The sequence below is a fragment of the Euleptes europaea genome, chromosome 13 (assembly GCF_029931775.1).
Source record: "Euleptes europaea isolate rEulEur1 chromosome 13, rEulEur1.hap1, whole genome shotgun sequence".
Lineage (NCBI taxonomy): Eukaryota > Metazoa > Chordata > Lepidosauria > Squamata > Sphaerodactylidae > Euleptes > Euleptes europaea.
In genome coordinates this window covers 13,773,608-13,845,696 of record NC_079324.1, presented here as the reverse complement: position 1 = coordinate 13,845,696, position 72,089 = coordinate 13,773,608, and positions in this window count along the sequence as shown.

Here is a 72,089-nt window from a genome sequence, read left to right as displayed (position 1 = left end):
TCGTTCCCGTTGGATTGTCTGTGTGCCTTTGATAATCTGCTGTAATACCTACACTTGCGTTTCAAGCTCTTTGGTACTGTCATTTATATAAACACAATATTCAGCACCAACAAGTGCACACATCCCATCTTGGGATGCCAATAGATAATCAAGGGCCATTCAGTTTTGTATAACATAACTTCTAACCTGTTACAATTCATCATTCATTGCAATTAAACTCTCTTGGGTAGCACTGGTCAAGGATCCTAATAGCATGCTTAATTTTAGGATGTCAAAATAGTTAGGATGTCGAAATAGTTAGTCAATGCTCCAAAATATGGAAAGACTCCTTGCAGGTAAGTTTCAGTGGTAGCATTAGACATTGTTTCGGGGGTGGGGATCATTAATTATCTGTGTATTTTGATAATTATGTACAACTGACTGATGAAGGATTTCTTTAATGGAGCCATTACTCCATTTAATGGAGTAATTACATACAACTGACTGATGAAGGGTTTCTTTAATGGAGCCATGTGGGGAGATTACCACCACAGTACTTCGGTCCAACCAGTTTGGAGAGAGATATGTAAAAATACTGTGTCCATATTGAAAGAAAATCCCAGAAGATGGATTAAAATAAAAATAAGGTTTCAGGGGTCCTATATTTATTTATCTTTTTACAGGAAAGAGCTAATAGCTTGGTGAAGTTATAAAATTGTGTATGAGCCACCCTTTTTAATCCAAACTCCATTAAACCATTAATGTGAGAGAGAATAGACCGAGCAACCTCTATCAGGTCCTGGATATACGACACTAACTGCAATCCTAAACAGAGTTACTCCTGTCTAAGCCCATTCATTTCAATTTGCACTGTAAATTATCTCCGAACACTATAAATTGATGAGTACTAATACTATAATTTCCACAATAAGAATCTCCAGTAAAGCAGCAAAAAATTGGAAAGAGTCATTCCATTCCAAATTGCAGGAGGTATAATTATGCTTGAAAGTTCCCCGTTGAGAAAAGACAATGCTTTGCTTAAAACTGGTGGAATGGTCAGGAGATACAGAGTATCTCCAATTATTACTGTTAGCTTGGAAACATGGCTCAGACAAATTGTAAGTGAGGATCCACATGCCATTTTATTACAACAGATGGAATCTTTTGCCATTATCCCAATAATTCCAATAACTTCCTGAGTTATGCTTTCTATGTGATCCAGAACAACAGACAAATGGGAGCATTCCTGACCATTCCACAAGGTTAGAGCCATAACAGGGAATGCATTTGTATAGGCCGTTTTAACGCACTTCTACATTATGACATGGGATGCCTTAGACAGGTTGTTTTGTTTGTTTGCATTGTTTCCCGGTTTTATAATCCTAACTCTACTGCATCATTTATTAGATATTTTACGTTGTCTGGATTGTTTTTTGTTTTTTTGTTTTTTCAAATATACATATAATTTGTAATCTGCCTTGAGTCTCAACAAGAAAGCAAAAGAAGAAAAACATGCCACTGGCTTGCAACCAACTCAAGGCTACTGTACCCATGGGATGTTTCAGTCAAGAGACAATCAGTAGTGGTTTGCCATTGCCTTCCTCCGCATAACAACCCCAGTCTTCCCTGATAGTCTCCTATCCAAGAAACTAACCATGGCTGACCTTGCTTAGGTTTCATGTTTGGACAAGCTCGGGCTAAACTGGGCTACTCTGGCTGCTTAACAGCGAGAAAGCTAGGCTATAAATGATGTCAATAAACAAAGAATATAAAAGTTAAAAAGGGAGTCAATTTCAGCCGCAGTATTTCAAACACACTTCCTTATCGCAATTGTGAAAAATGAGGACCAGCTTTACCCTTAATGCGTGTGTTGGGCTTGACCTTTGAAACTAACCAGAATAATTTCTAGATGAGGAATTGCTTGAGCACCGATCTGCCCCACTTAAAGCATTTGTGTGTTAATTTGCAAATTAAGCTTTAATTAAATAACACTGATTATTAACTGACTAAACCTTGTATCCCTAGGGGGGAAAAGGGGGTCTGAGTGACTCTATTAATCCACGTCGTTTTGGCACAGTCAGGAATCTCAGCCGGCCTTTGGTTGTAACAGGAAGGATCATGAATCTGAGGGCACGAATGTGATCTTTCAGTATTTCCAGTGCCGCAACTTTATCCCTTGAATGACACAGGAGAAGTTCTCAACCATGACGGATGGCAGGCACAGTCATATTGAAATATCTTGTATGCGATGATGTCAGCAATACAGATTATGGCCACTATCCAGAAAAAAAAGTGACAAAGAGGTTCATTTTCCAAGGGAATTCAAGCAAGAACTTCTCAGGTTCACAATCAGCTTCTGCCTGAATTGCTTTTCAATCCTGGCTAATGCAGTTCATACATTCCCTTTTCTTAAGTCACACTGAAAAAGCAGTGCTTCTTTTTTTCTCCTTTCTAGAAAGGGGGGTGAAGATACAATAGCTAAAGGGGAGTGATTGCTGCTTTACAGAACAGTTAAATGAGCATGATGCTCAAAGATTCCTAGTCTCAGATATCCCAGAGTTGACAGAAATCATCTGATCAGACAAAATCATATGGAAATATATTCTAGCAAATATGTCTGTGCAAATCCATCTTTACGATGCCATTCCTGGAATACATTTCCAGGTCACATAAAGTGTCACAGAGTAAGACGCTCCAGACTTCAGCTTGCTACCTTTAATTTATTAACACTACCATTCTGACAACAACATTTAGAAACTGCAGAAGGAACTCGGCTGCTTTAAAGCGGGGTTTCATTTCACAAAAAGAACAATCAATCAGAAAAAAGCCTGGGATGCGCATAAAGTGAGATTTATTTATATGCAGAGATGCCACAAAGATCACAGTCCATGAGCTCTCTAAAGTATGGAATAGTCCCATCGTTAATTAGCACCACACTCTGTTTGAAACTATTTTGTAACTTTCTATTTTTTAATGCAATGAGGGACTTGCGAATGGCTTCTACTCTAAAAATGTCACACAGGGCCACCGAGAGCGCAGTGCGGACAGTCCCACTTTATTCAAAGTTCCTTTTCACCCAAATGCTCAGCCTCAACGGACACGCGTTTTGGCTGACAATTACAGCCTTCTGCAGGCTGAAGAACCGCCAGTACTGTCCTAAGCAGAGTTACATCATTTTGTACATGTATATCCTTCCTTTCTCCATGATTGGACGCAAAGCAGCTTTTCATATTGTCCTCCCCTCCACCACTCTATCCTCATAACAACAACCCAGTGTGGTACATCGGCCTGAGAGATTGTAATGGGGCCAGGGTAGGGTTGCCAACCTCCAGGTAGTAGCAGGAGATGTCCTGCTATTACAATTGCTCTTCAGCCGATAGAGATCAGTTCACCTCGAGAAAATAAGAACATAAGAAAGGCCCTGCTGGATCAGACCAAGGCCCATCAAGTCCAGCAGTCTGCTCACACAGTGGCCAACTAGGTGCCTCTAGGAAGCCCACAGACAAGACGACTGCAGCAGCACCATCCTGCCTGGGTTCCACCGCACCCAAAATAATAGGCGTGCTCCTCTGATAATAGGTATGCAGCATGACTAGTATCCATTCTAATTAATAGCCATGAATACCCCTCTCCTCCATGAATATGTCCCCTCTTAAAGCCCTCCAAGCTGGCAGCCATCACACCACATCCTGGGGCAGGGAGTTCCACAACTTAACTATGCATTGTGTGAAAAAATACTTCCTTTTATCTGTTTTGAATCTCTCACCCTCCAGCTTTAGCAGATGACCCCGTGTTCTAGTATTATGGGAGTTGGCCATTGGACACTATGGCACTGAAGTTGCTCTCCTCCCCAAACCCCGCCCTCCTAAGGCTCCACCCCGAAAATCTCCTGCTGGTGGCAACTCTAGGCCAGGGTCACCTGGCAAACTCCTACGGCAAAGTCGAGATTTGAACCTAGTAATCCCAGGTCCTAGTCTGATGTTCTAACCACTACACCACACCAGCTCTCAATTAACTTTGAAGGGCACAGACTCTGCTTTGGATTGTGCTGTGAATGACTAGACATCATGGGGTGGGGGAGAATCTGGGCCTATCCCTAGGTAAAATTTAATATATATCATTGCAGAGGTGTAATATTACAAGTGGCAAGTATAATGAAGGATTATTTGAAAGCTTTGACACGTAGGACCAATCATGCCCAAACGAATTCCTTGCCAGCTCAACCAACTGTGGGAAAAGTCGGCATGGCACACATAGCACGCCGTGTTGCCAGGTTATAGATGACATTTCAAAGCAATCTGTTACTGCCTTGAATAATTTTCGTATGAAGAAAGCAATGTCCCTGTCAATCCACTCTACGTAATCATTTTTGAAATAAACCCAGAGGTTTCTAATTTTCACCACAGGGAGTGAGCGCAACCCTAAAATGGATGCCAGCGCAGGCAATCACAAAATGGCTGCCATGGGGTGCTGTGGCCAAGCACAACGTATAGGGAAGTTGCAAGGCTACCACAACAGAGGGAGGAGAAGCTCCTGAACGGATGCTCTCTGCAGACACAAAGGCGATGCCTTCTGCATTCTTCAGAAGAGCCTCCAGCTCCACTGAGGAGGAGGAAAGACAGGGTTGATTTTTGGCTTTGGGGAAGAGGTGCTTTGTTGAAGAAACAAATGGCCACCAGAAGTCCTTTGGATGATACTACTGGCCCTATGGTGCACACAATGAAGGCTTTTCCACATGGTTTTTTCTGTCGGTTCTGGCCCCCTATTGTTTTGGTTTATTCCAATTTCCGCACATATTTTTGGGTCTTTGGTTTTCACTTTTTGTGAAATTGAAAACAATTTTCCAGTTGTTTTGAAACCACTTTTACTCCAATCTTTTTTGAGAAGTCAATTCTGAGTCACCTTTTTCCTCGCATGTAATGTTTCTGTTGGTTTCCTTTGCCCCACCCCTGCCACCTACCTCCAGTCCACCATTCGATGACTGGCCTGTTGTCATCGTCAAACCACCCTCTCCTCGCACCCTGATTTCATTTTTTTAAAAAATGGCACTAAAATATCGATAAACAATTGGAATGCTAGGTCAAGCAGGTTCTCTGAATTCCCAGCTCTCCTAAACATAAATAAAGTCTCTAGCATCTTCCCTCACTGAGATATAAGAAAAATGGCATGTCTCCACAAGAAATGGGGATAGAGACTTACTTAAAAAAAAATTAAAGCTGGGAATTCTGAAAACCTACTTGACCTAGCATTACAACAGTATATCAATATATTGATTTTTTAAAACAAAATGCCGCCATGTTATCAATATAGCGATATAAAAATGCACAAAAAATAAAGGGGGGCACACTGGTGCCTTCCTCCCTTTAAAATCCTCCTTATTTAAGGCATGTGTGGAAAAAAAATGAACTGAGTCCTCAGCTGGGAAAATGCAGTGGGAGGACAGGCATGCGGAAGAACCCGTCTCAAACCGATTCCAACACTTGGGGATCGATTGCCGAGAAAACCCGGAGCAAGTCAAGTGTCTGGGAAAGCCGTGAGGCTCAGTGCTCTAGCTTGCTCACAACTAACTGTGTAACCCTGAAAGTGGGGGATGCTCTTAGGAGCCGGCGTGACCCCTACGCCAGCGTCCCATGCCACTTGCGCCATGCAACTGGCACGGACACTGGCATAGGACATCATGCCGGGCCCCCTGGACTGTGGCGGCAGTGTGGCCCTCGGACGCCTGAGTGGCCTCCGGCCGGCATTCTCCTGGCACAAGTCCCCACGCCGGTGTCCAGGGAGGCATGGAGCTGCCATTAAGCGGCTTCCTAACACTGCATCGCTGTTTGCAATGGGGCCATTCCCCCGCATTTTAAGGTCTTTTTTGTTTCTAAACCCCTTTCCCCCCCTGTAGTGGCTGGTAAACCTTTGTGTAGGCGCTGTCCCTGGCTGCTGCTGTTCCCAGGATTGCTCTGTTAATAGTAGTCTTGTGCTTGTGGGTTGTGGATATATATTCAAATGTGTATAGCTTCTGACAACTATGAGGATTGCTGGTTAACCCTTTCTTGACTTAACTCACTGCTAAGAACTTGTGGCGTACTAGTCTGCAAGTTGACTACATAACCTAACAAACATCAATCATGTCTATTTTTATTACTTCATATACTGTCATTTCCTGTGGGACTTCCTTCACAAGTTCACAAACTCAATTATTTTTGACAAACTCACAAAATGAAACAGATGCTGTTGTTCCAATTTGGGCCCTTTGAACCTATTCAATTTTATACTCGGGGGGGTTGGGGGCTGCATTTCAAAACTTCAGTGTTATTCTAACTCAGAAGTAGGAAAATTGCTGGGAGGAACTCCCATTAATTATCTCTGGATTATACAGGGATGGCCAAAGGATACATTTTATTAATCATATACTAATAAAGCACAGGGTTGGGGAGGCTTTTCTTCAGATGTTGCAGTATAATCTATTTCATGCCTTCCCTAATGACAGGCAAATTCCTGTCTGGTTTGTTTGAAACTGAGCTGTGTTCCTTTAGGCCCTAATGTTTAGGGGTAGGGCTGTCAACACTGGTCTGGGAATTTTTTGAAGGGTGTGTGCTTGGGGGAGGGCAGGGTTTGGGGAAGGACTGAGATATTAGGGTCTGATAGTATTAATGCCATAGAATTAGGGTTGCCAGATCCCTCTTCACCACCAGTGGGAGATTTTTGGGGCGGAGCCTGAGAAGGGTGTGGTTTGGGGAGGGGAGGGACTTCCATGCCATATAGTCCAATTGGTAAAGTGGCCATTTTCTCCAGGGGAACTGATCTCTATTGGCTGGAGATCAGGTGTAATAGCAGGAGAACTCCAGCTAGTAACTGGAGGTTGGCAACCCTACATAGAATCCACCTTCTAAAGCAGCCATTTTCCCCCAAGCAACTGATCTATGCAGGGTAGGGTTGCCAACCTCCAGGTAGTGGCTGGAGATGTCCTGCTATTACAACTGATCTCCAGCCGACAGAGATCAGTTCACCTGGAGAAAATGGCCACTTTAGCAATTGGACTCTATGGTATTGAAGTCCCTCCCGTCTCCAAATCCCGCCCTACTCAGGCTCCACCCCCCAAATCTCCAGGTATTTCCCAACCCAGTGCTGGCAACCCTACTGTAGGCTGAAGTTCAAATGCAATTACAGGAGACCTCCGGGCACCACCTGGAGGTTGGCAACCGTATAATTAGCAGCAAAATCCCAAACTTCAGAAACCCATCACAAGACCCTCTCTGCAGATACCCTTTGCAAGCAATTTTTGCACCCACCCTTTGCAAGTGGGAAGGGAGGAAGGTCTCAGTAGAGGCCTCTCTCCCCAGCACCAGCAGTCTAGCAAAGGTTGCAACCCAAGTACCAGCAAACCTGGGAAATGTAGTTTCTTAGTCCCGCAACATTCATAGGAAGGGAAGAGGAGCTCTTTTCAGGTTCATAGTAGTGTGGTGGTGGGAAGTGCGGTCAAGTCACAGTTGACTTATGGCAACCCCGTATTCAAAAAGACTCCCGTCTCACAAAGACTCTATCCCTGCAACAGTGGTGAACCAGAAATGCTGGAACAGGTCCTTCTCAGGTGTAGGTACTATAAGGAGGATAGGGAGAATATTCTTGGCCCTCTTTTAGGGAAGAGCACTGGTTATCCTGAATCCGTTAGAGTTAACATCCTTCTTAAGGATGAATTTTCTCAGGTAACAAAGTTAGCGGCCAAGTTTTGTACAATAGTACTGAATTATAGGAAATCGAAATAGAAATGAGACGTTGTACAGAGTAATATTTTGTATAGTGTTTTAATCAAAATGTATTGTTTTATACTGCCGGTTTGGGTATACCATGTAACTGCAAACATTTTATGCTTGGTCTAAAGACCGTAATAATAATAAATAGATGGCGACCCCGTAGAGTTTTCAATGCAAGAGACTTTCGGAGGTGGTTTGCCACTGCCTGCCTCTGAGTGGGCTGGGAGAGCTCTGAGAGAACTGTGACTGGCCCAAGGTCACCCAGCAGGCTTCATGTGGAGTGAGGAATCCAACCCAGTTCTCCAGATTAGAGTCTTAACCACTACACCACAATGGCTCTCAGAGTAGTACTGTTAGGGAAATGGTGCACATTATTAGAGCACACAATTGGAATCTTGTTCCTGGATCATTTCAAATTTGGGTCACATCACTAATCTTCTCTGGTCCCCTTGAAAGTGGTTGGCATCAAGATGGGCATTTGAATTTAATGCATAGAATTATGCATAACTACACACCAAGTTGCTTTTTCCTCACTGATTTGATAGAGATACCACATTGAAATTAGGGATGAATAAATACTACTGATTTTTTTTTTTTTAGGTAGCTCACATTTCAGTTAATGATTTCAGTCCTCCCACTTTTTCTGCTGGTTTTGTGGATTTGTATGTATTGTGTGATGTGTAATTTATATGGTATTTCTACATCACTAACACATCTGATATATGGCACAATGCTTATTTATTAAAATACAAATAAAATTGAGAAATGGGGATATTAGGCAGCAACAGAAAATTGCATGAGAACTGATTTTTTTTAAAATTAAGCCTATGATTCAAAATCCCAGATCATCCCCAATTGTGGTGCACTTTAAATCTGTTTTTCTCCCTTTGAAAACTAAATGGGGTAGGGATTAAACTGTGGGTCTTACTTAAAAGAGAGAATGTCCTAACACCAATTTTCATCCTGATATCTTAGTCATCAAGACTATTGCTCTGCGCTGTGCTATCCTCTTCCCCATTTTGGACATAGGTAAAGGGGTCCAACCAATGCTGGAACATGAAATATCACATGCACATGAAATATTGCATGGAACATGAAATTTCACATGCACATGAGAGACTGAGGAGGGAAAAATAATTATCTGGAGCCACCTCAGTTGAAAGTTGTGCAAGCATTTCCATGTTATAGCCAGAAAATTCTTAAAAGCCCTTTATGAACAAATGCCCAAATAGACGGAGTACCAAACATTTTGTTCAGTGAATAACCATAAACACACACTAGGATTGGAAATTGCTGTTAGTCACAACAGTGGAACAGTTCATGGCACAGGCGGCTTAGTCAGAGATAACATTATGACACATTTGTCGTTGTCTCTCTCATGGTATATGTCCATGGCAATTACCATCACAACTTCCAACGGAAATTGGCCCGGATAATTCATTTTTCTTCTCAATCAATAATTACAGTGACGTGTTCGTGCTGTTCCAGGTAGAAATCTGTCAGGATTTCCTGCGTAAACGTCTGTTTCCATGGATTTCGGAGGCAATCTTTAACGGGTTTGTAGCAACTTCAAGGGAGATAATGGATGACTTCTCCCATGTTTTGTGAAATAACACTGGAGGATACAAGCTGCTAATAGCAGTGTCTCCAGAGTCTAGGACGTGTAGCCTCTATGCAGCTTTGCCTTACTAAGGGCTGAACGAGAGGAGACGGGCAGCTGTATGTATTTATTGGAAAACGAAGGGGAAATTGGGGCATATTTTCTACTGGGAAGAAAAAGAGAACACATGCATAGGGTGAAGTAAAGCCCTGCCCCTAGTGTTACGTGGCTGTGCAATGATGCTTATATAGGGTTGCCAGGTCCCCCTTCTCCACTGGCGGGAGGTTTTTGGTGTGGAGCCAGAGGAGGGCGGGGTTTGGGGAGGGGAGGGACTTCAGTGCCATAGAGTCCAAAGGCCAAAGCGGCCAAAGCGGGATAGCAATTGTTTGTGCCCTTGTGCAGAATGATGTAATACAATAGATTTCATGTATAGCCAATTAAAGTTCTATGTACCATATTACTCATTAATAGGGTTGCCAACCTCCAGGTGGTAGCTTGAGACCTCCCGCTATTACAACTGATCTCCAGCCGACAGAGATCAGTTCCCCTGGAACTTTGGCAATTAGACTCTATGGCATTGAAGTCCCTCCCCTCCCCAAACCCCACCCTCCTCTGGCTCCACCCCCCAAAATCTCCAGGTATTTCCCAACCCGGAGCTGGCAACCCTACTCATTAATGATTGCACCTTGGTAAACGTCTCTGAGTATATAAGAGGGAACAAGACAAAGAAGGGTTGCTCTTCCTTTTGCTCATGCTGCAGATGCCTTTATTTGTACCCAAACAAACTTTTTCCTTGGTAAGTAACACTGAAGGACAGTTACTCCTCTGAAGATGCCTGCCACAGCTGCTGGCAAAACGTCAGGAAAGAAAATACCAAGACCACGGTCACACAGCCCGGATAACCGACAAGAACCAATGAACTCGGACCGTGAAAGCCTTCGACAAAACTTTTTCCTGTTTCACCCTTGGTCTGGCTTATTGGGACTCAGCAGCACCAAGCCTCGAACCTGATACTGCAAAATAGCATCGTCACACTAAAGTCCTGAATCAAATCACCTGCAGCAGGCTTTGGAAGTGATGCTCCATTAGGACAGCCAGCTCTGCCTTGCAAAATTCCTGGAGATTTGAGGGAGGAGCCTAGGAGAAGCAGAGTTCAAGGAGGGAGCTCACCAGGGCCTGGAGTTCTCTCAGAATCACAACTGATCCCCCAACTACAGAGATGAGTTCCCCTGGAGAAAATGGCTGCTTTGAAGGGTAAGCCGCCATTTTCTCCAGGGGAACTGATCTCTGTAGTCGGGAAACCAGTTGCGGACTCTACTTTCCAAAGCAGCCATTTCCTCCAGGGGAACTGATCTCTGTAGTTGGGAGACCAGTTGTGGATTCTACCCTCCAAAGCAGCCATTTCCTCCAGGGGAACATATCTCTGTAGTCGGGAGACCAGTTGGGAACTCTGCCCTCCAAAGCAGCCATTTCCTCCAGGGGAGCTGATCTCTGTAGTTGGGAGATCAGTTGTAATTCTGGGCGATCTCCAAGCCCCACCTGGAGGATGACATTCCTTTCCCTGCAGCCTCTGTGCGATTGAGATGACAGCCAGCCAACTTACTAAGAACATATCATGTAGTTTGGCCTTAAATTGCCCTGTACTGAAGTAACAAACTAAAGCACAGCTGGGTGGCAACAACTCCATTAACCATCACCTACGCAGGGACCCCATGACTTCTAATAAGACAAGAAAGCCCTTAAATGTCCTTCAAAAGCTTGAATGGCTGTCTGTTGTTATTTAATCCCTCTCCTCTCTCAATATATTTTCCAGCTTGATTTATGACAAGTTGTCTTTCCTGCTAAGATAGCGGAGAGGAATCAACAGAATTATAACCCTTACATTTTCCCTGAGTTGAATGGAAACCAACAAAGTGTCTACTTTTCCTCCATTATATCCTATGCTCTTTCAGTCTTCTCTGGAGTCATTGTAGGAGGAAGCAGGGGACCATGGTACATTGGCAGAGCATGTGCTTCGCATACGGAAGGTCCCAGATTCAATTCCAGCACTCCCAGTTTAAAAGGATCTGAGACACTATGGCTAATAAAGAACTGAGACCTTGAAGGGTGGCTCGTATTCAAAGTAGACAATAGAAGGCTAGATGTACCAGGGTCTCAGCATTTCTTTTGTGCTGCAAGTGAAGTTTTCCAAGAGCTGCCCTTTAAAAAAAATACAGAAGTGAAAGGAAGACAATGCCCAGCTTCTGAAGAACCAATGGCCTGCATGCTACCATTCTGCTCAGCAAAGTTTGAAACCTTCTTCCAGCATAAGGAACCTTCCTATGGTGGAAATCTCTCTCTCTCTCTCTCTGATGTAAGAGCCACTTATATTGGAAGAAGACTTGAAAGTTTGCTGAACACAATACTAGGATACGAACCATTCTTAAAAGAATTTTCTACAGGTTAGGAAACAATGGCCCACCCATTAAATCCTCCTGAAGGAACACCTCCATTCATTAGTCTTAAACCATTCATTTGGACATTTATGCCCCTCTTTCCCCTCCAATAGGGACCCGAAGTGGCCTACGACATTGTTCAACCCATTCTGCCTTTACAACAACCCCCATGAGGTAGTTTAGGTTGAGAGAGTGTGACTGGCCAAAGGTTACTTTCAAACCTGAATCTCCCAGATCCTAGGTCAAAACTCTAATACAATTAGGGCTGTCAGCTCTGGGTTGGGAAATATCTGGAGATTTTTGGGGCAGAGCCTGAGGAGGGCAGGGGTTGGGGAGGGGAGGGACTTCAATGCCAAGGAGTCCAATTGCCAAAGTGGCCATTTTCTCCAGGTGAACTGGTCTCTATTGGCTGGAGATCAGTTGTAACAGCAGGAGATCTCCAGCTAGTACCTAGAGGCGGGCAACCCTATTCACAATGCTGGCTTCACTCATAACAATCACAGCAAATTCATGCAACTAAATTTGCACTTCCATCCTTAAAGAATAAAACAACTTAGAAACACAGGGGAAAGTCTGAAACAGACTGGAGTCAACAGGAGGAAAAATATTTTTGGTATATGCATAGGTAGGTGCTGCTAGGGCTGTGGATTTGGTTCTATCCGAACTGAAAAACAGCTGAATTTACCCCGATTCGGCGGTTTCTAGTTTGAATAGAACTGAAGTAAAAAAAAGGTGGGAAAACGATGAGCCGAACTCGGTGAGTTCGGGCGGACGCTGAATAAATCCGTACAAATTTGGCGACCCCGAATCTGCATTCTCCCGTGGCCAATAGGTGGCCAAGCTGGGTCTTCTTCTGGCCAATCAGTCACGGATGAGTGCGTGAGCCCGTCTGTGTGTGAGAGAGAGATCCCCGTGCGGGGTGCGCGGGGTGCGTGTGCTTGGTCCCGGGTTGCTGCGTGGCCCGGGAGGGGGGGGGAGAGAGAGACTGTGTGTCTGTGTGTGTATGTGAGAGAGAGGTCCCCATGTGTGTGTGGGGGGGTGCGGTTGCGTGGTCCCGGGTTGCTGCGCGGCCCGGGGGGGGGGGGGAGAGAGAGGCCATTTATGCATGGGACGTTTTGCTTTGGATTTGCCGCTCTCTAGATGCACATTTTCCCCATCCAAATTCTCATAACTCAACAATAAGCCCCCATGCAGAGTTCTGAGAATCTGGACAGGGAAAATGTGCATCTAGAGAGCAGCAAATCCAAACCAAAACCTCCCGTGCGTAAATAGCCAGAGAGTCTGTGTGTGTGAGTCTGTATTCCTTCCTTTGCTGCTGCTCCTGTGCTGCTCCTGTGCTGATCGTGAGAGATCCTGAACTGAGCTGACCTGCTGCTGCTTGCTGGAATCAGATTGGATTACTCCTCCTGACCCCTGGTTCTGCTGGAAGAGAAGACATCCACAGTTTGACCCATTTTGGGGCTTTTCTCTATAACTTTTTTCCTGTGTGCATGTGGTGTGTGTGTGTGTGTGGGGAGATTCTATGTGTGTGGGGGGGAGCCAAAGGGGGGGCTGTTCTGCTGGGGGGGTTGATTGCCTCTGTGATAGTGTTTTTTTTTTGCTGTTTTCACTGGTTGCCACCTTCGCCTGGAGGTCAGTGTGGGTCGGTGAGTGTCTCTCTCTGGCTGCCCCGTTGTTCTCCTTCGTTTGGAATTTGCGTCTTCTTGTCCCGGGGGGAGGGCCTGTTCTGCTTGGGGGGGTTGATTGCCTCTGTGGGCTGTGTCCGTAGAATCTGAGCTTTTGCCTTCTTTTGCGCGATGGGGGTGGGAGAAGGAATGGGCGTTGACACTATGGCATTATATCTCACTGAGGTCCCTCATTTTTTTAAAACCCTGCCTATTCAAAGCTCCACTTCTAAATCTCCAGGAGCTTCCCAGTTTACAACTGGCAATCTTAGTTGCTGCTGATATAATTATTTTAGGCACGAGAACAACTAGGAGAAATTTGTTGGTACACAGATTCCTGACTATCAACCCCACTGCCTACATTACAAACACATTAATCCCAGTAGTATAACAGACTAGGGTTGCCAGCTCTGGGCTGGGAAATTCCTGGGGTTTGGGGGGTGGAGTCTGAGGAGGGCGGGGTTTGTAGAGGGGAGGGACTTCAATGCCATAGAGTCCAATTGCCAAAGTGGCCATTTTCTCCAGGGGAAATGATTTCTATCACCTGGAGATCAGTTATAATAGTGAGAGATCTCCAGCCACCAGCTGTAGATTGGCAACCCTAACTTCGACTAAACCAGCCTGAATAACTAAATGATAATGTAACACAGGAGAACCTGTCCCTCCTTACTGACTATGGGTGTGTCAGTACAACCTATAAACATAAGAACAGTGTTGTGATCTCACAAAGAAAATGAATCCACATGGCAAATAAAACACAAATACTTCCAAATATCCTAAGACAGTGTATGAAGAACATCCTTAGACAGGTAAAATGTGGATATTGGAGAATACTATTATTTGCCTCCTTTACCTTCATTTACACCTTGTAGTTTCACACTCCTACAAGGATAATACATCCAATTTAAGTTCAGAGAGCAGGCCCCTGGTCTACGGGAAAGTGGCTCCAATTTGTCCCAAAAGAAGTGTACCTGGAAAGGAGAGGCAGAAATCTCAATCCCAGAAAACTACAAGCAGCAGTTTTGTAGGCCATCAAGGGAATGCTTGTCTGAGTTTATAATGTTGCTGTTGGTGATGTTGACTACAGAACTAGATTACATTATGGAGACTTCTGTTTCTCACAGTGCAATCCTAAACAGAGCTATACTCTTCTAACTTCAGTGGGCTTAAAGATATAAAACTCTGCTGAGGATGGCACTCTCAGAGTCTCAGAGACACTCAAGGAGCAGAAAGAGGAACCAGAAGGCTCAATCACACCGTATTATCTCATTATAGCCAACAGTATTATTAATGTACCTCACATTAAGCAATTTAGGAAACCTACAATTGCATTGGCGTCGGAACATTTGGCCAAAGGAACCGCACTTCTTAAATGCCCCAGAGTATCTTTGAATATTGTTACTATCTATCAGCTTTCCGACAGTATACGTATTAGTGGCACTAGCCCAGGGGTCGGCAAACTCATTAGTCAAAAGAGCCAAATATCAACAGTACAACGACTGAGATTTCTTTTGAGAGCCAAATTTCTTAAACTTAAACTATATAGGTAGGTACACTGTTTATTAACTTAATAAACTTTAATTAAAGTTTTAAGTCTTAATTAAACTATAGGTACACTGAATAAAACTTGATATCATACTTAATAATGATCTTTTTTAATGATAAAAATTTAATTGTAAGTCCCTGCCATTTCCCCCTCCCCGTCCGGAGTCCTCGTCTGGAGGCCTGGTCTACTGCCATAAAAACCTATTGGTAGACCTGGCCTCCGGATGAGTCCCAATGGGAGGCCAGGTCTACCCATAGGCTTTCTTGGCAGTAGACCTGGCCTCCGGAGGCCCATAGAAGCCAATTGGTGGACCTGGCCTCTGAAAGGGGACTTTTTCCCCCTCCTTGGAGTCCAGGTCTACCGCCAAGAAAGCCAGTGGGTAGACATGGCCTCTGAGGAGGGAAAAAAATAAGTAAGGTATCCATAAAATTAAATCATGACAATGACTGACAAACTGACAATGACTGACAAACACAATGACTGACGAACAATGTGAGCAAACTTCTAGATTCACAAACGCAGTAAACACATGAGAACATAAGAAAGGCCATGCTGGATCAGACCAAGGCCCTTCAAGTCCAGCAGTCTGTTCCCACAGTGGCCAACCAGGTGCCTCCAGGAAGCCCACCAGCAAGACCAGTGCAGCATCATTGTCCTGCCTGCGTTCCATAGCACCTGATATAATAGGCCTGCTCCTCTGATCCTGGAGATAATAGGCATGCATCATGACTAGTATCCATTTTGATTAGTAGTCATGGATAGCCCTCTCCTCCAAGAACAGGTCCACTCCCCTCTTAAAGCCCTCCAAGTTGGCAGCCATCACCACCTCCTGGGTCAGGGAGTCCCGCGTTGTGTGAAGAAATACTTCTTTTTATCAGTTTTGAATCTCCCACCCTCCAGCTTCACCAGACAACCCCGAGTTGTAGCATTACGTGTGTCCCGGGTCGGGGGCCCCACCCCGCGCCCCGGGGCTTTCCCGCCACCCTCCACTTACCAGACAAGCCCCTGCACTGGCTCCAAAGTGTGCCTCTTCCTGGCTTACAGGGACCCGCAGAAGACGACGGGGGAACGGAGTCAGCGCCGCAGAAGACGGGGCACCATGGCCCAGCGCCACTGCCGGGGACGTGCCGCCAAAGGAAGCCCGCCCCACCCAACAGCTGATAGGTGGGTGGGCCTGGGCCAGGAACTGCCCAGCCGCCTGCCCAGCAATTGCGCGGCTAGAGGGGAGGGGAGGCTTTAGCCTCCCAACCATTGAGGGCAAGGGAAAGGGGGACCCGGCCATTCTCCACGGCGGTGGGGGGGGGGGAGACAGCGCGTCCGCTCGCCTGGTCTCTCTCTCTCTCTCTCAGGCGCACCAGCTCCGCAGCCCGGCTGCCGGCGCGAGCAGGCACGAGAGCAGGGTCTCCAAACCAAGTTCGGAGAGCCACGCTCAAGGGGCCAAAGAGCTGCATGCGACTCTCGAGCCGCAGTTTGCTGACCCCTGCACTAGCCCTTTTGGGTTAAAAGTTTAGATACTAACACCAAGCCCTTTTGAACACAAAGAAAAGCCACAAAGATGCTTTCCCAAAGAAAACGCCTGACCATTTCCCGAGAACTCACAGCAAAATGATGAAAGATATAATAGAGTTAGGAGGTCTCGTGTCACCCATTATCTCAATATGGTCCAAGAGGATTGGTTGTTGCTTTTGGATACCGGGAACCTGACTTTAGTTTTCATAGGCTCAACGACACAGACAGGCATAATGAGATCCTTTTCTTCCAGTCCCTTCTGTAAGATATGGATTTAACAGTGCCATCCTGAGCAGATTTATGCCCTTCTAAACCCACTGAAGTCAATGGACTTAGAAAGGTATAGCTTTGCTGGGGATGGTACTGACAGTGATCTATTTCGCAGGTTTGTTGCGAGGATCAAATGGGATAAGGTTGGCTTCCACAACTTATCTATACCCTGCAGTTCTCAGGTCCCAAAGCAGCTTCTAATCAATTTGTTAAAAGCAATGACAAGTGTTGCTTTAAAGTGTTGCTTAAAAAAAACACCAAACCAGAAGTAAAGCTGGCGAGAGCAAGCGTGGTGTAGTGGTTAAGTGCAGCGGTTTGGAGCGGTGGAGTCTGATCTGGGGAACCAGGTTTGATTCCCCAGTCCTCCACATGAGCGGCGGAGGCTAATCTGGTGAACTGGATTTGTTTCCCCACTCCTCCATATGAAGCTAGCTGGGTGACCTTGGCCTAGTCACACTCTCTCAGCCCCACCTACCTCACAGGGTGTCTGTTGTGGGGTGGGGAAAGGAACGTGATTGTAAGCCGGTCTGATTCTCCCTTCAGTGGTAGAGAAAGTTGGCATATAAAAAACCAACTCTTCTTCTTCTCTTCTTCTTCAATAAAATCAGCCACGATAAACATCAAATCAGATGTATTTATTTATTTATTTGGGGGGGATGCTTAAAAGAAATAAACCCAGTAATCAGGTTAAGGGTTGTTGATTCCAGAAAAAGAGATTTTTTTCAGGAGATGCGGCATCTCTCCTTTCAGAAACACTGGTAATAAGATGGGCAGAGAGCCTCTATTTCAGGGGTCCCCAACCTTTTGTAGCCTGCAGGCACACTGGGAATTCTGACACAAGGTGGTAGCGGCAATCACAAAATGGCCGCCACAGGAGGCGGAGCCAGCCACAAAATGATTGCCGCAGTTTACCTCCAGTCACACTGGGACGATCCATATGCTTGGCCAATACATTTTATCATTGATTGAGGATATACACATCCTTACAACATTGGAAATACATTGCAGGATGTTTGTGTGAGCCAATTTAAATGGTGAAAATCCCATGGTTTACAACAAGAAGTGACAACAGGCCACACAGTATAGAAGATCATCACTTTACAGCATACCTTTATATGCGTATGTATTTCAGGATGTGTTTCTAAAATATGTAAATGTTTATTTATATGACTACTGAAGAAGGCCACATAGGCCGAAACGTGTCTGGGTTGTTTATTGGTCATTTAAATGGATTTTTTAAATCATCAACTATGTTGGAAAATTAGCAACAATTTTTATATATTATTTTAATTGATCAGCCTGTATACGTAAGGCCCAGTGTTTTTAATTTGGTGTACACTGTGTAATAAATAATATCCGTAGTTTGGTATAATTTTCAACTCAACTTTTAGGTTCTTTGTCGAGTTTAGGTTGAGTTTTTTTTTCCCTTTTCCTTCCCTTTTCGGTAGTTCCTTATGCTGTGGCGGCAGCTGCTGCCAAAGCAACATTTAAAAAAATATGCACAGCCAATCAAATCTCCAATAGCCAAAGCTCCACCTGGCCTCATCCCCTTACTAAAAACACTTGGTTGGCACTAGAAAAAGTGTTAGCCCGCGCCATGGCACTCACAGGCACCACGTTGGGGATCCATGTTTTATTTTAGCAGTGCAATCCTGTGCATGTTTAATTAGAATAATTCATATTCAACAGGGCTGACTCTCAAGTAAGTGTATAAGATTGCAGCCTGGAAGAGGTTTGTGTTTTTCTGGGCCAAGAAGTTTATATGGGAGGGCAGTCAGAATAGATTATCTTCAACCATGAGTTGCTGAAGGAGTTTTCCTTCATAAACCTCCTTCTTCTTCAGCTTCTCAGAGCTAGAGAAAAGTCTAAAGTGCAATATTTTTTTCATGGTCACGTAGGGTTGCCAACCTCCAGGTGGTGGCTGAAGATCTCATGCTATTACAACTGATCTTCAGGCAACAGAGTTCAGTTCCCCTGGAGAAAATGGCTGTTTTGGTAATTGGACAATATGGCATTGAAGTCCCTCCCCACTCCAAACCCCGCCCTCCTCAGGCTCTGAACCAAAATCTCCAGGTATTTCCCAACCCGGAGCTGGCAACCCTACTCTTGTTCCTAAAATGACGGCCTAGGACCTGTGAGAACCAGTTGTGTTTGTGGTTGAGTATTCAAAAGGCTGTGGGTGAAACGCCTGGGGCCACAACACATGGCTAGTTGGCAAAAAGTGTGTTGGATAGACAATAATAATCTTTCTTTTATCGCCTTGTGGCCACCAAGGGTAGTCCTGCCCAGATGCGTCTCAGATGTATGGAATGTCAACACTCGGCAGACCCCGTCTGGCTAATGGGTGGGATCTTGTGGGCTTTCTCCCTGCTTAGTCAACCATCCCACAGCTTCCGCTGGGGTCTGAGAGGATGGGGTGAGTCCAATTCCAGCTCAGGAACAGAGCACATCCATCCATTATTTGACATTTCTGGTATCTGTCCACCCATTTACTATTATTATCTACTGCATCAGTCTGAAAGGGGCCACACCTCAGTGGCAGAGCATAGAGATCACACGCAGAAGGTCCCATGTTCAATCCTGTACATGTCTAGTTAAAGAATCTCAGGTAGCAAACATTGGGGAAGACCTTTTTTTACCTGAGGCAAATCAGAATAGACAAGACTGAGTTAGAGGGACCATGGTCTGACTCAATATGAGGCAGTTTCATACATATAGATCAATGGTGTCCATCCATGAGAGATAAATAGAATATTCTAGGAGCGCATTTATGAACTTCAAAACACTAGCTAAAATCTGGCTCTGGCAATGTGAAAGTAACTGTACTCTGTAATCCATAAATAACTAATGGCTGATATACAGAGACAGTTTTCCTATGGTGCACTGTTTATGGTTTGGCTAGATTACATTACAGGCCACTATTCAAGAGGCCAAAGAAGGGTTTTCCCATGGCATCACAATTTTATGGCCATTGTTTAACACATTTCTCAGGGACAGCATGCATAGATATAATCTCTGCCCATGGACAGAGTAAGGAAATGGAATGAATTGGACTGAACCTTTAATTTAGAGGGAAACAGAGAAGAGAGAGCTGGAAGCTCTCTGCTGTATCTAAGTGAAGAACCTTGCTGGTACAGAAGTTTTCTCTGTGAATCTGATGCAAGGTGAGTGGATTTCTGTGTGCTGTGGAGAGGTGCCTTGTATATTTTGTACATAAAACAAATTCTATCCAGGCACCATACAATTTTAGTGCTCCCTCGTCCTAAAGAAATGAAACCATCTAGTGCTACCCAGGGAATTCTCACTGCTTGTGGAAGCAACCCTGAATCAAATTTTGGGCCAACATATTGGCTGGCATTTCAGTCATCATTGCTAAATAAATTTGGCAGGACTTAACATATTATATGTGCAAGAAGACTGGTGCAAGGCATTTGTTTTGCTGAAAGTCAACAGAAAGGAGGAATGGCCTTAGCTAGGTGCATCTTGATGTATCCAGCATTAGAGAGCCAGTACACTGTAGCCCCGTGGTGCAGAGTGGTAAGCTGCAGTACTGCAGTCAAAGCTCTGGTCATGACCTGAGTTCGATCCTGACAAAAGTTGTTTTCAGGTAGCTGGCTCAAGGATGACTCAGCCTTCCATCCTTCCGAGGTTGGTTAAATGTGTACCCAGCTTGCTGGGGGTAAAGTGTAAACGACTGGGGAAAGCAATGGCAAACCACCCCATAAACACAGTCTGCCTAGTAAACATTGTGATGTGATGTCACCCCATGAGTCAGTAATGACCCGGTTCTTGCAGAGGGGACTACCTTTACCTTGTACTGTAGCAGATGAAGTTTTGGACTCTGAAGGGAGAGACCTGTATTTAAATTTCCACCTACATGATGAAGCTCACTGAACCAGTCACATGCTTTCAGCCTATTGTATCTCACAGGGTTGTTGGGAGGAAATGATGAGAGGCCCTGTTCATTTAGGTGACCCTGATTTCCTTGGACAAAGAGTGTTTTATAAATGTTAGAAAATGAATGAAGAATCCCTCATAGAGAGCCAGCGTGGTGTAGTGGTTAAGAACGGTGGTTTGGAGCTGTGGAGTCTGATCTGAAGAACCGGTTGTGATTCCCCACTCCTCCACAGGAGCAGTGGAGGCTAATCTGGTGAACTGGATTTGTTTCCCCACTCCTACACACGAAGCCAGCTGGGTGACCTTGGGCAAGTCATTCTCTCTCAGCCTCACCTACCTCACAGGGTGTCTGTTGTGGGGAGGGGAAGGGAAGGTGATTGTAAACCGGTTTGATTCTCCCTTAAGTGGTAGAGAAAGTCGGCATATAAAAACCAACTCTTCTTCATTTGAAAGCTTACAGAGATGTCAAGTAAGTCAAATGGCAGAACAAGTCATGAAGTTTGAAGAGGAGGATTGACCAGGATTTAGATTATTAATTTTTGCAGAGAGTTGGTTTAAGTACTAGTAATTTGCCCCTGCCGTGACCTGGATGGCCCAGGCTAGCCTGGTCTTGTCAGCTTGGAAGCTAAGCAGGGTCAGCCCTGGTTAATATTTGGATGGGAGACCACCAAGAAATACCATGGTTGCTATGCAGATGAAGGAATTGGCAAACCACCTCTGTTAGCCTCTTGCCTTGAAAACTCCATGGGGGTTGCCATACGTTGGCTGCGACTTGATGGCACTTGACACACACATACCATTTGCCCCTGCTTGCACATAACTGCTTGTCTTTACATAATGCAAGAGTGATTATTTAAAGAACCTGAAATTATTTGACCAAGTGTCCTCAACACTGATTTCTCAACTCCTCAAAATGATCTACAGATGTCTCTGTCCAGTTGAAAAATACTGTCTCTTGGTCTTTAACCAATTTATTGCTTGCTTGGAAAATTACTGGCAACAGAGTCATCTGTCTCCTTCTGTCGGAGAAGGCCTATTTATAATTACGGACTCCTGGCCTTAAGCAGATAAAATATTCATGTAAATGCAACTGCCAAGCTGCACTTAACAGCACTGTAAACTGCAAGCATCATCATATTAAAAGTGATTCAGCAATGTGCCCCATGCCAACTTAATAAAAGTGTCATTTTAAATGTTGTTTAGGAACACTGATTTAATGACTGTTCAACACAAAGACCACCAAAATATCTTTATTGGCCATGATACATTTGGGAAACCTACATTTTAAATTGGAACGTAAAGACTGAGATCAAGTACATCATCCCCAATCTGTGAAAAGCAAGAAGGGAATAAGCCACAATATGTATGGCGGCAAAACTCCTGCTCAACTGTCCTTCAAAGGGTAGTCACTAGCTGTGGCAGGGTTTGTCTTTCCTTAGCAGATCTATGGCCAGAGTTACTCACCATCTCCCTTGCCAGTGTGGTGTAGTGGTTAAGAGTGGTGGTTTGGAGTGGTGGACTCTAATCTGGAGAACCGGGTTGGTTTCCCCACTGCTATACATGAAGCCATCTGGGTGACCTTGGGCTAGTCAGAGCTCTCTTCGAGCTCTCACAGCCCCACCTTCCTCACAGGGTGTCTGTTGTGGGGAGGGGAAGGGAAGGTGATTGTAAGCTGGCTTGATTCTTCCTTAAGTCAGCATATAAAAACCAACTCTTCGTCTTTGTCTTCTCCTTCTTCTAAATAGATTTATACAATGTGAATTATTTAGAAATCGCTATAAAATTCTATTTTTTATAAGCAATCACAATGCATTTATCCTACATGTCAACTGCAAGGATCTTCTGAAAATCCACTGAGCATGGGTCTGCACAGATAGGGTGGCCGCAAGTCATGCTACTGATGGGATTTCATTGAAACATAAATGTCTCCTTTGTGGTCAAAAGACTATTAGGATGGTGTCTGGATCCCCTGAATCCCTTCCATGTGTTATTCCTCTACACATTTCCCAATCATGACTGTCCCATGCAACGTTTCTGCTAGGGCTGCCAGCTCTGGGTTGGGAAATACCTAGAGATTTTGGGGGTGAAGCCTGGAGAGGGTGGGTTTGGGGAGGGGAGGGCCCTCAGCAGATTATAATGCCATAAAGTCTGCCTTCCAAAGCAGCCATTTTCTCCAGAGAAACTGATCTTGAACACATGAAGCTGCCTTATACTAAATCAGACCCTTGGTCCATCAAAGTCAGTATTGTCTACTCAGACCGATAGTGGCTCTCCAGGGTCTCAGGCAGGGGTCTTTCACATCACATACTTGCCTAGTCCCTTTAACTGGAGATGCCGGGGATTGAACCTGGGACCTTCTGCAAGCCAAGCAGATGCTCTTACACTGAGCCATGGCCCTCTCCCCACAACAGACATCTTGTGAGTTAGGTGAGGCCGAGAGAGTTCTGAGAAAACTGTGAATGGCCCAAGGTCACCCAGGGCACCCAGCAGGCTTCATGTGGAACAGTGGGGAAATAAACCTCAGTTCTCCAGATTAGAGTCCACTGCTCATAACTACTATACCATGCTTGCTCTCATGTGTTATGCCTGCACACCGTCTAAAAATACATCAGTAGCTAATAACTTTAGGAGTGTGGGAAGAAATTTGCCAATGCAGGCCTTGACAAGTTTTTCTTTGTGTCTAAGAGCCAGCCCAAAACTTTAAGGAGCCAGACTCATTGTTCAGCCTCCAGGGTTTTGTTCGTGAATCACAGTTTTTTCTAGTTATTTCTAGAGATGTAAAATTTCTGAAAATTTTGAGCCATGAAAAAAAGGACATTTGGATAGGGTTGCCAGGTCCCTTTTCGCCACCGGTGAAAGGTTTTTGGGGCAGAGCCTGAAGAGGGTGGGGTTTGGGAAGGGGAGGGACTTCAATGCCATAGAGTCCAATTGCCAAAGCGGCCATTTTCTCCAGGGGAACTGATCTCTAACGGCTGGAGATCAGTTGTAATGGCAGGAGATCTCCAGCTAGTACCTGGAGGTTGGCAACCTCACATTGGGGGGGGGGAACTGAAATATATGCAGTATTTACTTTCCTATCAAAACTGAACTTATTTTACCTCTTTAACATTGTAGGTATATAATTTAGAGCATAAAATTTTACAATTTGGCATTTAAAAGTATGAATGCCCCACTTTCCTACAGACTTTGTATTTCTACTGAGAATGGCCAAGAGAGACGACACTACATTAAAGTGATTGCTGAAAAATATTGGATGAATGAAATTTCTAGGCACCTTGGCAACCAGGCACCTAGGATTTGGTGGGCCCTGGACTAGCGTACTGTTGGAAGCCAAACCGAGCAGCAATTCCTGCTGCAGAGCGGCACAACAGAGTTACCATGTGGCTTTATTCGGGTTCCATCAATATCTTACCTACCACCTTCTGAGAAACAGCAGGAGCTCTTGCATCCATGTGCTGCCAGCCATTTCCCTTACAAAGGTGTCTTACCTGATTTATCACAAGAAAGTTTAATGCGACCCAAGTCAACGGCATAATTAGCCTCATCCCTTCAATCACAGGTTTCCAGATGTTCAGCAACCCTCAGGTTTCAGCAGCTCCTTTGCAATTTTGTCCTTCAACGTACATCTCGTTGACAGAAGCATTGCCTTTTTCTATCCTTTTCTGATTTTGCGCCCAACTGCTCTACAGGTAATCAGATGTTTGCTACTGAACAGGTATTACAAAACCCCTCTTTGTATTTGCTTAGTGACTACACACAGTTGCTTTATATGTTTGCAGATGTAGGGAAAAGCGACTGCCGTCCTGTAAACCCTCATGCAATACATGAAGGATTTTCCTCTTCTACCAGGGCAAAATGGTGTTACTGAGACTTTTCCTTTTCAGCAAAGACCATGCTTCTGTACAGATACACTGCTTCTGGCCCTCCACTAGCTAACGTCAAGTAGGACAAAAAGGTTACATCTTGTTCGTCACTTCTCTCTTATTAGTCTGATGCCAACTTGCTGATACAATGCAGCAACACGACAGGGAGGAGAGAGAAGGAAAATTATCTGCTCTCCTATGGGAGACAACCCTTGGTATCAATCACAGGATTGAAATACTGAGGGCCATGTTACTAAAAGCACATTTCCCCTGTCAGCCCCAGAGGGAAAAGCTATTTGTTATACACAACGCTTCTACGCTAGTTCTATTGAAACCAATGGCTGCAATCCACCCAGCTCCAGGGTGGTGGTGGGGTTTGGTGGGGGGCTCTTGGCAAGTGGACCCCTGCTAAGTCATATGTATTTGAGACACCCCTCAAAATTACACACACAAGAGTACACACAGCCCCAACTTTCCCATCTCTCTGGGATTAGTGAGGCAGGGCTATCAGGGTATCATGGTTCAACATTTCAGAACCTAAGGCTGAGCCTTCCAAAAAAAGACCAACCATCGGGGAGGGACTGTGGCTCAGTGGCAGAGCATCTGCTTGGCATGCAGAAGGTCCCAGGTTCAATCCCCGGCATCTCCAGTTAAAGAGACTAGGCAAGTAGGTGATGTGAAAGACCTCAGTTTGAGACCCTGGAGAGCTGCTGCTGGTCTGAGTAGATAATACGGACTTTGATGGACCAAGGGTCTGATTCAGTAGAAGGCAGCTTCATGTGTTCATGTGATCTCTCTAGGCTAGTATTGGTCTCCTTATTTAGTCACTTCATTTGTACTATCTTTTTCTCTCCAAAGGGAACTCAAGGTGGCTTACAACCTTCTCCTGCCCTCCATTCTGATTCTGGCCACTATTCCACCTTGGCTCTGCCTAGCAATGGCTTTTCAAACTCTTTGCCATCTTGCCACCTTGGTAACTGAGAGCCCTTAACTGGCTGTGCCGAGGACAAAACCTGAGAACTTGCGTATTCGAAGTATGTGCTCTGCCACTGAACTATGGTCCCTCCCACCTTTGGCAGATGCTACATAACCTTGACTCCCAGCAGGAGCTTGTTAGAAAGCCTGCTACCAAGGTAACAGAATTGCTTAACTAAATGGAGTTGTCAATCGCAATGGAGCTATAGTATGCACTCTTTGTAGTGACTAAGAACTTCACCAACAAACAAAGCCTCCTGTATACCCACAAATTCCGACCCTTTTCTGACAAGACCTAGAAATGTGATCTGAAGTATTTCATATGTGCATAGTGGTACACTTGTCCTATGAATTAAGTCATTTTACGTAGAATGTATATATATATATATATATATATATATATATATATATATATATATATATATATATATATATATATATATATATATATATATATATATATTTTTTCCTAGTGACCTTCTGACTGCAGAAACCTAAGGATGAAGAAAGAGATATTCTAAATGGTGGTGATAGTGGTTTCGATACACACTCACTGATTCGAAGGCATTTGTTTTCAGGGCAGGCATCCTGAACTGAAACCTCTTTGACCGCACTTGGGCCCAAAACAGACACACAAGGGCTCATGAAGCACACTCATGTGTGCTGATTCAGACCTTTGGTCCACCAGGGTTAGTATTGCCTACTCTGACTGACAGCTGCTGTCCAGGGTCTCAGGTTGAGGTCTTTCATGGGCAGCCCAATCCTAAGGGGAGGGGGGGGTTGTTCGTGGACGGCCAGGGACAGCTAGTCCCCCAAGCTAATATTAACACTGGCAGCTGCTATTTCTTTTGAAATGGGGGAAGAACCTCGTATCTTCTTTAACCTTTTAATAGCAACAGTAAAAAAGAGAGAGCATACAATTACAAAACATTTAAATTCAGGGTGATAAAACCCTGATATGTTTTGGGTGATGCACAGTTATATCAGAAGAAACTCCTGAATATCATATGATGCCATTGGTATTAACTATTTGATCACTGTGAATTCACAATTCTGTCTTCACCCAGGTGAGCAGGAAGGAATTCTTATTTGTGAGCGGGAGGAGAGATGCTTGTTGGTGGTGCTGCAGGATGTCAATTTCCAAGTAAGAACCTAAGAACAGCCAGGCTGGATTGGACTAATGATCTACCTAGTCCAGTATCCTGCATCATTCTGTGGCCAGTCAGATGCCCCTGGGAGGTTTACAGGCCAGGGCAAGGAGTTCCAAAGTCCTCTATTGTTACCCCTTAGCATGCATATTCAGAGGGTCACTGCCTCTAAATGAGGTTCCATTTAGTCATTGTGGCTTACAGCTATTTATGGGTCCTTCCCTCTGTGAATATAGTTTCAGAGGGCAACAGTGTTGGTCAGCATTAAAACAACTAGATTTGAGTCCAGTAGCACCTTAGACACCAACAGGATTTTCAGGGTATGAGCTTTCAAGAATCAAAGCTCCGTTCCCTCCTTGAAAGCTTTGATTCTTGAAAGTTCATATCCCGAAAATCTTGTTGGCCTCTAAGGGAGCCAGCATGGTGTAGTTTGGAGCGGTGGTTTGGAGCAGTGGACTCTGAGCTGGAGAACCGGAGTTGATTCCTCACTCCTCCACCTGAGCGGCGGAGGCTAATCTGGTGAACCGGGTTGGTTTCCCCACTCCTCCACATGAAGCTAGTTGAGTGACCTTGGGCTAGTCACAGCTCTCTTGGAGCTCTCTCAGCCCCACCTACCTCACCAGGTGTCTGTTGTGGGGAGGGAAAGGTGATTGTGAGCCGGTTTGGTTCTCCTTTAAAAGGTAGAAAAAGTTGGCATATAAAAACCAGCTCTTCTTCTAAGGTGCTACTGGACTTGAATCTAGCTGCCCCCTCTATTATTATTCAGTTTATTTTTGTTATGCAAGTCCTACTTCCAGCATTAAAAAAAAACACACAGGCCAAATGATTCCCTTAAGTGTCACTATGATTTTCATACAGTCATCGCACTGATTGATTCGGATAATAATTATTCATGTTCTTATCACTCAGCTGTTGCAGAGAGTCCCAGGAAGAACCCTTCCTGGCTAGTGACAATGAAACAAAAACATTCCCTACTCATAAATACCACATCCTGCTTCAGATGTTCCCATCTTGGCATATTACGAGTCTCTGAAGTCAAATGCAGATGGCATTCGTAGCTGCCAAGAAACAATAACAATGAACAAGAACCCAACTCTGAATGTTGTTGCTTTTTTTTAAATACACCTGCTCGGTTTATCATACAAGTCCCAAAAGCAGATCTGCAACACAGGTGCGCATGGTGATAGCATCCCTGCTGACGAGTGCTTCACCCTGCTTCACTCATTTCGCGGAGTGAAGAAGACAAGTATTTTGTGCAATCCAGGAGAGCCCTTTGCACGATGAAAGTTTTTGATAACAAACCTACTGTTTGATAGTTGCAGTTATCATACCAAAGAGGAAATGGAAATGTATGGAAAAGTGCTACTTATTAGCAGCGTTCACAAATCAGTGGGTAGCCCACATGCTGATGGACTGCCAAGATCTGTTAAATCTCTGGAAAAAACCACCAAGCACAAAGATGGCTTATACCAAAAATGAGAGAATCAGTTACAAATTCCCCCAGTCCCCTATGACACATGTGGAGTGGCTGCAACTGACATGGCACTACCCTAAATAATGTGATGACTGCCTAGGTAATTTGATGAAGACAGCCAGTGTGGTGTAGTGGTTAAGACCGGTGGACTTTAAATCTGGAAAACTGGGTTTGATTCCACAGTTTTCCATGTGAGCGGTGGACTCTGATCCGGAGAACCAGGTTGGTTTCCCCACTCCTCCACAAGAAGCCAGCTGGGTGACCTTGAGCTAGTCACAGCTCTCTTCGAGCTCTCTCAGCCCCACCTACCTCATAAGGTATCTATTGTGGGGAGAGGAAGGGAAGGTGATTGTAAGCCGGTTTGATGCTACTTAAGAGGTAGAGAAAATCGGCATATAAAAACCAGCTCTTCTTCTTCTTCTCTCCCAGCATTTTCACAACTGAAATTAAGGACTGACTTCAAACAGCCCTATTTGCAAACCAAAGATTGACTGCCCGATGCTCCTCTCTACACATCACTGAGAGCTGTATCTGTTATTTCCCCACCTCATTTAATGGTGATTATTCTTGGGGGTAGATAGAAAACACAGTCAGATGATTATGCCCATTAGTTCAAAATATGTCTCAGGCTGTTTCATGAAAGGAACATTGGGGTCACGGACATGTATTCATATTAATGTACATCAGAGACAAGATGTGTCTAACACCTCTCAGAAATTTATTTTCGAGGGGATGCTAGCAAAGGAGACCCAGAGTGGTGTAGTGGTTAAGAGCAGTGGTTTGGAGTGGTGGACTCTGATCTGGAGAACCGGGTTTGATTCCCCACAACTCCACATGAGCAGCAGAAGCTAATCTGGTGAATCGGGTTGGTTTCCCCACTCCTCCACATGAAGCCAGCTGAGTGACCTTGGACTAGTCACACTCTTTCAGCCCCACTGACCTCACAGGGTGACTGTAGTGGGGAGGGGAAGGTGATTGTTAGCCGGTTTGAAACCCCTTAAAGGTAGAGAAAACTGGGGTATAAAAACCAACTCTCCTCCTCCTCCTCCTCCTTCGTTTTATGATACAACAGTCACTATTTATTTTCAACTTCAAGAGACCTGATATAACAAAATTTGAAAAGTCCTTCTTGAATGTATCCCACAGACTGACACGGTCCTCAGTTCTGGATCTAGGACCAGACCAGCTGCATTATAGCTGTGTTGTTTTGTTTTTTCCTTGGGCTTGCTGAAAATACATACCAGGGGGTCCCCCCAACCTTTTGGAGGCTGTGGGGACATTTGGAATTCAGACGCAAGGTAGCAGGTCCAACTACAACATGGCTGCCACGAGAGGAAGAGCCACACACCAAGGAAGGTCAAGTACAGGGGACAAGAGGAGTAATTTTTAAAAAATACACTGGGAAGAGCAGTGAGAAAGAGAAAATTAACACTGCAGTGGTAGCTGCCACCAAAACAATGGCTGTTTATGCATGGGTACATTCACTCACGTTCACCCCCGATCTGTCACGTTTGTTCCTTGGAGTTCTGCATGCATTTTTCCTCCATTAGAGATGACTTTGCTGCCAGCCCTCGCAATGTCCGAATCTTCCCATTCCTCTGTTAACCCAACTCTTCCCTCTTCCCTGAGCCAAGGCCGGGTCAAATCCCCATGCAAAAGGCAAAGTGTGGGACATGCAAGCTTGGTTCCACTCACAGCCAATTACAAAGCAGCATGTCCAGAGGCAGGGATTCAAATGCTTCCTGCTTCCTCCGACCTCTTTCTGAGCACAAGAAAGGCTTTTTAAAACCAAGGCTTGGATTTCTCCCCCCACTTTTCAGATTGCTCCGTTGTTGTTTTTTTTGTTATTGTTCTTAAAATACTTTTTTATGTGGCAGTTGGGTTTGGAGGGGAGGGATTTTCTCTCACAGTAAGCACTACAAGTAAGCCAATTAAAAAGCAGCATTTAAAGCTTTGAAGCTTGGAGACTGCTGGTGCATAGATTCCCAACAGGAAAGTGTGGGTCCAGCCAGCAACCAACCTCAGGTAAAACTCCCATGCATAAATGACCGATGTTATTTTAATGTGCACAGCCAACCAGATCTCCAATGGCCAATCAGAAGTCCTCCTGGGCAGGAGTCCTTCCTGACCTCACCAGCTTCCTAAAAACACTTGACTGGTGACAGGAAAGGTGTCAGGGGGTACTATGGCACTCAGAGGCACCACACTGAGGACCCTTGATATATATTATATAAAGATATTCCTTCCCGAGCTTGGGGAGGAGAACCGGGGCATAGTTTGAGAACTCTTGCTCTCTCTGTACCCAGCCGTCTTAAGTTGCCAATTAAACAAAGGGCAAAACAAATGAAAGGGAAAGAAGAGTTACAGATATTTCTTGAAGTGTTGGCGAAAAGGATTTCATTTGCTTGAGTTCACCAGAGGGTGCTAAGAGCGGTTCAATACTTCAACTCAAATGCCCTGCAAAACGGTCGCGTCGTCTCGCCTGCATTACAGACTGTGAAATGAAGTCCTGGATTTTCCTAAGCTGCTCTTAAAATTGTTCCAATCTTCTTTAGGACATATGTCAAATAGCATATTCAACCTCAGCCAGGAGCTATGGGAGACTGAACTCATTACATGCAGTATTGCTATATCCGCTGATCCTTTAAGGTACTCATAGCCAAATAGATCTTAAAAAAAAATATGACTGCACGTTTTTCTTGCTGAGTCTGTTTCTTGACATCAAGCAGTTATTATGTGGACTGTCAAGCTAATTAAAAATGTTGTTCTTTAGTCTAAGTAGCGAAAATACATATTAAAGTGTTTCATTGCAGGTGATACAATGAGGATACTTCATCAGAATAATAGGCTATTCCCCCTCCCCCCCCTTAACAAGGCATGCTTTGAAAAATCACCTTAAGTCATATTGTAGGGATGAAAGGAAGCATATAGAGGGTTCATTGCTATCGGCACAGAAGGCATTTTCACAGAAGGGCATTTTTCTTAAAACCCAGGTGATTATTTGAAATTGTCCCACCACCTTGTCTCTGGAGCATCGGATAGCCTAGAAAAGCAATACTAGCAACAAAAATTGCCTGCTTAAAGGGAGATTTAAAAGACAGGGGGTTCTGAAGCATAGCTGCCATACAGCATTATCCACCAATTACAATATACCTCAGGGTGTGAAATGGCAAGATGTGGAATGGTATGGTACAGCCCAATTTCGTTAGATCTTGGAAGCTAAGCAGGGTCTGTATGTGGTGGGGGACCACCAAGGAAGGCTCTGCAGAGGAAGGCAATGGCAAACCATCTCTGCTTCTCACTTGCCTTGAAAACCCCTTGCTGGGGTTGCCAAAAGTTGGTTGCAACTTGGCAGCATGTATACATATATATGAAATGGCACACTGTGTACTTCAAGGTGCCTTAGCATTCATGCACATGCACTGATTGGCTTCTTCACAAGCGACAAGAAGAAACCACCCAGAAACATACATCCTAGAGACCCAGAGGAGGGAGCTGTACTCCGAAGCAACACAAACGCACTAAAAAATTAACAGTAATTTTCCTGGGGCAGACAGAAAGTAGAGACAGTCAGAGTGTATGCTATCTACACCCCAACTGTAGAGTCTAGACTTACGAGTGTTCTAGAACATTATAGCTACCTGGCTGAAACCGAAGGTTTTCTGTCTCTGCTGACTCACAGCTAGGGTTGCCAGGTCCCTCTTTGCCACCGGCGGGAGGTTTTTGGTTCAGAGCCTGAGGAGGGTGGGGTTTGGGGAGGGACTTCAATGCCATAGAGTCCATTTGCCAAAGCGGCCATTTTCTCCAGATGAACTGATCTCTATCGGCTGGAGATCAGTTGCAATAGCAGGAGATCTCCAGCTACTACCTGGAAGTTGGCAACCTTACTCACAGCCCTGAAAACTGCTGCAAAATGCCATAAAGCAACAGCTATAATGCAGCTAGACACAGGCTTGAATCAGGCTTGGTGGGCTGAATGGCTTTCCCCTCATAAGAAGCAATTATAAGAAAGGAAACAGATTGCAGGGCAATTTAAGAAATGGAAGAAGGGAGGAAAGGGTGTAGCTAGATACTAGACAGAGCCTTGCAAGGGAAAGAAATATTCTGGGAATAGCTTTATTTGTAATAGCGAGAAGCCTTCACTTGTCCCCAAACTATATGTATGTATGTATGTATGTATGTATGTATGTATGTATTTATTTACTTACTTATTTATTTACTTATTTATAACTCTTATTAACCACCTTTCTTCCTTATGGAGCTCAAGGTGGTATAAAGCATAAATAAAATGCATTAAACATTAAAACCAAGATTTAAAATCACAATTCAGTACTGCTAATAAACTTAACCAAAATGCAACATGTATTAATAGTTGAGCCATCAATCAATTAAAGCACTCTATGTCAATTAGCTATATCAGTTGTCGTGGATCAATTAATCAATTGCATTTGCATGCCAGTATTAACCATAGTTCTGAAGCAAAAAACCAACAACAAAACGCTCTCCATACGTTAGATGATGCACTTATGTGTACAACCTTCCTGTGGGACCATCAATCGATTTCAAGAGACGGCACAAGTACATTTCAAACTGCCCATTTCTCACCTGTCAGAAAACTGATATATGCAGAAGCCTTTCTGCTTTTCGCAGGCAGACACCAACAGCAGGAGAAGAGCTGGGAAGCATTTCAAGTTGAAATTGTAAATTTGGCTTTCCATGTTTCCTGTACAAGGCATACAAATAAGGCCAAGTTAATGACTGGAGATTGCTTTAATGGCTGCTGCAGATGTGCAGGGCCTAGGCCATGAAGGAGTTTATTTGTAACAACCAATACCTGGAACTGAACTCAGAAACCAACAAGCAACAGGTGAAGCACTTACAGCACAAGTGTAGTATGTGTGTTGAGCAGCCTAGGCAGCTCAGACTAGCCTGGTCTTGTCGAAGCTTGGCTTGGCTGTAGGGTTGCCAGGTCCCTTTGCTCTGCCGGTGGGAGCTTTGCGGGGGTGTGGCTGGGGGAGTGTGATGTGCGCACGCTCCCTGCGTGATGTACGCGCCCTGCATGATGTACGCGCCCTGTATGTCACGCTGACATCACTTTTGGGTTTACCAAGAAGTGACATGGACGTTCTAGCAATCTCTGCCAAAACTGTGGTTTTCATAGAGTTTCGGCAGAGGTTGCTAGAGCGTTCGTGTCACTTCCGGGTAAAAGCGGATGCAACGTCAGCGTATTGCGTGGGTCGCGCATGTGTCACATGCCTCCCCCTCTACCTGGCTGTCCTTTGCCCGCTGACCCTCAGCTAGTCGGCAGGCAGCCCAGTGGATTGGCAGGCTTTTGCCTGTGCCCACCAGGCAATTGGCAAGCTTAATTGACTGTGATTAGTACTAGGATGGGAGACCACCAAGAAAGACCAGGGTTGCTAGAGAGAGGCAGGCAATGGCAAACCACCTCTGCGCATCTCTTGCCTTCAAAACCCCATGGAGTCACTATGAGTCAGCTGTGATTCGACAGTGGGTGTTACGCCTAGCTCCAGATAGTAGTAGAACTGCCACATTTTGTACCAGCGTAGGTTTCCAAATAGTCTTCAAGGGCAGACTGCTGCACAGCATATTACAGTAGTTTAACTTCTAGCTCACTATGGCGTGTATCAGTGGAGCCTGCTGGGTCAAGGACAGACGGAGAAAAAAGCATGTTTAGCTGGTGAGCGGCCTTGTGTCTCCAATAACAACATAGGCTCCAATATGATTCCCAGACTCCTCTTTGAATCTGACCTGGCCAATTGCACCCCATCAAATGTAGGAAGTGCAAACCCTGTCAAGGCATCAGCCTATTAAAGTTGCCACCCTCCAGATGGGTCCTGGAGTTCTCCCAGAATTACAACTTATCTCCAGATTACAGAGATCAGTTCACCTGGAGGAAATGGCCATTGGTAATTGATTGGCCATTGTGTGAAACAGGTTGCTGAACTAGATGGACCACTGGTCTGACCCAGCAGGGCTCTTCTTGGTAGGGTTCCCAGTTTCCAGGTGGTGGCTGGAGATCTCCCAGAATTACAACTGGTCTCCAGGTTACAGAGATCAGTTCCCCTGAAGAAAACGGCTGCTTTGGAAGGTAGACTCTATGTCATTATACCCTATTGAGGTCCCTCCCTTCCTCAAACCCTGCCCTCCCCAGGCTCCACCCCTGAAATATTCAGGGATTTTCCAACCCAGAGCTGGCAACCATAGTTTTTGGGTTCATATGGCCCATTGAAAAGTAGTGGTCAGTTTAGCAAGATACTCATTAAACGTTTGAAAGATTTTTTTGAATGAGGAAGACATAGAGATATGCCTCTGTATGGAAGGGCTGCCCCGATGACCTCAGCTGACTGCTCTGGTTAGCTTTAAATGCGACACCCATTTCCTGGCAGTTTCCTCGGACCTTTTAAAACTCCCTGACTGATCGAACTGCAAATATTTCATTTGCAGTTGGAGCTTGGACATGCAAATAGATATAGACAGAATATTAAGCTCCCTGGCTAGTGCTGTTTTAACAACCTTTTACTGTGCATTGAAAGTTTCTTTTAATTGTTGGTGATCCCAGGGGTGTGTGGCATTTGGGAGAGGGGGAAGTTTAACCGTCAAAAGTTTACAGATTTTCCAAACATTGTTGTTGCCTGCTTGTTCCTCCCAGCTTTCTGACAGTTCCTGTCCTGCCCGTGCCAGTAAAACAGTCTAGGAGGACGTAGGCTGGCAGACGGACCCATGGATGCATGGACCCATCTGGCACAGGAATATAGACAATGATAAAAAATGTCTTCGCTTTTCCACTGCCTACTGAAGAGATTTGATCAGAGCCCTAAGGACAAATCTAAAGATCACTTTATTACAGTAAGAAATTATTTGAAGTCAAGAATGTATTAAGTGTTGTGCTGAAGCAAGGATTTCCGGGTTTTTATGCAGCTATCCAGCACAAACTGCAAGCCAGTAAATGCACACAGCTCCCGAGTAATTTATGACATAAACCTTTAGAAGTGGATGCAAATTAGAATATACAGCTTCTAAATCGAGCCCCAAACATACAGCTAACAACAAAGGTTTCACATCTCTCCAATGGCAAATTTAACATGGACCTAAGCAGGCAGATTGTCACTGGAGAAAAAAAAAATAGTAACACAATTGTGTTGTTGTAACGGTTATACACAATGTAAAGCTTCCTAAATGTGGGTTGTGAAAGAAACAAAAATCAGATACCTCTAATATATTTATATTTCTGTAGCGTACAAAGCAGTTTTCATACCGAAACCATCCCTTTGTCTCTTATCATCAGGATATTTTCTGATGTGAGGTTAAGAAATACTCTCTTGCTCCACACTATAGTCACAGACAACAACTCACACTTTGTGACAGTGTTTACTACAGGGAGGGAGCCTGGTGGCGCAGAGTGGCAAGCTGCAGTATTTTAGTCAAAAAGCTATGGTCATGACCTGAGTTCGTTCCCAATGGAAGTCGGTTTCAGATAGCCGGCTCAAAATTGACTTAGCCTCCCATTCTTTTGAGGTTGGTAAAATGAATACCCAGCTTGCTGGGGGTAAAGTGTAGATTACTGGGGAAGCCAATGGCAAACCACCCCGTGAACATAGTCTGCCTAGTAAACGTTGTAATGTGATGTCACCCCATGGGTCAGAAATGACCCGGTGCTTGCACAGGGGATAACTTTACCTTTTTACTACAGAAAACAAGAGGCCAACACTTACTGTGAATTCTTATAGAGAGGGAAGCAGGATCATTCCCACTCATGTGGTCACCCCACAACTGCCTTCACCATGAATTCAGTACAGCCTCTGTGCGCATCTTCTTATTCAATTAATTCATTGAAAAGATCTATATACTCTACGCTGCTCTATTTAAAAGTTCCCAAGGTGGTTTACAATAATAAAATACAGCTTTAACATATTGACAGGTAAACATCACACAACTTTAATATGTAAGTTTGCTCACGGTTGCAGGAATTATGATAACATCACAATGGTGCTCATCTGCAGTATTTGTTGCAAAAACCACAGATGTGTCGAACATGAAAAATGGTGGAACTATTAAAGATTACTGTGATTGCACGACTGAAGGAGAAAAGAAGGAAGCAAGAAAAGCCTATGTTGTAAAGCACTGGACAACCATTTTAGGACTTTTGCAAGCAAACATTTTCATCTATTTGTAGTATACCTTAGCGAAATTAATTGGAGGTACACACACACACACCTTAAATACTGAGTATGTATAGGTATAGACAGGGCTTAGAAATAATGTAAATAGGCAAATTAAAAATACAGTGGAACAATCCAATAAACACACAATAACCTGCAGGATATGAAATCTAAACTAAATCCAGCAACAAAAGCATAATTAGATGATAAAACTGCAAAAAACAAAACAAAAACAAAACCACAACAGCAGAGAACCACTCAAGAAATACTAAAAGTATACCTGGAGGCTGGCAACGCTAGTCTTCTGCCTGATCGAAACCCAACCACTCTGTCCAACACTACTGCAGGCATCCCCAAATGGTGCCTGTTGGTGCCACGGTGTGCGCCAACACCTTTCAGAAAGTGGGTGGGGAGGGGGGGGGGCTTTTGCTGAGCAGGGCTTCTGATTGGCTGTGCAGATTAAAAGGCATCCTGTTAAACAGAGCTTCTGCATGAAAAGTTGAAGAGTGACAATCAGAGTTGCATATAACCTGGATCCCTAACATTTTGGGGTTGGCCCACCTCCCGTGGCTCTGTCTTCTGTGCAAGCCATTTTGTGATTGTGCCCACCGCCCTTTGTCAGAATTCCAAAGGCGCCCATAGCCACAAAAAGGTCGGGGGACCCCCCTGCACTGCTGAAGCCGAGGAGTCTAGTTAGACAATGAATGTCAAGAGCATCCATCCGCATTTGTGTTTGTGGCAGGGGTGTGTGTGTGAGGAACCACTGCAGTGTGCACAACACAGCAGCAGCACTGCACACAACTTTTTTCTTTAAACTGATGTTCTGCTAATGCTGAGTTACAAACATAGGAGATGCTTACTTCTTCCTTACTTCAGAAGCCCTGCTGGGCAAGAGCCAGTGTGGTGTAGTGGTTATGAGCGATACACTCTGATCTGGAGAACCGGGTTCAATTCCCCACTCCTCCACATGAAGCCTGCTGGGTGACCTTGGGCTAGTCACAGCTCTCTCAGCCCCATTGACCCCACAGGGTATCTGTTGTGGGGAGAGGGAGGGAAGGAGATTGTAAGCCGGTTTGATTCTCCTTAAAAGTAGATACAATCAGCATATAAAAACCAATCTGGAGGTTGGCAACCCTAGCTGATACTCGTCCCATTCCCACTGAGCACTGATATCAGGGTGAGGGGGTGGTGATAATACTGGCACTGTGGCTAAAAAGCCCCCTGGAGTTAGAGCTACTGGATAGATTGGGTTGCCAGGTCTGGGTTGGGAAATACCTGGAGATTTTAGGGGTGGAGCCTGAGGAGGGTGGAATTTGGGGAGGGGCAGAACTTCAGTGGGGTAGAATGCCATAGGATCCACCTTCCAAAGCAACCATTTTCTCCAGGTGAACTGAACTCTGTCACCTGGAGATCAGTTGTAATAGTGGGAGATCTCCTGCCATCACCTGCAAGTTGGCACCCTATGGATAGATCATGTTTCTGTAATTTAGTCATATGCCAGCCATTGACCTGACAGGTGTAACTTATTCTTAAATGTTTCCCTTTCATGTTTACACCCCCAAGGTTGTGTTCTGAAGTTTTATGATGGCAGCAGCCATTTCCCACAAATTATTTCAAGCCCGGATACATAGAGTTTGGCCCATTTCTCATTTTTTTAATGCGATGGTCGGGACCAGTTGTAAATTAGATGATTCTGATTTGTGTGATTCACGATGGATAATCAGGATTTTGCAGATTTGTCATTCCCAGTGTCAACATGAATCACATCACAAGGTGAGTGTGTACCTTTACAGCATCACCACATTAAATTCACCGATAACGGCTAAAGATGCAGAGGAACGGATGGGTTTGTCCCTGATACATTCTGCTAGTCAACTACTTCCCCTCAACACTCTCTCTGATTTGGTTCCCCAATTGTACATAATAAATAAATGTTAAATTTCTATTCCATGGACTTCTAGATTTTTGTGGGGTTGGGGAATTAATGATGCAATTTTGAATGTAATTTTTTCCAGGATTATTTATTTGTACCCTGCCCTTCTCTCCAATGGGGACTCAAAGGGGCTTACACCGTTCTCCTCTTCTCCATTTTATCTTCACAACAACCCTTTGAGGTAGGTTAGGCTGAGAAAGTAGGATTGGCCCAAATTCATTCAGCAAGCTTTCATAGCACAAGTGAGAATTCATACCTGGGTCTCACAGATACTAGTCCAGCACTCTTGACCCCTACACCACAATGATTAATAGAGAAGCCATTGAAATTCATAAACATCAGCACAACTTTAACAGAAAAGAAGAGAGTTTAAGAATGAATAAGGCTTGGCTTCCTGTCCTGAAAACCTCCAGACTAACAAAGACTACAGTCCACAATAGCCATGCAGATTAGCTTTGGATTTCACACATTAACAGATCACTTCAGGATACAATGGTTCCACGTTAACATACCACACCCTCATTAGCACATTATCTTGATTCTTACAGGACAATGATTTGCACATTACCATTAATACTTTGCAGGACAATGAGTCAGCTCAAACCCAACCCCCTTCTGACAATATATTACCCTTCCTACACACTTGACACTAAGAGACACTGTCCTTCAGCGTTACTCCTCTGAAGATGCCTGCCACAGCTGCTGGCGAAACGTCAGGAAAGAAAATACCAAGATCACGGTCACACAGCCCGGATAACCCACAAGAACCAATTAATAGAACTGTTTGTTTCTTTTTTCCCCCAACAGTAGAATGATGTCAAAAGATATCACATCACTATTTGCAATGGGAAAACTCCCCTCGTGCCAAGACCCAGGACTAAATCCCCACTCTGCCATGCATTTCTGTAGGGTGACCTTGGGCCCGTCACACTCTCTCAGCCTAATCTACCTCACAGGGTTGTTGTGGGGGGAAATGGAGGAGAGGAGAATAGGGTTTACATACATAAGGGCCAATTCTGGGAATTTCCCGGTCGTGTTAAATCCCATTGAAGGCACTAGGATGGTATGACATCATGGCTACTCATTTCAGTGGGTTGTAATTGCAACCAGCCTTGTGAAGCTCACTACAAAAGGCGTTAACAGGCAAGCAGCATCCGAGCATCTCAAAAGTATAAACGAAAGGCAACGTTTGAGTTGCAAGTATACAAAATCTTTGGTTCTTGTAGGTTATCCGGGCTGTGTGACCGTGGTCTTGGTCTTTTCTTTCCTGACGTTTCGCCAGCAGCTGTGGCCAGCATCTTCAGAGGAGTAACACTGAAGGACAGTGTTTCTCTCTTCAGTTTTACTCCTCTGAAGATGCCGGCCACAGCTGCTGGCGAAAGAAAATACCAAGACCACGGTCACACAGCCCGGATAACCTACAAGAACCAATGAACAAATGAACTCTGACCGTGAAAGCCTTCGACAATATTTTACACAAAATCTCTTCACTACAAACCACGCCGACCTGTCCCTCCCCATATTCCACTGCAGACTGTCCTATGCTAGAATCAGCGATCGCGTTTCAAAATGTTCTAATTACGAAATTAATTACCGCCACTGCAACGCTCAGGGACTTTTGGTATTTACAGTACGGAGCGCTGGGGACGGAACAAGGACATAGCCTAATTGAGAAGTCAAAACTGTGGAGATGTCAGGGGGCAAACCACTCTAGGCACATCTGTTAGTTTTACAGATATGGATTAATTATTTTCCTGTTCCTTGTGAGCCCGTCAAAAGCAGTGGCTTTAAGATAGGGATGGATGCAACTTTCCCATTCTGTTTTTTACACTGTTAATGAATTTTTCTCTGCATCCTCCTCCTTAATTCCAGCCTGTTTCTTTCAGTAGTCTCCTCTTCCCACACATTTGTACAATCATATATTTTGCAATGTTGTATATACATACAGCCCTGATTTGGATGGCCCTGGCTAACCTGATCTCGTCATATCTCGGAAGCCAGGGTCGGTCCTGGCTTGTATTTGGATGGGAGACCTCCAAGGAATGACAAAGTCATTATATGGAGGCAGGCAATGGCAAGCCACCTCTTAACATCTCTTGCCTTGAAAGGGTTGCCATAAGTCAGGGTTGCCATAAGTCAGCAGTGACTTGCCAGCACTTTCCACCACCACATCTACATACCTGCTTGCCTCACTAACGTAAAGGAAGGCAAACCAAAGGAAACCAAAAGAGGTGGCAAACCACACATATAGAAGGACAGTCCATAATTCATAAACAAAAGACAATGGAAACTTTGTCATGCCTCACTTCCAGCTGTACACCCAAAGGTGCCTTATACAAAGCCAGAACATTGGTCGATCAGTTGTCTACTCTGGTGGGAAGTGGCTCTCCTCTCAGGCAGAGGTCTTCCAATTAATCTAGTGCCTGATCATTTTTTAACTGGAGATACCAGGGATTGAACCTGGGAACTTCTGCATTCAAAGTTCGGTCTTTGAACCACAAACAATATCAGGTTCGGAAGCAACATCAGGTCATTTGGAAAACCTTGAGAGAAGTCTGAATGAGAATTCCAAAAGCATCCCTACAGCAAATCTCAAACCATTTATATTGGGATACCCCTCTAATATCAGCAAAAAAAAATCATCATCTTCATCTTCTTCTCTCCCCCCCCCCCCACAACCTGGAGCTGGCAACCCTACCCCACCACCACCTGGAACTAGCCCTGATCTATAAGCAGGGAGTGGTTTGTCAAATGATGATCTGCACCCTGCTTGAACCTCTTCTGAGACCGTTTCATCATCCATCCGTAATGGGCACTAAAATCCACACAAGTTGCCACCAACCTTCCCCTTTCACTTTACCATTATGCTTACTGAACCTGTGTCTTGCTTCTGAGCCCAAAGATAGGCCTCTTATGTCTGTTAAAGACTGCAATTACCTTCCAATAAAAGATTATAATAAAATTGAAACATGCAACATGATGCTTCAGAGGGGAGGACAACTGAAGTTCACCTATTGATTTCAAATAACCAGCCAAATGTTTGCCCTTAGGCTGGTAGTAGCCTGTTTTGTTTTTAAAGGGATGATCTACAACTAGCAAGCTGTGTCCAGGCACAGGATGAAAGGGGGGAGAAGACACATTACCGCCTTCCTCGAGGCAACTGCAGCTTCCTGCCTCCAAACAGTCCGCGGGATCTCTGTTTCAAATGCAGATGTAGACAAGCTCAAGAGCGGAAGGAGGTCAACACACAAAGCAGCTGCTAGCTCTCAGGTACAAATCTGAATCAAAAACACCCAAGAACGAATTTTACCCAACTTTTTCTTTAAAACAAGGAAGGGGCACAGACCCACTGGTCATTTATGCGTGGGAGTTTTACCTGAGGTTCATTGCTGGCTGGACCCACACTTTCCTGTTGGGAATCTATGCACCAGCAGTCTCCACGCTCAAATCAAATCCTGCCCTCTTTTAAAGCTGCTTTGTAATTGGCTTACTCTGCAGTGCTTACTGTGTGAGAAAATTCCCCCTCCCCAAACACAATTGCCATATAAAAAAGCATTTTAAGAACAAAAACCCAAAACCAGAGCAATCTGAAAGGAAGGGGGAGGGATATCCAAGCCTTGGTTTTAAAAAGCCTCTTTTGCTCAGAAAGAGCCCCCAGGAAGCAGGAAGTTTTTGAATCCCTGCCTCTTTACACACTGCTTTGTGACTGGCTGTGAGAGAAACCCAGCTTCTGTGTCCAGTGCTTTGCCTTCTGCATGGAGATTTCAGCCAGGATGAGCTCAGGGGAGGAGGAAGAGTCGGGTTAACAGAGGAATGGGAAGACCCGGACATTGCGAGAGCTGGTAGTGAGGTCATTTCTAATGGACGGAAAACTCATGCAGAACTCCAAGGAACAACCGAGTCAGACAGGGGGTGAACGTGAGACCAACGTGAGACCAAGTACCCATGCATAAATGACCACTGACAGTTTTCTCCCCGGGCCCCACCCTTAATTCAACCACTAACAAGTTGCCAAATTTGAGCACTTCCCAGTATGGCTTGTGGTCTACTCATTAGTCACAAGTAGGAAAGGATTGGGGCAGACACACCAACAGACTGCACCCAATCACAGCTTGGCCTCAAATATCAGGAACTTTTTTACTTGGACCAACAGAACGACATTCAATTGTTCTTTGGAACAGCTCTGCTGGCGGGCTGTTACTCCCCAAAAACGTATCGATTCGCGCTTATGTATCTGTGGTGCTTCAGCGGATCTGTCTCTCTACTTTCTCTCTCACCCCCTTTACAGACAGCCTAGAACCAAATTTCTTGCAGTGTTTCTGTAGTTAGGATTATGCATGAGAATGACGGGGATTTACCTCGCTCTTGCCTCGAAGCAGAATTTAAATTTGTTATAAAACAGTATCCTAGAACTGTGGGGGAAGAACGCGGGAGCGAACCTTTACCAATTCTAAAAGGTTGGTAAAATCATGAATAATGCAAAGGAACCCACAAAGCAGTCCAGCAGGGATCGCGAGCTAAATACCCCTGTATAAATGGCCTGGGATTTTTTTTAAAAAAACTCACTTCGTGCTCTTCTGCAGTCCATAAATTTAGGGGATGGAGCAAATAACAAGATGTCCCTGACATCCCCAGGTGCACATTTTCACCATTAAGGCATCTCTGGAGAAGTACATCAAGAAATTCCATAAGATACTCTACTGTGAATTACATGTTTCTCTAGTATGTGATATAGGCGGTTACCGCACTATGTATTCCCAGCGATGTATTAAGAGTTTGAAACTGTTATAAAAAATACTGTTTGCACTTTGTTTGGCCCCTTTAGCTGTGAAGACGTCTTCCAACCATTTTTTAGCCGTGGCATCCAAAACCCCTTTTAACGTGATGTTTTTTTATAACATTTCCAAACTCTTGATACATCGCTGGGAATACCTAGTGCGGTAACAGCCATAGTTTACACCACAAAACAGTGTCTCAATGGCAAGGTTCTCAGTGTGATAATAAAATAAAGAAAAAAGGGGAAATGCCCCAATGCAAACAGTGAGGCTGCGCCACCTACAAAGGTGGCACAGCCATGCTGTAGCTCAAGGGGGCATTCCTGGCATAAAAGGGGTTATGAAGCTGACTAACGTCAGCTCTGCCCCTTGGAATGCCCTGTTAATGCTGGCGCACCTTGCCGCTTCCAGGATTTAGGTCCCAGTGCGGCGGTTGTGGTGGCAGAGACCCGTGCCCTTCTGGGGTGCCCAGGTGCCAGCATGTGTGCCACCCGGGATGGCATAAGTACCCATGGTGTAGTGGTTAAGAGTGGTGGATTCTAATCTGGAGAACCAGGTTTGATTCCTCACTCCTCCATATGAGTGGTGGACTCTAATCTGGTGAACTGGGTTGCTTTCCCCACTCCTGCACATGAAACCAGCCTGGGTCACCTTGAGCTAGTCACAGTTCTCTTAGAGCTCTCTCAGCCTCACCTGCCTCATAAGGTGTCTGTTGTGGGGAAGGGAAATTGATTGTAAGCTGGTTTGATTCTCCTTTTAAAGTAGAGAAAATCAGCATATAAAAACCAACTCTTTTTCTTCGACAGGCGCTTAATGCAGGCATGGAGTCACGCCAGCTCCTATGGAGCTCCCCCCCCCAAGAATGGGTTGTAAATGTAGTTTTCCAGAGGTACTGTCATATGAAAAAGTGACCTCGAAGTATCCGTGGTTTGGGAAGATTCTTCAGAACATTAGGAGAACCATGGAAGCTCTTTTGTCATGTTTCCTAAATTGTGATATCATAGATATGTATGACTGTGGCACTAGGGGAAAACCTACCATCTATCACCTCCATGAACACCACAGGGAGATCTGTTTTTTGTTTTGTTTTTTAAGAAGATAGAAAAGACCAAAGAAAGACAAAACTGTTCCTTCTCTTCTCTGGCAGTTCTGTCCCTCAAAGTTTGTGAAGATCCTCAGATTGAAGACCCTGAAATAGAGAGGAATCCACTCCTGCATGGGATGGAACTGTGGGAATCTGATCATCGCTGTTTACTATGCTCCGAACACTCAGTTCCTTCCAGCGCCTCACTGTCATTCTCTTCTCCAGCCTCACCTACTCCAAGAAAAAACAGCAGAAAAGCCAAATGTAATAACCCAAATGGGTGCAGTAGCTAGCTTGATTGCTCCGGCAGTGTACTGCCAACGTATACTGTCATTGTTCCTGGCTGCTTGGAAAGTCACAAAATTTAGAGACAATTCTCCAAATGAGCGACTGATCACACGTTGGCTTGATGGTCTATGCAACAGATTTTAATGAGCATTTTTGGAGATTGAGATTGTTCCTCTTTTAAATCCACCTTAATTTATAAGCAGACTCTACCAAATGTCATTATAGTCAGCCTTATTAAAACTACTACTACTACTACTACTACTACAGCTACTATGTGCGTTCTTTTCCTTCAAAACTTTGACACCGTCAGGCACTTGGCAGAGAACTGCTGTTGATGTCATTTCATTCACCTCTAGGCCATTTTTGGTCCATTGTTTTCTTCATTTCTGTCCATTATCTTTGTTGTTTGAAAAATAACCCTTTCATCTCATCTAGTCTCTTTTGCAGTAATTGTTCCTTCTGTTGTACATCCTTCCTGTTATCTCCTGGGACGCTCTTTCGCCTGGCTCTCTCTCCTATGCAGCTGCATTATTGCCTTTTTCTTGGTTCACCTTGCTCTCGACTTCCACTCCGCTCCAATTTTCTCCGTTTGTTCTTTTCTTCCTCACATCTGGATACTCCATCTCTTTGACCCCACGCAACACAACTAATCGGTTCTGACAGCAACCCCTAGGAGTCTCTTAGCTACTCTTACCACTCAACAGATAAGCAAAACTAAGGAACAAAGAATATGCGTTTTAACAAGGCCACTGAGGAATTCATTGCCTGCACACGGGTATAGTACTGTGCTTAACACGATGCAGTTCCTCTTTCGCTGGCATTTCCCCTTTCGTTACTGAGGTTTAGCAAAGGAAAGGACTGCTAAGAAGAATGCAGAATGCCTCGTGCCATTCACAACAACAACTTTCCATAGTTTCCCACTGCTTTAAACTATTCTCCCCCTTCCAAATTCTTCCACATGCAAAGAACTCAGTGGTCATTTGCCTTGCTGGCGCTGAGAGACGGCTTGCAGGTAAAAGCTCCCCAGTGCCCTGATCCCCCCCTCCCAAGACTGTGCCCGGAGGCTCAGTGAAAGGAGGGATACGTTTGGGTGCGTTTGGACCATGGGTGCCCCCTATTTATCCCTGCATGATATGCTTTTGTCTTCTCCTTCTTGTCGTCCAGCATCTGTCTCCCTCACCCATGGTCAAAAAGAGAAGAGGGTGGGGCTCATGCCCACTCTTATACAGGCTGCATCCCCCCCCCCCCGCAGATCCAGGGCCGGTGCCAGTCATTTTTGCGCCTTAGGCAAGGCTAACTACTTGTGCCCTCCCCCATTGCTAACCAATTTTCAAAACTAGATGTCTTGTAAAAAAAATAAAAGCACAAAACTTTTAATAAGACATTATAATTAATTATATTCCATAGCATTGTTGTGGTACTTATCTTAAAATAAATAAATATATATACATTGTCAGTTGCATTTTTCCCCAAGAAACTAATCTGTTTAAAACTGTGCCCCTCTGAGGTCTGCACCCTAGGCGACCGCCTAGTTCGCCTAATGGTAGCACCAGCCCTGCCCAGATCCATCACAAAGAAAGCAGCACATGCTATTTGGACCATCCTTCCACTACTTTGGCAAACTGCGCTCCTTCTCCAGCCTCTCTGAGTGGCAGATGCAGGAGCTGCCATCTGATTAAACTGATGGTTCTTTGGGCTCTTGGAGGAGGGTGCGGGAACATGTCCAAAAGCTATTACAAAAAGAGGGAACAATGTCGCAATCAGCATGGAGAAAAATAGTTAGCCTGAATGATTTGCTTATTATTTTTAGGCTGCCTCCAGACAGAAAACTGGTAAAAAATCAAAATCGATCTCGCTACTAATAGAGGTCAAAGCTCATTGAGCAACAGGGAAGCCACATTACAGTCTTAATGAACTTCACAAACTGGTTGTGTGCTGCTTCCAGGTCCGATTTGATTTGGAAGGCCTTTTCAGAATTCTCTCTGAGGTTATATTCCTTGGGGAACCCAGATCCTGGGGGGGGAAATGATACTTATCTGTCCAGCTCCTTAATCAACCCAGCTTAGATTAGCAACAGGAGTTTCTAAATAGACCGATAGCTGAGTAGGTGGTTTTCAATATCACAAAAACATATGAAGGGTAAGACACCAGGAGAGAACAGCTGCCCAGTCAAATGCTAGAAGGCATGTTCTTTGCTTTTATGGTTAACCCTCTGGTGGCAATCTTTAGTAAGGCTTTGAGAAAAGATCTATAGCTCCGATGTTTAACAAGATGCACACTTTGTGGCGATTTTCTGAGACAGGCAAACAGAAAGCCTTGAGGAAGACCTGCTGTCCAATCTTCACAATCTTTACCTCTTAATCCAAGATGATCAACTACTTCATTGGGAAGTACATAAACAGAGATCTGATGGTATTTACCCAGAACAGAACACTCTTTGATAATATCTATCAAACTCTGTGTGTGTTAAGTGCCATCAAGTCACTTGGTGATCCTATGAATTAATGACCTCCAAATGTCCTATCATTAACAGCCTTGCTCGAGTCTTGCAAACTGAGGGCCGTGGCTTCCTTGATTGAGTCAATCCATCTCATGTTGGGTCTTCCTCTTTTCCTGCTGCCTTTAACTTTTCCTAGCATTATTGTCTTTTCGGGTGACTCCTGTCTTCTCATAGTGCGACCAAAATATGACAGCCTCAGTTTAATCACTTTAGCTTCAAGGGAGAGTTCAGGCTTGATTTGATCTAGAACCAACTTATTTGTCTTTTTGGTGGTCCACAGTATCAATAAAACTCTCCTCCAACCTCATATTTCAAATGTATCAACTTTCTTCCTGGCAGATTTTTTCATTGTTCAACTTTTACACCCAAACATAGTAATGGGGAAGACTATGGCATGAATTAACTTGATCCTTACACTTAAGAATCTTTTCTAGCTCCTTTATGGCTGCCCTTCCCAGTTTCAATCTCCTTCTGATTTCTTGGTTGCAGTCTCCCTTTTGTTTGATGATTGAGCTAAGGAATGTAAAATTTTTACCAATATCAGTTTCTTCATTGTCAACCTTAAAGTTATATAATTCCCCAGTAGTCATTACTTTTGTCTTCTTGATGTTCAGGTGCAATCCTTCCATTGGCACTTTCTGCTTTAACCTTCACCAGCAACCCTTTCAAAATTTTCTGCCAGCAATGTGGTATCATCTGCATATCTTAAAATGTTAATGTTCTTTCCACCAGTTTTCACTCTACCTAAATCTAATCCCGCTTTCCTTATGTTATGTTCTGCATACAGATTGAAGAGATATTGAGATAAAATACATCCTTGTCTGACACCCTTGCCAATTGGAAACCATTCCGTTTCTCCGTATTCTGTTCTAACAGCAGCCTCTTGTCCAGAGTACAGGTTGCACATCAAACTCTACAGCACACAATTACAATTACAAGGCCAGTCCCCCTGTTCATCGTGGCCCTGAGTGCTGAGAAGTTCTTTGACCATGTATGTGTTGGGTTTGCTTTGAGGAGCTCTTAACATGTGACAACTCTCTTGTCCCATGATATTATTACAAGCGAATGGCTTCCAGTCTGTTGAATTCAACACAATTCTAAGCATCTGTGCAGACTGCACTTATAGCTTTATATGTCTGATAAGTCATCAAAAGTCTGCTTAGACTGGGATTGGCTCTCCAGGGTCTCAGGCAGATTTTTTCCCCCGGTTTTTGTTTTGCATCAGTTACTACCCAATCTGCCCTGCCCTGGATAGTCCAGGCTAGCTTGATCTCGTCAGATCTCAGAAGATAAGCAGGGTTGACCCTGGGATGGGAGACCTCCAAGGAATACCAGGGTCGTGATGCGGAGGCAGGCAATGGCAAACCACCTCTGAATGTCTCTTGCCTTGAAAACCCTACGGGGTTGCCACAAATCAGCTGTGACTTGATGGCAACAAACAAACAAACTACCTGATCTGGTGACTGAAACTGGGAGCTTCTGGTTGTCAGGCAGTTGCTGTAACCTTGAGCAACAGCCCTTCTCAGACCCTTCCCCTTCTGTGCTGAGACCCTGACATAGAGCCAGATGGGCATAGCAATTATTTGTCCGTGCACATCAGCCTGTCTGTCGCTCAGTTAGCTCAGTCAGTAGCTCTTTCTATTTTTCAAAAGCATCTAATAGAATGAAGTCCAGCTTCATTTCTGTGGAATTTATACGCTTGGCAGAAACAAGCACAGAGTTCTTAGCCTCAAGAGGGAGAGCTGGGATTAATTTATGTTGGCAGGGTAATGTTTATTAAAGTTACAGTCTTTCCATGTACCTATTTTGCTTTCGGAGGAATGAGAAACATCACACAATAAACCCATGGACCTCCCAGGGGTGCAGGACTCACTTGTTTCCCTTGTTTCCAATTACCCTTAAAAAGACTACTGAAGAAGTGGGAAATAATCCCCCCCCCTACAAGTTTAATAGGATGAATTTTCTCTCTGTTGTGAGCAAACTGCCCTCTGGTACAAGAATTTTAAAATCTTTGGCAACTGCCCTCCTGAAACGCATCTGTTTTTGAAATTAATTCCTTGGTAATGGGTATATTATATTTACATATTTAGTTTTTTTTAATTTCTCAGTATCTAGTCTAGAGAGAAAATAGCCTCTTAGCCCAGCCATATAAAACCTACAATCGAAGTTAATATAAAAAATCTAGCAGGCACTGTAACCTGGAAGCTCATCTGGAGCTGACTACCCATTTAACATCAGAAGGCTATCAAATGAAGGTCAACATTAAGCATAAGCTTCTGTTATCAATTACTTTAAAGAGTTTTTTAAAAGCTTGGCGCAATAATTAAACCACTTCTCCCATTACATCTTCTCCCCAGCAGCGCCGGAGTTGGCAACACTTCGGAAATCCCATCCTTCATTTCTTCGATCCATTTGTACTGCATGCACACACCCGTGGTAAGTTACCAGAGTAACCGATAAAGCAACATTAGAAACATCTGATCTGGACTTTTCTGAGAGTGCCAGGTTGCACAGACATGCAAAGGTACGGCCATGCAAAATTGCCAGCGACGCAAGGACATTCTCACACCTTCGCAACATTGACAGGTTTCTGCCAGCAACTGTATTAACTGTATTACTTTTTTTTAGCCCTGAACGTGATCAATACCATTGGCTTCCACTTCCTTCGTGACACTGAACAAATGCATGTTTTGAAAAGACATCACTGTTGCCTGATGAAAATGGATGCATGTGAATAGTTTTTAAAGGATGGTTCTGGAAAAGAAGTGGCTGTAGTGAAAAGTGTTCCCTACACAGTGTTGCAGGAGCGATAGAAACATACCAGGCTGTGCACAGAGGCTGAAGAGAGCAACCATGGTATAACAGAGTGACAGAAAAGGACCTGGGAGACTGAGTTCAAATCCCCATTTCAAGGGCTGCTGAACGCAGAGCACATTACAGTAAACCAACAGTGAGGTTACAAAAGAGAGCCAGCGTGGTGTAGCGGTTAAGAGTGGTGGACTTTAATCTGGAGAACTGGGTTTGATTCCCCACTCCTTCACATGAGCAGCAGACTATAATCTGGTGAACTGGGTTGGTTTCTCCACTCCTCCATATGAAGCCAGCTCGGTGACGTTGTAAGTCTGTTAAGTCTAATTAAAATGAGTGTATATCCATGTGCTCTAGAACTAGCACAAAGGCTTATGTACTTTGTGGATCACACAATTAATTCACCCCACCTGTGGATGTCAGTGACTGATGGCTGAAGGAAGAAACAAGGAGGAAAATCCCCCAACCCTGCATACATCATCTCTGTAACTGCCCCACGGCTGTAATTCAAAGGTTGGTCAACCAGCCTTTTTCTGCCCACGTATCTCCATTAAGCCAACAGCCTCAATGAACAAACACCCTCCAGTGGCTGGTGTTTATTAAGGGTGGGCAAAGTCGGAGAGGACCTCACAACACAACACAGTGAGGAAAGACTGAAGAGTCTGGGGGTTTTCAGCTTAGAAAAAAAATATTACTATGGGGAAACTTGGTATAGGTTTGTAAAACTATGCATGGTGGTGGTGGGGGGAGAGAAAGTGGACAGAGAACGTTCTCTCTCCCTCTCCCATAATACTAGACCTCAGGGCACCAGTGAAGATGATGGACAAGTGATTCAGAAAAGACAAAAGAAAATGCTTCCTTGCCCAATGAGTAATTCAATTGTGGGATTCACTGCTAGTGAACCTAGTGATGGCCATGAGCATAGACAGCCTTAAAAGGGGGTTAGACAGATTCATGGGGACTAGGTCCATCCATGGCTACTAGCCGTGATGAGTACACTGAGCCTCCATATTGAGAGGCAGTAAACCTCTGACACCAGGTGCTAGGAGGCAATGTCAGAGAAAGGCCTTAGCCACTATGCCCTATTTATTGCCCCTCCAAGGCAACTGGTTGGCTACTGTGCAAAACAGAAAGTGGACGGACACCTGTTCTGATCTAGCAGGGCTCTTATGTTCTCATGCTATGTACTTTAATCAAACCTTTTCTCTAAGAAGAGGAGTTGGTTTTTATATGCCGACTTTCTTTACCCCTTAAGCCAGCTTACAGTCACCTTCCCTTCCCCTCTCCACAACAGACACCCTGTGAGGTAGGTGGGGCTGAGAGGGCTCTAAGAGAACTGTGACTAGCCCAAGGTCACCCAACTAGCTTCATGTGCAGGAGTGGGTAAACAAATCCAGTTCACCAGATTAGAGTCCGCCGCTCATGTGGCGGAGTGGGGAATCAAACCCGGCTCTCCAGATCAGAGTCCACCACTCCAAACCACTGCTCTTAACCACTACACCACGCTAGCTCTCTAATTGAACGATATCCATATAATCTGGAGAGAATGACAGTAGTCCTGTAAAGATTACTAGTGTGTGAATAAAAATGTACGGGGAAGGGAAAAGCAGGATTGCACCCACTGGGCCCATTTTGATCTTCATGAGCAGACTAGCTTTTCTGCATGGAGGCATGATAAACATGTGGGAGTTGAGAATGGGACCGGGGACATGATTCTGCTTCCCCCTCCATCCATTTCTTGTCCCTAAATTTTAGTTGCCTGCATAGTGCTAATGTAATAGGGGAGGAATGCATAAATTCAACAGCGAATGTTACGAGTACAGTTGAGCTGTGCCCAAAATCTTATGGTTCCTACATCTTGCCTATTTTAATGCATTTATCTAGTCCGTGAGATGATGAAGAAGGACAGTTGGTTTTTATACCCCGCTTTTTCTCTACCTTTAAGAAGTCTCAGAGCGGCTTACAATTGCCTTCCCTCCTCCTCCCCACAACAGACACCTTGTGAGGTAGGTGGGGCTGAGAGAGTTCGGAGAGAACTGTGACCAGCCCAAGGTCACCCAACAGGCTTCATGTGGAAGAGTGGGGAATCGAACCCAGTTCTCCGGATTAGAGTCCGCCGCTCATGTGGAGGAGCGGGGAATCAAATCCGGTTCTCCAGATTAGAGTCTGCTGCTCTTAACCACTATGCCACGGTTGCAAATGTATTGTAGGTGCATCACCCTGCTTCCATGGTATTGAAATACATAATTAGCACGAGCCCTGTGGCGCAGAGTGGTAAGCTGCAGTCCTGCAGTCAAAAGCTCTGCTCACGACCTGTGTTCGATCCCGGCGGAAGCTGCTTTCAGGTAGTGGGATCAATGTTGACTCAGCCTTCCATCCTTCCAAGGTTGGTAAAATGAGTACCCAGCTTGCTGGGGGCAAAGTGTAGATGACTGGGGAAGGCAATGGCAAACCACCCCATAAAGATAGTCTGCCTAGTAAACGTCGGGATGTGACATCACCCCGTGGGTCAGTAATGACCTGGTGCTTGCACAGGGGACTACCTTTACCTTATTAAATCAGTAAAGCAGCAACTAAACTCCCATCTGCTTTGAGAAGGGACCACAGTCACACTGTAGAATGTGCTCATTTTCCTGGTTTAAGATTCTGGCAGGGGCGTCACACACCACCTGTCCTCTGAACAACCACAATAATTTAAGCTCATGACAAACGAGAGTTGCCACAACATCCAGAAGGACAGAGAAATAAGAAACCAGGCAGTAAGATATCATGGAAAGTTCCCCATAGACAAGTGCAAGGTAATCTGTGTAGCTCAGGGGAGAAAAATGACTACTGTGCTCTTGAATGCAGTGATAGTGTCTTGATGTTGCTTGTTTGGTGTGCTCTGGAGAAAGATCTACACATCACTGTGGACAGCTCAATGCCAACATCGCAGGCTCTCTCATGGATGGTCACGCAAACTGAATACCACATCACACCGAAGAGGAATGAAAAAGAGTAAGCAGATGACATGCGAAGGGGAGGAAAGTTGGGAGCATCTTTGCACTGGCTGAATGGGATCTGGCCTCGGCTTCTGTTCCTCCCCTGCTGCAGGTATTTTAGCCCAGAGGGTAAATCAAAGGCTTGGTGGCCTTGGGTGATCCGGCCCTGGAGTTTCAGAACCAGTACAGGAGTTGGAGTTTTGTTGTTTATTTTTCCTTTGTCTAAATTATATATTTTATATATATATTCTGCCACTGGGGAGAGAATCAAAACCGAAATACATGAATAAGTTGGTTGGCGGTTGCCTATCACATTGTGTCCCTGATCCAAGACCACAATGCAATCTCTTCACTTTTCTTTTTCTGCAAGGGCTGCCTCTTTGACATCCCTCCCAGGCAAGAAGAGCTGCCCCATTTACCTCACAGTGTCTCTACTGGACAGTCCAGCTGTCCACCCAGGAGATTATAGATCGATTTACATAGAGTTGGGATTCTTTTTCACCTGCATGTTTTTTTTGGGGGTGGGTGGGGGGTAATTATGTAGAAAAAAACGGCAATGATGAAATCATTAGTTCAAATGCTCAACTTCTCAAAATAGTAACAAGTCCAGGGGCAGATTTACATAGTTTACAGAACGATCATAAACATGTCAGCTCAGAAATAAGTCCCACTGAGTTCAATGAAACTTACCCCTTGAGATGCTGTTATATGCCATTTATACGGTCTCACATGGAACTGTGAAGGAAGCCTTTCTGGGGTCATAACTTGAAAATATGAGGTTGGATCGAAAGGCATTGTTCTGGAACAGAGCTTGTGTTTGTGGGAAAGCAAAGGGGGGATTTTTTGCCAATTCCTTCTCCCACTTCTGACCATCACCTAGCTCTCCATGTTTGTGAGGATTCTGTAACTCCCCAGAACAGAATTCTGGAGTGTTCAGTGGGCTGTTGTGAGATGAAAAGCCAATTTCAAAAGTCATTTAGTTCAATTTGCAGATCTCTGTTTGGTTTTACTTTCTAGTGGTTAGAACATCAGAGGAGGATCTGGGAGACCCAGGGTTGAATCCCCAGTCTATCATGGAATCTCACTGGGTGGACTTGGGCTATGTACACACTTTCAGTCTAACCTACCTCTCAGGATTGCTGTGATGATCAAATGGAAGACATGAGAATAATGTAAGCTGCTTTAGATCAACAATGGAGAGAAAAAGAGGGTATAAATGGAGTAAATGAATAAGTAAATAAATCTTATGTGAAATGAACCCATGGACTTGGCCCATGGGCTTGAGACAGTGTGGTGTAGTGGTTTGGAGCTGTGGACTCTGATCTGGAGAACCGGGTTTGATTCCCCACTCTTCCACATGAGCGGCAGACGCTAACTTGGTGAACTAGATTTGTTTCCCCCACTCCTCCACATGAAACCAGCTGGGTGACCTTGGGCTAGTTACAGGTCTCTTAGAGCTCTCTCAGCCCCACCTACCTCACAGGGTGTCTGTTGTGGGGAGGGGAAGGGAAGGTGATTGTAAGCTGGTTTGAGTCTCCATTAAGTGATAGAGAAAGTTGGCATATAAAAACCAACTCTTCTTCTTCTGTTCTACTAATGGTGGCACTATAACAAGAGGCTGAGGGAAGGCTTCCTAAATAGGGGAGTGCCACAGTTTAGTGGAACAGATCCATGGGATCCAACCCAGTGAATCTTTACATTCATACGATTTTCTTTTCCCTTACTCAAATCTGTCCCACTACAACCAATGCATTTTCCAGCATTATTTGTGTGTCAATGAGCATATAAAAGGCTGGGACACAGCATGCACAGCAAAATGGCATCCAGTGATGTAAAAGAAGCAAAAGAGTCCTCAATGACAGTCATAAAAAGGAGGCAAACCAAAACCAAAGATAATGAGGACATATGAAATCCAAAGGAAATGAACAGAACGAAGAATGAGGGCCTTTGGGGTGAAGCAGGAGCAAGAAAAGAAACGGGATGATATACCAGAAAATACGGGAAGGAAGATGAGGCGGGGACGATGCTACAAAGGCAAGAAGCAAAGGGCTGTTGGGGTGATGTAGAAGGAATGTTCGTGAAGGGATTGGAGGGGAGGAAGGAACTGCGGCATCAGCTGACCAATGAGAAGAGCTATCAGCATTTTTCAAGGGTTTTCCCCGAAAATAATAATAACAATAATAATATTCTGCTTCTGCAGGATCCTTCAGCACGTTATGCTCTTTCATTTTGTTGTTCCTTTATTAAATACTTTGTTTTCCAATTTATGCTTCTGGTGGAGGCTGCTCCTTAAGATAAACCATTTGTGCCAAAGGCTCATCCATATAGAAATATTCCCTGTGCAAGAAAACAGGGGAAGGGTTCTAAACCAAACTTCTCCCTGACACCTAGTTTTCCATGTGCGAGATTTTTTTTCTTTGTTTAGCCATTCCACCACTTTATTCGATCAACTTGAAGTGTGAAGTGGAACACCCCAGCCATTTAGGTGGAGCATTTTTAGTCCTTCATTTTCCCACAAGGGACTCAAGTGTCTGGGATGACTACCTTCTTATCTGGAACTATGCCCCAGTCGGAGCCAGCGATGCACATGGGGAATCTCAATTCTCCCTTTCAATAAGGAAGAAATGAGTCACAGCTGGCCCGAGACAGTCCATTCACTCGAGAGACTGGACTTTCCCACCCGCAGCTACACCACATCAGTTGGATTCACTGTATTGCGACTTCCCTCAAATGCCATTGATACAGATTCTGGACAGGAAAATTTGCGACTCAATGTTTTTGACTCATTCCGTACTAGGTATAAAGACTGAGAAGTGGGACATTTACCCAAGAAATGCTTCTCATCCTTGTGGTGTCACTTTGCACATGATATTTTTAAATGCGTACACAAAGAATGCCCACCGAAAAACTGTGAACGAAACACACACTTGAACGTACTATAATCTATGCTGAACAGTTGGTAGCACAAGGCAGAAATTCTTCCTTCCTTCCTTCCTTCCTTCCTTCCTTCCTTCCTTCCTTCCTTCCTTCCTTCCTTCCTTCCTTCCTTCCTTCCTTCCTTCCTTCCTTCCTTCCTTCCTTCCTTCCTTCCTATTTATTTTCACCTTTGTGGCCCTCCCTCCTCAGCAAGCCAGCTCAGGGTGGGTAGAAGTAAAGACACAAATGTTATGTTTGCAAACTCAACACACCATGCAGGCACACATATTAGAAACTTGGACTGGGTGAAGTTCCTTGTGGCATGAATGTGCACCTAGGGAGCGGCAAACCCAAGGCACTCCTCTTGAATCGGCACAGGTTGGAGCTGCTCCATTCCCACTTTCAGCTAAACACTTCTCTGGGGACCTGGATGCAATTCCTGCACACACACCCAAATCCTGCCTGTCGTTAAAGGGCAATGGGTTCCACACTTATAGAAAATAGAGGGAAGCTTTGAGGAAAGCGCTGCCTTCCCCTCCCCATTGAAATCTGACTGTTCAAAAAGCAGAACAGAGCGAGGGTGGAAGAAAAATGTAGGAGACAGGAGGGACTGGTGCTTGTTTTTTGCGCTGGGGCTGGTGAACCGCACAAGGTAATCTGCTGGGCGGGCATAAACAATGAGCTTGCTGGAAGGGGAGGACTCCAGCAAAGGGGACAGACCAAACCGTTGTCGAATACAGCGTGCTTTGTTCCCATGAAAAACCAAAACTACATCGGGATTGACGGGGATAAATCGCGGCCATGAAAAAAAATTTAAATTGCTTTTTTCTTTTTTTTTGTGCTCCATGGCAAGAGAGCATCAAAATTGTCTGCGAAAAGTTGGCCTTAGTGGCAAATCCATGTTTGTGTCAATGTGTGAAATGGTCAATACACAACAGCTCAAAATCCACAGCCTTCCCAGACGTTAGGGAGTGGCTCAGAAGCCAATTATGCCTTGCCACTGAGCTACTAGTAAAAGACATCAAAGATTTTATCATTATGCTTCTATCCATAATATCTGGGAAGATTAAATGAATGATGTGCGTAGTTCAAGCCTCTACACAAATAAAATAAATTTACCCCTTTTTGGCTGTCCTGTGTCTATTTACTCACTCTAGCAAATATAATAAGGAGAATAAATAAGTGGAGATGTCTATTTCTGCATTATTCATTATGCCTCACTACAGTATCAGCAAGGTAGCTCGCATTTCCTTTTATCTCCCTACCTGATCGGCAGTAATTTGATTTCTTTTTTGTTTTGTTTTTGCTCCCCGTCTTTGAAAACTGCTTTTCATTTCTGCCATCAAATCTGTCTGCAACTGTCATGGCCTCCTTTCCCTTCCGTCCCTTCTCCCATTTGAAATTTACTCCTTGGTTGCAAAAGACGGCTCACGGCTGTGCTGTGGGGCAGAAATCTACATTGCACATAAATATATGAAACAAAAACTCTCCGAATGGTTCTTATTGTAGGGAAAACACAACTTTGGAAAGGCTATTTGGAGAAAGGTTCCTTTCGCCCCACAGCTTTCCCACTCCAGATTCAAACTCTCCCCCCACCATCCCTCCTCCCACCAACAGACACTACTGGGCTTTAGTGATGTGTGCCTGCAGATAACATAATTTTAGGCCTGCGGTCAACAGAGTCTTGACCATAAGGACATGGATATCATTCATCCTTGAAAATATATCCTCTTTTCTTCAAACGCTTTGGAGTACTGCCAAACTAACTGATAGTTTCAAAGTACAGATCTTTAGATTTTTTGCAAATAACATGTTTGAAAACTAAATTTGCTTTACTCTGGCCGCTGCTGGTTCACTCGAACACCCAAATGATCATATTGCTGTCATCCTCGATTTAAAAGGAAGGGTCTTGTGAGGACATGCTTGCACAGACGCTAGCATCCAGCATTACAGTAGGCCAGTGGCTCACACTTCCTGAAGCGGGACCCCTCTCCCCCAGGCCCACTTGCCAAAATAACTCCTCACTGCTTTCCCTCTCTCCAACAGATAATGTGATACCCTCACACCAATTCACAGGGTACATTAACCTTCATTTTTATATAAATATATATAAATATATATATCTCAGATATGTGCTAAACATGTTACCTCAAGCACCATCACTGGCCAGGAGAATAATAATAATAAGAGTTGGTTTTTATATGCCCATTTTCTCTACCTTTTAAGGAGAATTAAACTGGCTTACAATCTCCTTTCCTTTATCTCCCCACAACAGACACCTTGTGAGGTAGGTGGGGCTGAAAGAGCTCAAAGAGAAATGGGATTAGCCCAAGGTCCCCCAGCTGGTGTAGGGTTGCCAGGTCCCTCTTCTCCACCGGCAGGAGCTTTTTGGGGTGGAGCCTGAGGAGGGCGGGGTTTGGGGAGGGTAGGGACTTCAATGCCATAGAGTCCAATTGTCAAAGCGGCCATTTTCTCCAGGTGAACTGATCTCCATTGGCTGGAGATCAGTTGTAATAGCAGGAGATCTTGAGCTAGTACCTGGAGGTTGGCAACCCTATTCACGTGTAGGAGTGGGGATACCAACCTGGTTTACCAGATTAGAGTCCACCACTCATGTGGAGAAGCGGGGAATCAAACCCGGTTCTCCAGATTAGAGAATCTCTTAACCACTGTACCATGCTGGCTCTTGGAAATGAGTTGTACTTAGAATCATAGAGTTGGAAGGGACCACCAGGGCCATCAAGTCCAACCCCCTGTCACAATGCAGGAAATTCACAACTACCTCCCCCCTCCACACCCCTAGTGACCAGAAGATGGCCACGATGCCCTTCCTCTCATCATCTGCCTAAGGTCACAGAATCAGCATTGCTGACAGATGGCCATCTAATCTCTTCTTAAAAACCTCCAGGGAAGGAGAGCTTACCACCTCCCGAGGAAGCCTGTTCCACTGAGGAACCGCTCTGTTAGAAAATTATTCCTAATGTCTAGACGAAAACTCTTTTGATTTAATTTCAACCCGTTGGTTCTGGTCCAACCTTCTTGGGCAACAGAAAACAACTCGGCACCATCCTCAATATGACAGCCCCTCAAGTACTTGAACATGGTTATCATATCCCCTCTCAGTCTTCTCTTCAGGCTAAACATACCCAGCTCCTTCAATTTTTCCTCATAGGACTTGGTCTCCAGACCCCTCACCATCTTTGTTGTCCTCCTCTGGACACGTTCTAGCTTGTCTACATCTTTTTTAAATTGTGGTGCCCAAAACTGAACACAGTACTCTAGCTGAGGTCTAACCAGAGTGGAGTAAAGCGATACCATCACTTCGTGTGATCTGGACACTATACTTTTGTTGATGCAGCCCAAAACTGAATTTGCCTTTTTAGCTACCGCATCACACTGCTGACTCATGTTCAGTGTTTGGTCTACAAAGACCCCTAGATCCTTTTCACACACACTACTGCTCAGACAAGTCTCCCCCATCCTATAAATATGCATTTGATTTCTCCTACCTAAATGCAGAACTTTACATTTGTCTTTGTTGAAGTGCATTTTATTAGTTCTAGCCCACCTCTCCAGCCTGTCAAGATCATCCTGCATCTTGATCTTGGAATGTAGGCCCTGCTTTTGCATTGGTGCCATTGGTGGAATTGATCATGAAGCTGCGTTCTGCTGAGTCAGGCTCTCAGTCTACTGAGGTCAGTCCAGTCTATTCTGATGGGCAGTGGCTCTTCAGTATCTCATGCAGGGGTCATTCACACCACCTGCTATCTGATTATTTTAACTGGAGAGGATGGGTACTGAACCTGGAATTTTCTGCATGCAAAGCAGATGCTTTGGCTCTGAGCCACAGCCCCATCATATATATGCTCAGGATATACTAGATCAAACAATGGCTCCCAGATGGCAGTGCAGGCACAAAATAGTTTGGATGTCACTTAGAACACTCAGACACTTGCAGTTGGCTCTGGGAACCAGGCAGGAAAAAATGAGCAAGAATGATAGATAAGAGAGACCAGCCATACAATTCCCACAATGTACATCAGAATCAGGACAATCCAGGAAAGCATTTATTTGTAAAACGTTTCTTTTTCTCCCAGATGGATGGGAAAGCAGTTAAAGAACCTACATGAGCAAAAATGTTTCAACAGAATTCAGAACTATTCCAAGTGCCCGATAAAAAGCCAACATTTCCCCCCATCATTTGTGAGTGCCGCATGCAATTTGTGATCAAACTGTGCTTCAAACCAAAGAGCAATTGGACATTGCTGCTTTAAAACATGTTTCTTGAAAAGTTAAAAGCAAAACAATAAGTTCCTTGATTGACTGTAGCTTGACTCCAGTTTATAAAAATCAGGTGCATCTCAGACACTAACTGTGTATCTGGCATAAGAAAAGACAGCAATAATGAGGATCAGAGTGACAGCCAAGATTTAAAAAAACAATGATAAAGTGAATCCCACTTACACTGAACTAAACTTTTTTGGACTAGATAGAAAGTCTACAGTGGTACAGCACATTATGTGTGCAGGCCAGCTGCTCAACAATCATGTTCTGTTCCCCTGTTCCTATTTTGTTATTAGGGTATAAATGGTTTGGCAGTAGAGCGAGCATGGTGTAGTAGATAAAGAGCAGTAGACTCTACTCAGGAGAACTGGGTTTGATTCCCTACTCCTCCACATGAGTGGGGGATTCTAATCTGGTGAACCGGGTTGGTTTCCCCACTCCTCCACATGAAGCCTGCTGGGTGACCTCTTGGGCTAGTCACAGTTCTCTCCAAACTCTCTCAGCCCCACCTACCTCACAAGGCGTCTATTGTAGGGGGAGGAAGGGAAGGAGATTGTAAGCTAGTTTGATTTTCCATAAAAGGAAGCAAAAATCAGCGAATAAAAACCAACTCTTATTCTTCTAGATCTACTTGGAATATGAAAAAACCCCATTGGATTAGATTCTTACTTAAGACAAAGAATTATTTTGACTGGGTCCTGTGCCACTTTTTTCCAATGCTTTCACTGGTTGTGGTATGATGCGGAAAACAAACAGAAAAGGCGAAGTGATAAGCATGTCAGTTAGGAAAGCAACTCTTCAACTGAGTTGGTGGTGGAAAGACCCATTAAGTCGCAGCTGATTTATGGAGACACATGAACTCATGAAGCTGCCTTCTACCGAATCAGACCCTTGGTCCATCAAAGTCAGTACTTTCTACTCAGACTGGCACCGGCTTTCCAGGGTCTCTGGCAGGGGTCTTTGACATCACCTACCTGCCTAGCCCCTTTAACTGGAGATGCTGGGGATTGAACCTGGGGCCTTCTGCATGCCAAGCAGATGCTCTGTCACTGAGCCACAGCCCCTCCCCACACAGTTTTCAACAGAAGGGACAAATTAAAGTGGTTTTCCATTTCCTGTCTCTGAATAGCAACACTGGACTTGCTTGGTGGTCACAGCTTTCTAAATTCACTAAATTCAATTGGCTCTTAAGGGCTTAACTCTGTTTAAGATTGCACTGTTAGGTTGTCTGAAGGCCCATGATTATGGAGGAACCAGCTGCCCTCCATAAGAACACATAGGTAACTAAGTGCAGCATGAGACATTACAAAAAATAACAAAATAATAAATTAAAGCACCTAAGTAATAATAACTTAATCTACCTCTTATATCTTCGACAAATTATAAATTGTGTGCATTGATTCCTATAGAAAATGTCCTAATCCACAATGCAGTTACCTGTATACGTGTCGCAAAGCTGCACAGCAAGGCTAGTTCAAGTCAGGAAAATGGTGCAAGATGGGCAACTGAAATCCCACTGCCATGGGGCAGTCCCCGGAGAATGGGTCCTCCTCAGAGGAGGAACTCTACCAGGAGAATTCAGCCCCAATGGAGCTGCCTCTCACAGACCTCACAGCCTGAAGTGGGGCCTGATTCAGCACAGCCTGGCGAGGAGGCTGACAATCCTGAAGCTGGTGACCCTCCAGAGCAGGCACAGGACTTGCAGTCAGAAATCATGGCAGAACCAACCCCGTCCTGCTCAGAGCCTGGACCCAGTGGCCCAGCTGTGAGCCCTCAAGCTACTAAGGCAGCAAAGGCTGACAGGTGGAGGCAGCAGCAGAGAAAGGCACTGGTGGCTAAAAGACACAGTGCCCGGCTGGAAGCCTACCGGCGTGTGCTGGAGCAGCAGCAGAACAGTGAGTCCTCACAGGAGGAGGACTGACAGAGAAATCGGATGCCAGAAAAGCCTCGGGTGAACAGCCCAGGGTTGAGGAAGCAACACAGTGCATACCTGAGCAACTTGCTTCCTCCCATGCCTGAACAACTCTGCCTTTAGACCTTGAACTGGCTATTTGGACCTCTGACTCTCTGTGACCATAGACCTTGGACAGGCTGCCTGGACTATGGACTGTAACTCTGATTTGGCAAGTACTGGACTCTGATTTCTGGCTTTGACAAATGGACTTGTTCTTTGGACTCTGCTTTACCCTCTCCCTGCTGTTGCCAACTGCCTGGAGCAGTATCTCCGAGACATACTGCAAGTGGAGACCTGAGCATTGGCAGCTAGCCAGCACACCCACTCTCCCTGCATCATGGGCCCAATAAAAACTGGGCCTTGGTATATCTGATTTTTTTTCGGGGGGTCCATTCCAGATCAAAGTAATTTAAGGGGCTCACTGCAGCACAAAGCAGCATCTGTCTGAAACCAGAGAATTTTGTGTGACCAGAGAGGTAAAATCTCAAGGGGTTTTGCAGAAAGCTATTACATTAATTCCTGAAGGGACTATTTGCTTATAGAAATAAAATGGTTGTGTTGCTAGACACATATGATTTCTTAAGACAATGCCTTTATAGGGTACGCCTGAGCCAAGACAAAACATTATTGCTTTAGCTTCACTTTGGGTGAGTTCGGCTACATTCAACTGAAGAGGCTGGCACATCTCGTTGCTGAACTCGGATTGCTCTTCCTTGCATTTCACTGTTCGCTCTTGAGACACTGGAGATTTAATAGCTGCCTGTGGAAGCTCATCTTATAAACTCCCGCAATGCCCAGAGGAATTGCTTTGTGAACGCACCAGATGCTCCCTGACTCTGGTGGTATGTAGTATGAGCTGTACAGACCACATAGCAACTATAGCTTAACCAGATGCTGAATGTGTTCCTAAGAAACTCCACTATTTTAGAAGGGAATGGGCTGTTATTGATTTTAGCTCTTATTGTTTTTTTGTTTTGTTTTTTGCAATCTCCTTTGCTACCAAATCGTTTTTGCACAGATGCTCTGTAACAGCTCTCCCCAAATCAAGAGATACCATTATGTATGTATGTGTGCATACGTCTGGGCACACATAAGTATGTGTCTGTGTGTGATGATTATTTCATATATAAAGATGCATGAAACTGTCTTGAGTCATTCACTCTTGCACAGTTGTATCAAAATTGGTATGGTACATCTTTCAGGATATCAAAATCTGCTACTGACATAGTTCAGCAGATCCCAGCTACAAGAAAAACTTGAAAATAGTGGATTGGATCAGGGAGACTTATCTCTCCACTTCTGTTGCTACCTTCTGACAGTGAAACTTTGTTTCATTTGGCATTCCCTCCTTCTTGCCCTATGTTTTGTTTTTGATGTTTTTGTATATATTTTAGCTCTGGTTGTAATTGTTTCAATGATGTGTTTTTGTTGGTTTTAATGGTTTTTAAGATGTGTTTTTAATTATGTATTTCTATTTTTTTTGCTGCCTTGGTGCCCTTCATGAGGGAGGCAATGCAGAGCATATAACAAACAAACAAAACTACCTTCTACTAAGTGGTAGCCTAAATCTGGAAGAAGGAGCCTTGCTTCAACTCCTTCGTCCAGACCAAAAATTGTCCATTTGTTGAACAGAACTATGGGATTGGATCCAATATGTTTCTCCCCAATAGACTGTATCCCTAAACGCTTAGGGTCATTCCACAGTACCCAAAAAGTTGAAATATGGCAAATCTATAGTTCAGTACACCATGCTTTCTAGAAAAGCATGAAGAGAGGATGTATTTCTCCCTCAAAGCACAAGACTTGAAATGTACCTTAATATGGTAAAGCTACTCCAACAATGAGAAATTGAAATCCTGTACACACATAATCCAACACGCTAGTTTCTGATCACTAGAAATATGTTAAAAGGGGACATAACCTGCACATCTGTCCCTCATGACTATGAAGTTTACTTCAAAATCGTTAACTTGTCAAAAAAAAAAAAGCTGATATTGTGTGTGTCTTATTTGCCATCAAGTTGTTTTTGATTTATGTCAACCCTATAAATTAATGGCCTCCAAAATGTCCCATCATTAACAGCCTTGCTCAGGTCTTGCAAACTGAAGGCCGTGGCTTCCTTGATTGAGTCAATCCATCTCATGTTGGTTCTTCCTCTTTTCCTGCTACCTTCAACTTTTCTTAGCAGCATTGTCTTTTCTTGTCTTCTTATAATGCGACCAAAATATGCTAGCCTCAGTTTCGTTATTTTAGCTTCTAGGGACAATTTAACATTGATTTGATCTAGAACCCACTGATTTGTCTTTTTGGCAGTCCATGGGCTCCATAAAACTTTCTCCCAACACCACATTTCAAAGGAATTTTCCAGTCAGCTTTCTTCATTGTCCAGCTTTCACACCCATACATGGTAATGGGGAGTACTATACTATGAATTATCTTGATCTTGGTTGCCAGCAACACATTCTTATACTTAAGAATATCTTCTAGCTTCTTCAGGGCTTCCCTTCCCAGTCTCAATCTCATTCTGATTTCTTGGTTGCAGTCTCCCATTCGGTTGATAATAAGAGCCAAGCAATAGAAAATATCCAACAATTTCAGTTTCCTCACTGTCAACCTTAAAGTTGTGTAATTCCTCAGTAGTCATTACTTTTGTCTTTTTGATGTTCAGCGGTAATCCTGCTTTGACACTTCTGCTTTAACCTCATCAGTAGTCGTTTCAAGTCTTCACTATTTTCTGCCAGCATTGTGATAACCATCTGCATATCTCAAATTGTTAATGTTCCTTCCACCAATTTTCACTCCAGCTTCATCTAAATCTAATCCAGTTTTCCTCATATGTTCTGCATATAGATTGAACAGATAGGGAGATAAAACAAACCTTGTACGACACCTTTGCCATCTGGAAACCATTCTGTTTCTCCATAGACTGTTCTAACAGTAGTCTCTTGTCCAGAGTATAAATTGTGCCTTGAAACAATCAGATGCTGTGGCCCACCCATTTCTTTTAAAACCATCCACAGCTTTTCATGATAATAACATGAACATAACAAAGGCCATGCTGGATCAGACCAAGGTCCAGCAGTCTGTTCACACAGTGGCCAGCCTGGTGCCTCTAGGAAGCCCACAAACAAGACGACTGCAGCAGCATTGTCCTGCCTGTGTTCCAAAGCACCTAATATAATAGGCGTGCTCATCTGATCCTGGAGAGAATAGGTATGCATCATGACTAGTATCCATTTTGACTAGTAGCCATGGATACCCCTCTTTTCCATGAACATGTCCACTCCCCTCTTAAAGGTTTCCAAGTTGGCAGCCATCACCACATCCTGGGGCAGGGAGTTCCACAATGTAACCATGCCTTGTGTGAAGAAATACTTCCTTTTATCTGTTTTGAATCTCTCACCCTCTAGCTTCAGCAGAGGCCACCTCTAGCTTCAGCAGATGTCCCCACATTCTAGTATTATAAGAGAGGGAGAAAAGCTTCTCCCTGTCCGCTCTCTCCATACCATGCATAATTATATAGACCTCTATCATGTCTTCCCTTAACTGCCTTCTTCCCAAGCTAAACAGCCCTAAGCGTTTTAACTGCTCCTCATAGGGCAATTGCTCTAGTCCCCTGATCACTTTGGTTACTCTTTTCTGCACCTTCTGAAGCTCTGCAATATCCTTTTTTAGGTGTGGTGACCAGAACTGAACACAGTATTCCAAGTGTGGTCTCACCATAGATTTGTACAAGGGCAGTATGATAGCAGCAGTTTTATTCTCTATTCCTCGTCTAATTATGGCCAGCATGGAATTTGCCTTTTTCACAGCAGCCGCACACTGGGTTGACATCTTCATCGAGTGATCCACTACCTCCCCAGGATCCCTTTCTTGGTCTGTCAATGCCAGCACAGATCCTATCAGTGTATATGTAAAGTTGGGATTTTTTTGCCCCAATATGCATCACTTTGCTCTTGCTCACACTGAATCTCATTTTCCATTTTAATGCCCATTCCTCCAGTTTGAAGAGATCCTTTTGGAGCTCTTCACAGTCTGATTTTGTTTTAACCACCATCAATAATTTGGTGTCATCTGCAAACTTGGCCACCTCGCTATTCACCCCCAACTCCAGGTCATTCATGAACAAGTTGAGTAGCACCAGTACCAACACAGATCCTTGAGGGACCCCACTGCTCACATACCTCCATTGGGAGCCCACAAACTCCCTTTTATCTGTTTTGACTCCTACTTTCCGTTTCATATTTTTCAGCCAGCTCTCAATGTATAAGAGGACTTGTCCTCTTATCCCATGACTATGAAGTTTGCTTAGCAGTCTTTAGTGAAGGACTTTGTCAAAAGCCTTTTGGAAATCCAAATAAACAATTCCACAGGCTCATTCCTATCCACATGCTTACTGACGCTTTCAGAAAAACTCTAAAAGGTTAGTGAGACAGGACCTACCTTTACAGTAGCCATGTTGGGTTTTGCTCAGCAGGGCTTGCCCTTCTATATGCTTGACAATTCTATCTTTAATAAAGCTTTCCATCAATTTACCTGGAACAGACGTTAAGCTAACTGGCCTGTAATTTCCTGGGTCCCCCCTGGAACCTTTTTTTATAAATGGGTGTTACATTGGCTATTCTCCAGTCCTCTGGTACAGAGGCTGATCAAAGGGACATGTTACATATCATTGTTAGAAGTTCAGTAATCTCCCATTTGAGTTCTTGAAGAACTCTAGGATGAATACCGTCTGGTGGACTTAAGTAACCTCCAAGATTTTTCCAGAGAGTTAACCCTCCTAACTGTTCTTTTTAACTTCCTTTTTACCAGGTTTCTCATTTTAGAGAAGTTCCCTCTTTTAAAGTCGAAGGTAATTGTGTGAGATTTCCCAGGCACTTTCCCACATACATATAAATTAAATTTGATGCCATTGTGGTCCCTATTGCCAATTGGTTCAACTACATTCACATCCAACATAAGTTGCTGGCAGCACCACAGACTATTAAGTCCAAGATCGCCTCCTCTCTGGTTGGATCCATGACCAACTGTTCGAGTCATTGAGGATGTTTAGAAATTCTATCTCTTTGGCTTGACAAGAGCATGCATTTATCCAGTCAATATGAGGGTAAAGTCTCCCATTATTACTACTTCTCTCCTTTTCATGCTTCCCTGATTTCATTCTCCATCTCTAGATTACCCTGAGCCTTTTGGTCAGGGGGCCGATAGAACGTCCCCAGTAATAAATTACCTTTGGGGCCCAGACTCATCACCCACAAGGATTTTGTGGACGAGTCTGCCCTTTTTATGGTTTCTAGTTTATTAGACACTATGGGCCCATTCCTGAAAATTGGGCCCAAAGCCCTTAGGAGGCGGACTACGGCCTCCGCCGGTGCAGGGGTCCACACCGCTGGTGCAGGGGTCCACACCGCCGGCGCCCGGAAGGCGCACGCCGGCGTTAGTGGCCCCAGGTTTTGGCTCTGGGCAGAGGTTTTGGCTGTGCCAAAATCTCTTTAGGAGGCAATGGCACTAGTTTGCCCCCAATGCCCGGCGCGGGCATTCCTTTCAGGAATATGCTGTATGCCTTCCTTGATATACATACCAACACCCCCTCCAATACGCCCTTCCCTGCCATTTCTATTGAGTTTGTAACCAGGGATGACCGTATCCCACTGGTTCTCTCTTCTCCACCAGGTTTCTCTAATGCTTGCTATATCTATGTTGTCCCTTAAAACCATGAAGTCTAACTCCCCCATTTTCACTTGGAGACTTCTAGCATTAGCACAGAAACACCTCCACACTGTCTCTTTCAACTTGCCTGGCATGTGCCCTTGGGCAACCTTAAATGGCGATCCTGCTTTACTTTACCATCCCCTTTCATGTCTACACCATTCGTGTGTGGGCAGTCAGAAGCAATTTTCCCTTTGTCCATTTGTATTGAGTCTGCCCAAACCAGATGCTTCTCAGCTCCTGTCAGCTCCCTCCCCCCAGGTTCAGTTTAAAAGCTGTTCTGCCACCATTTTAATGTTACACACCAGCAGTCTGGTTCCATCCTGGTTCAAGTGGAGCCCATTTCTTTTGTAAAGGCCTGGCTTGTCCCAAAATGTTGCCCAGTTCCCAACAAATCTAAAGCCTCCCTCCCTACACCACCATCTCATCCACGCATTGAGACTCCCCAACTGTGCCAATATGATCCACACAGGCAAAACCTTTGCTTTAACCTAGGATAGGCATAGTGATTTTTTCCCTGAAATTCTCTTGTATGCTGCAGTAACCAACATAAATTTGCAATATGATCTCTAGTGCCTCTTCCTTTTCTGAATCCAGCTTGAACACCTGGCATTTCTTATTCTATATAAGGGAACAGACTTTGTCGTAAGATTCAGAGCATCACTTTGCTTGTGTGAGAAATTAATGTGTTTGTCCAATAGTTGCTGCAATCTTTGATGTCTCCTTTTTTCAAAATTGGAAGGTAGATTGAGCCTTTCTAGTCTGTGGGCCATTATTTTGTTTTCCATATCTGCTGGCATAGTTTTCTTAAGTTTTTATGGATTCGGTTTCTGTGGCTTGAAATTGCTCTATTGATATCCCATCTATGCCTGGTGATTTGTTTCTCCCCATTGCTTTGAGTGCAGCTTTCATGTCATTTTCTAAAATTACAGGTTCTTCTTCGAAAGATTCTTCTTTGAAGGAATCTGTCATATTTTCAGTGCTTCTGTATATTTGTTTAGTGTATTGTTCCCATGTTTTCTTTATTTTGTCTTTACATTAGGTACCCCTGAGTACTAGGAAAGTCTCACAACTGGACATTTGTAGAATCAACAGTTAAAACATGGAATATGAATTTTATCATACAATGCAAGGCAGTACTTTGGCTCAGAGCAAGTAAAACAGGACAAAATGCTGGGCTGAGGGATTTCAGCTACTGCTTCACACAATCATTCTTCACAATAAGTAAGACTGGATGAGACCAGTGGGACACCCAGTCCTGCATTAGCAACAAGCAGACATAAATCTTTATCTTTGCATGCATCGTGCAAACCTTATTTAAATCTATGAGATATAAATAAGCTTTGCACTCTACATTGAAGGAAACACCTAAATATATAAATGACTTACTATACTTGTGAACATGTGTCGCTATTTAAAGTAATTTCCCAAGAACATGGTGAATAAAAACTGTTGTCCTTTATCCAAGTTTGCTTTAATCATCTACTGATTCCTCTGGGGACTTCTCACAGGGCTCGGATAAGCTGATGGCGTGCATCTAAACCAGGGATGGTTTAAAATCCTTCATCCCTGCTATTTTGATCCCCAGATCCCTTTTTTAATTCCCCCTTTCTCTTGCACAAATCAATATTTAATAATTGCTATGCTACTTTCTGCTTCCTTGCTCTGGTTGGGAAATTCCTGGAGATTTTGTGGTGGAGTCTGAGGAGGGCCGGATTTGGGGAGGAGAGAGGCCTCAGCTGAATATAATGCCATAGAGGCCACCCTCCAAAGCAGTCATTTTCTCCAGGGGGACAGATCTCTGTCTGGAGTTCAGTTGTATTTCTGGGAGATCTCCAGGTTCCACCTGGAGGGTGGCAACCCTAGGCCTCGAAGCAACCTCAGGGTGATTTCATACCACCCAACTTGCATTACTAGGCCTGGCTGCTTGCTATTGTTCAACAGCAGGCATGCTCTGAAAGTCAGTGTAGTGGTTAGAGCTTCAGAGCAGGATCTGGGAGGCCCAGGTTCAAATCTCTATCTTGCTGCGGAAGCTCACTGGATGATTTTGGACCAGTCACATACTTTCAGTCTAACCTACCTCACAGGGTTGTTGTGCAGATAAAAAGGACAAGAGGAGAAAAATGTAAGCTGCTTTGCTCCCCGCTGTGGAGTATAAGTGAAGTAATTAGATAATAAATATAGCTGAAGATGGGAGGCAGATAAAAGGTAGACTGGAGAATCGTTAAGAAGGAGAGAATCAGGCAGGGAAAGGGGAGAGGACATGGGGGTTGCCAGGGTGAGGGGGAAAGGATATAGTGTGGGTAGGGGATACAGGGGAAAGTGAAATGTTACCCCACAAGTTCTTGAGGGTTCCCTATCAGGAAGTCGGCCTGGCCCAGTGACTGGCACCAAACAGCAGGGCCACAGTTTTCCTAAGTAGAGGCTGCCAGAGAGGGAGGGAAAGCTTAAGACAGGGGCAGATAAAGGTCTGTTGACTCTAGGGTAGGAAGGATATAGGACTGCCAAATCCATGTTAGGAAATTCCTGGAGATTTGGGGGTGGAACCTGGGGACGGTAGGGTTTGAGAAGGGGAGGGACCCCAGAAGGGCATAATGTCATAGACTTTATCCTCCAAAGAAGCCATTTCCCCAAGGAGAATTAGTGTTGCCAATCTCCAGTAAGGGCTGGCGATCACCCAGATTTACAACTGATCGCCAGATGACAGAGATCAACTCCCCTGGAGAAAATGGCTGCTTTGGAGGGGGAACTCTATGGCATTATACCCTGCAGAGGTCTCTCCCCTCCCTAAACCTAACCCTCCCAAAGCTCCACACCCAAATCTTGAAGAATTTCCCAACCTGGAGCTGGCAACATAAGGGTAACTGATCCGTTGAGAGATCTGTGTGATTCCAGAAGATCTCAAGGCCCCACCTGGAAGAAGAGAAGATATCCAGGCCCCACCTGGAAGATAAGAAGGAAGCAGAAAATAGGGAGACGGTATGGGGGGCTTTCAGGAAAGGGAAAGAGGAACTAGTGGGGGAGAGGGAACTGAGATGTTTCCCGCAAGTCCTTGCGGGTTCCCGCTTGAATTTGTATAATGCATACTGCTGATTTATTGCACAATTTGTACCTGTGTCTCTCTCTCCATCAAAAGTCATGCCTACAAAATGCAAGTTAGTATACAATACCATCAATGAAAAACCAAACTGAAACAGTAGTTCACAAAAACGTAAATCTACATGGAAAGAAACAAGTTAAGGACGATTCACTCATGCCTGCTCTGTACTCTGCAAGTCTTGTGACAACTACACTGCCCCCACAGGGAATAACGTTGGGAAACGGAGGCACCGTCCCTGCGAGAGAGCGTTGTGCAAAACCAGCAACCTCCAACCACGCAGACGGTCTTCGCTGCAAATGGACTGACTACCCCAGATGCTGACATTGGTACTTGTTTATGGTCTATTATCCCAAGATGACAAAAGCGCTGAGGACGCAGCTTCCCGTCACTGGCTTTTAACTCCCATCAGCACGGAATTTATGTCCTTGATTGTGTAGATAAATCAGATGTTGACACTGAAGAGAGTTTTTCCCCCTCAGGATATCAATGTTAAAAGGCACTTATTGGACTGGAGCATAGATTCTGTTAATTTTTAAAGACAACGAGTTAAACATGCAAAAATTATGATACCAGAAAGGCAAGTTGTGGTGCTGAACGGTTGTCTTCTGCATTTTGAAGGGAGGGGATGGGGAGGGCAGCCTATTTCTCAACAGAAATTTCCTCTCAGTCTTTCCTGTCAAAAGGCCCATTATCTCCCCTCAAGATGGGGTTGCCAGGTGCCTCTTCGCCACCGGTGGGAGACTTTTGGGGCGGAGCCTGAGGAGGGCAGGGTTTGGGGAGGGGAGGGACTTCATTGCCATAGAGTCCAATTGCCAAAGCTGCCATTTTCTCCAGGTGAACTGATCTCTATCTGCTGGAGATCAGTTGTAATAGCAGATCTCCAGCTAGTACCTGGAGGTTGGCAACCCTTACCTCAAGATTCTGTTGCTGTTTTCCTCTAGAACATGTGGGATTGAATTTACACATTGCCGAGAAGCTAGCATAATGGTTGGGTCGAGGCGTACTGTGTGTGCCAGAGCCCCTGGGCAAGCCAAAATGTACTAAACAGGCTATGCTGGCTGTTTACTGTACGTTAACCATATTGGCTTTGAGCCAACCAGCTTTTTCACTCAATCTCATCTAATTCTGCTCCGTACTACAGACTCTGTCCTACGTGCCTTTTCTCCATGCAGGTTCCATGATCTCCAGCATAGCCTGTTACCAGCAGAAAAATCTGGCTGGATCCAACCCTTTTTGTAATCCTGATTTACACTGCAATCCCAACTGAAAATGTATCTAGCACTATTGCTTAGACATGCAAACTGTACTGGATTAATGTTTTCATTCACAAATCACTGGAACAAACCCATAAATACGTTGCACTGAGGTTAGCCGCTCTGAGCCTGACTTCGGCCAGGATAGAGAGTGGGATACAAATTTAATAAACAAATAAATCAGAAGGCATGAGGAATGCTCAAAAATTATCGAACTGC